We start from the raw sequence: 72089 nt of genomic DNA on the forward strand, positions 1-72089 counted from the left end.
ACAGGCTGGGGAGAGGGAGCACTCTTCAAATGCCTTGGGCAATGCAGCTCCAGCCCAGACAGCACTGTTAAGAGAGTCTGTCTGAGCTCTGTGCGCACATCCGAGTGTGATCCGAGCTGGATGCCCCCTAAAGGAGCTAGATAAGCTCAAGATATACGATCTGTTTTCCTGCCAAGAGCAATTTGCTTGGCAAGCCTCCTGCTTATAAAATCCGAAGGCATTCTTTTCAGTATTAAACAGTTTTCGTCTTTGTAAATGAGCTATCTCTGCAGCGGAAAAAAAAAAAAAATGGAATAGTTTGATTTTTAAAAGGACAAGGTAGATAGTGAGCATACTTGATAGGTTTCCCAGTTGAAGGAAATGAAAATCAGTTGTAGTCTTCCGATTCTGGTCTGGGCGTGTCCACAGGAGAGGAATTTTTATCTTCATAGGGATCGAAACAGTCTAACTTTTAAAAATATACACGTTTTAATGTTTTGAGAGGCATTGAAAATTCTACTCTGTTGTGGATTCACACAACAACCCTATGATATAAGCAGGGAAAATATTACTCCCATGTTAAAGAAGAAGGAATAAGATGAGAAGTCTTAAGATCTAAGATTTGCCCTGCTCAAGACTTCACAGCCAGTAAATGTGAGTGAGCCCTGACCCAAGTTCAACTTGCTGATGTCCTTCCACTCTACACTGTGCTATACTTAAACTTTTGGTTCTCCTTTTGTATTGATTTACAAGGGAAATAATTTTACTGTCATTTATATTAAAGTGATGTTACTGGGACAGTTCCTCCCAGGTTAATACATAAGCATAACACACCAACAGCCAAAATCCCAACAGAAACTTTTTTTTTAATGTAGTTCTTAAAAATCTATTTTAAACTAATTTGGAGGGGCATCTGGGTGGCTCAGTTGGTGAAGCGGCCAACTCTTGATTTGGGCTCAGGTCGTGATCTCACGGTTGATGGGATCAAGCCCAAGGTCAGGCTCTGTGCTGGCAGCAAGGAGCCTGCTTGGGGTTCTCTCTCTCTCCCTCTCTCTCTGTCCCTCCTCCCCCCTCAAAATAAATAAATAAACTTAAAAAAAATAAAGTATTTTGGAAAAAAGTAAAGCAAGTTAAACCACCCAGATTTAAAATGGGAATAATAATGAGGGAACTAACACTAGAAGTTGTTAAAATGTTATGTCTGTAATAATTAAGCAAAAATGGTACTGACACAAGCCTAGACAAAAAGCTAAAACAAAATCAATGTTTCAGAAGCAGACCTTACTCTCAATAAATATTAAATACATGAAAACTGGAACATCACAAATTAGTGGATTTTAACCACTAATGTTAGGGTAATTCATTAGATATCAATCCTTAAATTATACTTACACACTGAAATCAACATTAAACAGTAAAAACTTAAATATTAAGAAAATTAAGTAACTGCATAAATGCAGATGAGTATTTATCCAACCTGAGTGAAGAAGTTGCTAAGCTTAAATTCAATGGAAGAACTTACAAAAGGAAAGTATAAATAAAATATAAGCAAACATTTTAATTTCCATATACCACAAGAACATGCTAACCAATATCAAACGAAAGTAAAATGGGGAAAATATTTGCATCAAATACAAGAGACAAAGGTACACACTCTCACTGGATACCGAACCCAATCAAACCAATGCATAGTTCAACAGATGAGCAGAGGACGTGAGCAGATAACTCATGGAAAAGGAAATGCAAATGAGAAATGAACAGACCAAAAATATTCCACCCCACTAGGACTCTCAAAGCCAATGAAGACAACATACCACATTTACCTATCAAATGAGTAAAGTTTCAAAAATTATAATTATTGATTCTGTGCAGTAACAGCCTAAGACTCCACAGGTATGTCAGGACCATCTCACTGAACCGCAATCTGACTCTATGCTTCCAAAGTCCTTCGACTGTTCATATCCTTGACCAGGAATCTCACCTAATGAAAAAATCAGACACATGACCAAAGATTTCTAAACAAGGACATCTCCTTTATAATAAAAGGAGAAATTAAAAAATAAAATAATAAAGATAATATAATATAATGTGAAAAACCACCCAAATGTCCAAAATTGTAGAATATCTAGGAATATGGCGGTTCGCACAGAATCCAAACTATTATGTATCTATTGAGAAGGTAACAAAGAGTTTTACTACATGAGGAAATACTTTTAACATGGAGTTTGCTGAAAAAAATTAAAAAACAAAATCTATATGCAATATGAGTTCAACAACTTGTTTGAGTGTCTAAAAGTGCACAGAAAGGAACTACACACACACATACACACACACACACACGCACACACACACGTTATAGAAAAACTGCTGACCTGTCATCCATAGGGCTCTCCCTTGATTTTTCTTCCAGGAGTGCACATGGATTATACTAATCCATCAATTCCCTGTTACTCATTTCCCTTATGACATTACAAGATGGCTGGCCTGCCGGTAAAGGCCAGCTTTAGCCATGCAACAGAACACAGAGTACTGAACCCCAAACCTTTAACTTTAGTAGACTAACTCTGACCAGTTGCTGGGAAGAACACACCTATGGTGATGAATGACACTCATTTCAATACCGTAACACTTCTAAATGAACTACCCCAAAAGGTACACACTGGTCAATGGTTTGTGTCTAATGGATAAAAATTCATAATTCCATTTCCATCTTATTTTCAAACATCCAATTACGTGGTTGAAAATTATGAACAAATTACGTCGCTACTGATCAACGGTAGTTGACTCATAGGGTAATCAGGGTTGATCATGGAAATGGAGACAGTGCACAAAACTAAATTAAAACATCCAGGTGTTTTTTTTTTTTTATTCTACTTGGTTAGAATTTCAGTTTATCAGCTGAATAAAGAAATAAGTCAAACAATCTTAGCTTTCTCTGGAAAGTTAGCTGAATTTTCCCATTCTCACCTGGTACGGATATATGTATCTCCAAGGTATGTGACACACTGGGTCAGATAGGGTCAGGGGTGGGCTTAAACTGGCTCAGACCGACTTGGGAGAGCCAATTCTGCTCCCCTCTCTCCAACTTTGTGTTCAGCGACATTACACTGGAAGCAGGAAATCAGCCACGGGGAAGGTACACACCCAGCAATCAGTAAATGCCAAAAATCAAGGCTTTTTGTTCCAAAGAGTCAGCTTACCAGGACACCACTGCATAGTGGGTACTTAAAAATATTTTGATTTGAACAAATGAGTTAATGAATTAGCTGAACATGGTTTTTTCTTGCCATTAATAATAGATCCCTTAGAGAAAAGGGCAAACATCACAGAAAGGCTCTTCCACTTACTAGAATTTTCAAGACAAGCAGCTCTAAATAAAAACTCGAGTTCTCTGAGGCAAAATTCAGGAACTATTGAATCTAACTTCTTAAATTTTTCATCTAACTGAGTGGACAAAACCATGTCCCTTTTGAATTTAGCTCTCCAGGAAAGGAAGCCTAAAATGTTCGTGGGTCCAAACCAACGGCTTATGAAACGGAAAAAATACACCACCTCTCTCCATACATATCTGTGATTGTATAATGCTTTCTCTCCATGGAGACTAAGACAAGAACCACAAATATTTATCACCTTTTCAAGGTTCTTAAGCGTCCTAAACTTTGATGTCAGAGAATGTTTGAATAACATAAACTTTTTTTGGCAAAAAAAAATAAATCTCTGCCACACGATAGTTATTCAGTTTCCAGATGATTTGATGGCTTATCCCAGGGTCACTTCCACCACTATGGTGTGATGACGTTTTGGAAGCCGTAATTGTAGGCTATAGTTTAATATGATTAATTATAAACTAACCGTTATCAGTCGTTATGCTTTTTAAAAATTTTTGAAGGTTATTTATTTATTTTTGAGAGACAGGAAGAGAGAGAGCACGCATGCAAGTGGGGGAAGGACAGAGAGAGAGAGAGAGAAAGAAAAAATCCCAAGCAGGCTCCACACTGCCAGCACAGAGCCCAACTCGGGGCTCAACTCCACAAATCGTGAGATCATGACCTGAGCTGAAATCAAGAGTCGAACGCTTAACCAACTGAGTCACCCAGGCACCCCTGTTCCTAAAAAAAATTGTTAATGTTTATTTATTTATTTTGAGAGACAGAAAGGGAGAGAGCGAGAGCACAAGCAGGGAAGGGGCAGAGCGAGTGGGAGAGAGAATCCCAAGCACGCTCCACACTGCCAGCCCAGAGCCCAATGCGGGGCTCAAACTCACAAACTGAGATTGTGACCTGAGCCGAAACCAAGAGTCAGACACTGAACTGACTGAGCCACCTAGGAGCCCCTAAACTTCTTTTATGTTACTTCTGAAATGATAAGAAAATTCAAAGCGATCGTATCAAGTGATTCTGTAATGTTTCAGGGCAGCAAATAAAAGTTAAGTAAGAAGGACAAGCACTTTTAAAGATTTACTATCACAATGAGATGGCATACAGGAAATAGGCCAACCATGCCACGGCCCAGGTAGCCAACGGAGTTGGCTGGGCCCAGCTCCTTCAGTCTTCAGCAGGTGCCTCCCAGAAGACATGGCGCAGCTGTGTGACTGAAATAGAGCCGCAGTTTAAGTCACTTAGCCCTCGGGGCCTACGTTCTATAAACTCAGGGTCACTGACCTCTCTCCAATTTATAACAACAATAATCGTTCCCAATAAACTGAGCACCTGCAGTGTGCCCAATAGGATGCTAAACATTTACCGAAAACTCATTTCTGTAGCGCCCATACGTGGCAAATACCATTGCCTTAATTTTTAGATGAAAATAACTAAAGTTCAAGTACGTTAAATAACCGGTAACAAGTCACGTAACCGAAAATTGTTGAAGCTGCGATTCCTCTCTGGGACTGCTTGACTCTGAAGTCAGGACAAGACAGCCTATAATTTACAGGGACACTTTAAGGAATGAATAAAACCGAAATGGGGAATGCACTTCTAAAATTATGAGTTGGCGCGTCACATTTTCCAACAATAAAGCAATCCCTTGTTAATTACACAGAAAAATATATTTGTTAGGCAGCTGAGATGGATATCCAGTTGTTTCTCTATTCTGTTCAATCAGCTTGTCGCTAATTTGTTACCTGAGAAAAAAATAAGTCACAGAATCTTAGCTTTTTTTCTGATCTCAAACACAATAATATGATAAACTTTATTGACAATTCCAATGCCTGGTAGAGTCTGTTATGTGTTTAATAAGCATTTATTAAGTGTTCACTGAATCTCAGAGTGATTTCTGAATTATTCTAACTTTCCATTAGAGCCTTCAGCTCCAGTCAAATGGATTTTCAAGCAGAAGGATTAATAATTTGAGTCCACATGGCTCATGTTCTCCAGTACACTAGTAAGTTTTAATTTTTTTTTAATTATGACATCTTAGCACTGAAACTGCTTCCTCTCCCAAAATCCTATATGGTAGAGGTTTCATTTTTAGAAATATTAAAAATAGAGGACAAAAGCTACCATTAATTGAGCAACTTCTTGCAAAGAATACACAACGGGGAAAAGATACTCTCTTCAGTAACGGAATCTCTACATGCTGAAGAATGAAACTGCAACCTTTCTCCATACCATATGCAAAATCTAATCAAAATATATTAATGACTTAAATGTAAGATCTGAAGCTGTAAGACTACTAGAAGCAATCAGAAGGAAAAAGTTTCTTGATCTTGATCTGGGTAAGGATTTTTTGGATATGACCCCCAAAACACAGGCAACAAGAACAAAATAGACAAATGGGCTTGCATCTAACTGAAAAATTCTTGCACAGCAAAGAAAACAATCAACAGAGGGAAGAGATAACCTACAAATTGGGAGAAAATCTTTTTAAACCATGTACCTGATAAGAGGTTACTATCCAAAATATATAAGGAGCTCAAACAGCTCAACAAGAAACAAATAACCCAATTGCAAAGTGGACAAGGGACCTGAATAAATATTTCTCAAAAGAAGATACAGCAGTGGCCAACAGGTACACAAAAAGGTGGTCAACATCAGTAGCTATCAAGGGAATGAAAATTGAAACCACTATGAAATATCACCTCACACCTATCAGAATGGCTATCACCAAAAAGATAGGAGATAAGTGTCAGTGAAGATGTGGAGAAGAGAGAAGCCTTGTACACAACTGATGGGAATACAAATCGTTGTAGTCACTATGGAAAACAATGCAGAATTTCCTCAAAAAATTAAAAAAAAAATAGGACTACTGTATGATCTAGCACTCTCACTTCTGGGTGTATATCCAAAGGAAATAAAATCAGAATCTCAAAAGAGATATCTGCACCTCCACGTTCATTACAGCATTACTCACAAAAGTCAAGATATGGAAATAATCCAAGGGTCTATTGACTGAGGAACAAAGAAAATGTGATACACACACACTAGAATATTACTCAGCCTTTAAAAAGAAGGAACTCTTGCCATTTACGACAACAGGGGGGAACCTTATGCTAAGTGAAATGAACCAGACCCAGAAGAGCAAATGCTGCGGGATTTCATCCACACGCGGAATGTAAAAAAGTTGAACTCATAGAAGCAGAGAGTAGAATGATGGTTGTCAGGGGCTAGGAGGCAAGAGAAATGGAGAAATGTGGATCAATGGGTCCAAAGCCCTGGTTATGCAAGATGAATACATTCTGAAGGTCAAATATGTAGTGTAGTGACTATCGGTCATAATACTGGATGGTATCCTCAAAATGTGCTGAGAGTAAGTCTTCACTGTTCTCATACCAAAAAAAAAAAAAAAAGGTATCTACGTGAGGTGATGGCTACGTTAATTAGCTTGATTGTGGTAATCATGTCACAACACACAGGTATATCATAACATCACGTTGTACACCTTCAATATATACATTTTTACCTGTAAAGTATACCTCTATAAAACTAGAAAGAATAATAATAATTGAGCACCTCCTATGTGCCATTCCCTGTGGTATGAATGTAACCAATATTCTGACCGATCCCATAACAACCCTGCGAGATCAAAATTAGTAAATGGTAATTGTTGGGAGGTGTTGAAAATCGAAGCAACCTAGAATGTCAGAACAATGACAGTTGGGAACGACAGGTGTACTGAAACTGCGGCCATCAGCTGAAATGAAAGCAAAAGCTGACAAAGTACCGTGAGCCACAGAACAAATTTCCTATCAAAACGGCTGTGCTTTGACTCTCCACTGACTGCAAAACACACAGATTTTCTCCATTCCCCACCCCCTGCCTCCAATGTGCTGAATTTGGGTGCATTTTATCTGACCACTTTTTGCATATACCAGAAACGAACGAACAGCAAGCCTTCCTTGAAGCTTACCTTTATTTGAAGAATTGGGTGAATTGTGAATACATGTTATCTTTAAGGAGGTTATAACCCTTCCCACCCTTGAGATAACTGGAAAGAAACCCTATATACCAAAATCAAGGCTCTAGATCCCAAGGCTGAGGGTGCCTGGGTGGCTCAGTGGGTTAAGCATCTGACTCTTGATTTTGTGTCGAGTCGTGATCTCACAGTTCCGGGGATCCAGCTCTCATGGGACTCTGAGCTCAAAGTCTGCTTGGGATTCTCTTTCCCTGCCCCTCTGCCCCTCCCCCACCTCAAAATAAACAAATAAACTTAAAAAAAAAACCCAAAGCTGAAGACTGAAGTCCAAATATTTGCAAGAGGAAGCATATTCCTCAAACAGTTCCTAAAATTGTCTCTGTCGTTGGTTCTCCCTCTGCTCACTGGCTCCTGGGGTTGCTTAATTATTAGAGCAACCAAACACAAGTATATTTCCTCTGACCATCCTGTCTCTCTTTGCTTTGAAGAGATAGAGACAGAGAGAGGGGGCAGTTTTCCATCACTTGGGGCAACACCAAGATGGCCAGCCTTAACCGGACAGCAGAACCTTCATTGTGATGATGGCGTCAGAAACAGACGGAAAGACTGCGGCTGGTCTTGACGTCCCATTTGGAGTTTGATGTGCCTGCAGTGGGAAAAGTTGCGCTTTAACTTGCAAAATGAGAAAACGTGGTGTAGCAATGTTAGGGGAAATGATAAATGTGAGCTTCGCCTAGACAGCAAATTTGTATACAAAATTACAGCTCAATAAAACCAACAGAGGGTGACATCTATTCACTTTCGCTCCTTAAACCACCATAGTTTAATAGCTTCCATCACTTTTAATCAAGTTGCAGCCCTAATAAATGTCACAGCCCAGGGGCGCCTGGGTGGCTCAGTTGGTCAGGAGTCTGACTCTTGATTCCGGCTCAGGTCATGATCCCATGGTTGGTGAACTCGAGCCCCACGTGGGGCTGCACACTGACAGTGTGGGGCCTACTTGGGATTCTGTCTCTCCTCTCTCTCTGCCCCTCCTCCCCTGCCTGCTTTCTATCTCTCTCTCTCTCAAAATAAATAAATAACAATTAAAAACACATACATATTGAAAATGTCACAACCTGGGGCGCCTGGGTGGCGCAGTCGGTTAAGCGTCCGACTTCAGTCAGGTCACGATCTCGCGGTCCGTGAGTTCGAGCCCCGCGTCAGGCTCTGGGCTGATGGCTCGGAGCCTGGAGCCTGTTTCCGATTCTGTGTCTCCCTCTCTCTCTGCCCCTCCCCCGTTCATGCTCTGTCTCTCTCTGTCCCAAAAATAAATAAACGTTAAAAAAAAAAAAAAATTAAAAAAAAAAAAAAAAGAAAAGAAAATGTCACAACCCAAAGTTTGGAAACCTAAAAGCTGTGCTGGGTCCCAGCAGTTAAAACAGCAATGAATGTCCACAACTCAATCCTCCAAAATTCAAGAGACCTTATAAACCAATCCAATACTGCTCTCTTGAGCCAATGATATCACTTGTTAGACTTGTCTAATAAATCACTTGGTCAAATTTAATCTCCACGTGCGCAAGGTTATTTAGCACCTCATACATTCTGATCTCTGTGTTTAGGGCAATTCGTTAGTTAGACATTGTCATTTCTACAGAATCAGGGTTTTGCTTGCCATCTCCATTTATGGCACAAGGAAACAAAAGAGCTAAGATGTCTCTGCAGTAACGCATTAGACCGACTGGCAGTTTGCATCCTGGGTGCTGTGCCCTGCGCTTGGCTCTGTTATTATGTTAAAGATCTCTGATTCCCAGGCAGATTTCTGGGTGGTTGTTGTTATTGTTGTTTTAATGTTTTTTCGAGCTGAAAAAGGAATCATAAAATCCAGTGGGACAGAGTTTCACAAAGGGAATGGTGAACGGTGCAAGGACAGTAAAGAGATCGATGCTTGAAAACTGAAACATTCTCATTAGATTTGGTGGGCTGGAAGTCATTGGTGGTTTGGATAAGAGTCAGTGAGGTAGACAGGACAAATGCCAGCAGCTAGAGCAGTGATTGAGAGGAAAGGGATGACAGTGAACACAGATTACTGTCTCTGGAAGCAAGGCTGTAAAAGAAAGAGAGGAAGGGTCTGGGTTCATTGGCACCTTCATTATTCTAGTCACCCACGCTCAAAAACTAGTCCTCTTTTGACACCTGGTCTCCCTCCCCACTACGTTGCAATCGCCAACTTGCTGAGATTTTTCCAAATTAGACCCCTGTGAAATTAACAAACTCCTTTCAATTTCCACTAGTACATCCTAATCCAGACGTGACTATGGGAAGAGCTTCCTAACTTTATGGGCCAGCATTCTACGCGCTCTGCGATCCGTGACCTTGCTACCTCATCAGATTTATCTTGAGGGTCCCATCTGAGCTTCTGTTCCAGCCAAGCTCTCCACCAAAATTGCCCTGTAATTTCCCCACATCCTTGCCTCTGTTTGTGTCCTAATCACTGCCTGTCAAACGCTTCCCCATCCTTCAAGATCCATTTCAAGTATCATCTTCCCCATGAAGCTGCCCCACCCTCCCCAGCCAGAGATGAACTTCCCAGTCTCTGGCTCCTTAGACCAACATGTCACTCATTCCTCTTACATTACCTCTTCAAGGCTTCTTAAGTCCCTTCATAACAGGGCCACATCTTGTACTCAGCTCTTATAAACACCTGAATTTGAACCGTACTCTTTGTATTATATAAAAAGTTACTGCCACAGGCTTTTAGAATGATGTTTCTTATTTGCACCTATGTGACAGAGACAGCTTAAAATGTGGCTTCTGGTTTTTGACCCACAGCTATCCATCTTACACACCCGGCTCCAGATCGCAAAGATATGATGTCTCAGAGAAGAAACAACAACCTTCCTAAGACTCCAGAGAGAACAGGCTCCTGTAAACAAATTGCATTCATCACTTGAATGCACGGTAATAACAAATTGAGTTTAAAAACCAGTCCGGTGGTTGGATGCCTGGGTGTCTCAGTAGGTTAAGCGTCCAACTTTGGCTCAGGTCACGATCTCATGGTTGGTGGGTTCGACCCCGCGTCGGGCTCTGTGCTGACAGCTCGGAGCCTGGAGCCTGCTTCGGATTCTGGGTCTCCCTCTCTCTCTACTCCTCCCCTGCTCATGCTCTCTCTCAAAAAATCAATAAACACCAAAAATTAAAAAAAAAACAACACAGGTTATCATTTGAAGCAATAATATTATCAGGTCTCAGTTAATGATTTTGTTAATAAAATATTATGCAGGAAACTGTGTGTTCTTAACAGAGATAACATATTAGCATCATTTAAAGTAATCCTCTCAAATGGACTCTATTCAATCAATTTGTATTGTTTGCATAATATGTGCCCAGCACCATATTTGATGTCATTTTCATCTACTTTTTCCAAGGAATGCTAATGCAACCTCAAAATGGGGCAGGGGAGGGGGGAAGGGTGCAAAACCTAGTTCCAGGAGGCTCGGCTTCAGGTTAGGGGGTCCCTGAACTGACACCTAACTGCCTCTAACTCACAGCCAGTTCAGTACTCCTTCTGTGTTTCCCTTTCCCCCTCCCCTTGCTGGGATGTGGAGAAAAGAGCCAAAATAATTCAACTGTTCAACATAAATCAAGTATCCACTACCCATAAGTATAGGTGTACAAATACTGTATTTGGAAGCAATCTGTAATAATCACAGCAAGCCTGTCTCAGGTCAATCAACAAAAATAAGAACACTTTGAAATGGTATATTGTAGGAGAGAGAAATGGAATGAACATAACGTAAATAAAAGAAGAATTCTTGATCTTTGAAGCCTACTATTTAGTTGAGCAAAAACATACACACAACACACACACACACACACACACACACACACACACACACACATATGAGAACCTGAAAGTAACTTTAAGGCCACAAGCTGTTCCTTGTTAACGCTCATGAAACAATGGCCAAAACCAAGCTAATAACCTAGGAAGCTTAAGAAACATATAGATTCCTTTTAGAAGTCAAGCTAGAGGCTCCCTCTTTTGCTCTTAACTTTCTATTTCTTGATCTGGGTGTTGGCTGCAAGGGAATATTCATGATGAAAATATTCAAGTTGTCATGATTTGTGCATATTTCTATATGTACATTATACTTCAATACAATGTGTTTTAAATGTGGCTTCCTTAGTCCCATCAACAGAAGGCAGCCATGAATCTTCATGTACATATCTCCCCAAGTGATTCTAATGATCAGACCTTCTTAGATCACCTTCCCACCGAGACCTTGGCAAAATGGTGCAAACAACTTCGTTTGAGTGACTCAGTGAGGAAGTTCTTTAGCAGAGGTGGAGGAAGCAATGACCTGATAACAGCGAGATCTTGGAGTCTTAGTCCATCAGTCAAAGATGTGAGGTGAGACTGGGGGAGATTGGAGCCAGAGAGACAAGAGACTAAGCTGTTTTTATAACACAGGTGTGAGGTGACAAGGGCTGAAATGAAGCTAGTGGCTGTGGAAAGAGAGAAGAAGGGCTGTTCGAAGAGACATTGCGGGTACATAATAAATTCCAGAGGATATATTGGCAGATGCCAAAAGACAGGGTTTCCCAGAATTAAATCCCAATGCTCATAAACTCTGGTATGTTCCTTTATCCCACAGTTGAGTGTGTGTGTGTGTGTGTGTGTGTGTGTGTGTATTCTGTGTGTGTGTGTGTGTGTGTGTGTGTGTGTGTGTGTGAAGCCTGAAGCTTCACCCCAAAGGATCAAAGCCTGATCACCACATAAACAAACATACACCACATAAACACAGAACTGTCTCTGTTAACTGAGAAGTGTTGAAGACGTCCTTTTAACTTAATAACTTTCATAATTCTTAGGTAGAGTCCAAAATACAACCCTTTTTTTACTTCTGAAAACTTTATTCCAAGATGAGATAAGATACCCTATTTCAATCAGGAGTTCATTAAATCAAAGGAAGGGAGACTTCATATGCTCTTTTCTGAAAAACTGATGTAGAGAGACACTATGAAAGCTTCCCCACACACCTCGTTCCTAACACACAGATTATATCGCCTACCATTCTGGAGGCCTCTCCCAAGAGGTTAGGACACTGTGCTGAGACAAGCAGTGGTTTAGTGAACTGAACAGATGTCTCAGAAGAGGATGAGACCACTAGACATATTTCCACCAGGAAGCCAAGCCAGGCTTTCCAACGAAACCTCCAGAGGCAGGCAGCTGGCTGGGTGTTCACCCACTATGCCACCTACAATAGCCCTAATAGGATTTCTTCCCATAAATGAGTGTGTTCATTGGCTCTCATTCATGTTTGTTGAAGAAAAATGGGGCCGTTCAAGTGATGGAAGTGACTATGTAGTCAACTCAATAAACACAAAGATATGATAGTAGATCAGAATCCATCTTCAGAGAAGTTGTTTCAGAAAGCAAATGGAGTCATGGAATTCTTGAGAAAGGGAGTCCAACTAAATCTTTTTCTAAACTTGATGAGAAATAACCTTTACTATTACCATCATGAAAATTTAAATGCAGAAACTGTTACTCTCTCTCTCGTCCTCTTACAAACCACATAAGCAATATTTATGATCCAAATCTACCAAATGAAACATTTCATTCTTAAAGCTAAAGCCTGATGGGTATGAGTTCTTTGTGACTTGCGCTTATGTGTGAGTGTGTGTGTGTGTGTGTGTGTGTGTGTGTGTGTGTGTTTGTGGTTTTGCTTGTTCAGTAAATTAACTGCCTTGGGGTGGATACTAGTTCCCTGCTCACCTGACTTTGGACCTGACCATATTGCCGGCTTTGGCCAATGGAACATGAATAGATGTTATGTGAGTAAATCCTTTAAATGTGCTTGTAGGACCTGGTCTTTTGTGTTCCAGTGATCTTCCATGAGAAGAATATGCCTTGAGTAGTCATTGCACCATCATCCCAGGCCCAGGACAAATGCATGTGGACAAAACCTGAACTCAATCTGTTGCCTGGATTCAAGAAATATAGGAATGGAGGGAGAAGGAAAAAACTTCCCAAACTACTATCAATATCTCAGAGAGATAAGTAAAGATATGAGCTTGTAAAACAAAAACAAAATACTATATAATGGGGAAGGTGCAAAGAACAAGAAAGGGCTCTTGAAAATTAAAAAAAAAATCACAGCAGAAATAGAACATTCAATAGAAGAGTAAGATAACAAAGTAAAGAAATTATTTCAGAAAAGAAACTGAAAGATAAAAAACAGGGCATAAAAGATAAGACAAGTAAAAAATCAATTCAGGAGTTTCAATTTCCAACTAATAGAAGTTTCAAAGAGAATAGAGGAAATACAATTGACTAAATGAGCACAGAACAATATGGGGGAAATATCCCAAATCTGCAGTAATGAGTATCCACAAAGATCCTAATAAATTAATAAAAAATGACCCCCAAGAATTTCAGTGTGAAATTTTAGAACATCAAGCAAAACAAAGAAGATCCTGAGGTACATGGCTGACTTAGTCAGTAGAATATGTGACTCTTGATCTTGGGGTCGTAAGTTTGAGCCCCACGGCAGATGTAGAGATTATTTAAAAATAAAATCTTTTTAAAATCCCAAAAATTTCCAGAGAGTAGACAGTAGTTCTTGGGAACTATCGTACTAGGAGTTAGATTGGTATCTGACTTCTTAATAGTAACCCTGAATACCAGAAGACAAGACAAAAGGCAGTGTCTTTGGAATTTGAGGCAATTTCCTCAAATGCTATGTCCAGGTGGTGACTGGGAGTAAGATATAATTTTTTGAAGTAGAAAGAAAAAATTATAGTAAACTACTTGACCCAGCAATCAACACTACTACATAAACATTATTATGTTAAGTAAAATGATATTGAGGAAAAATCAAATGTAACTATGAAGAAGGGGGGCGGGGGGACAGTTGGGAGTAATGCATGAGACTTATATTAATAGCAAATAAACAATTCATGTCTGGAAGCGAGTCAGTCTGGCTTATCCACCAAGCCCAGGAAACACCGAAACCAAATGTACCCAAAGGGCCTTAAGTAAGCTCTTTCTGTCTCTTACTCACCTGAAGCTCCGACCATGGGAAGAGTTTGAAACCACAACAAGCATGGATAAGGGGGAGATGGACAAAGAGAAAAAGCCTACCACGGTCTCTGCTTGCTACTGCAGAATGACTGGGCAACCGTGGCATTTCTCAAGTACACCGGCCCCGGGACAGGCTTGGCCAGGTAGCGAGGCAGCACAGGCGTGTCCTGTTTGCACCCTCTGGGGCTGTGCTCCATCCATCTGTCGGCAGTGGGAGAGCCTCAAGCAGCAGAAGCAGAGAAAAGAAAGGACCCGAGGGGCACGTTTCGCCAGGCATCCTCCGCACCCTGCCTCCACTGATGGCCATGGGACAGAACTCAGCTAATCGTGCCATAAGGAATGGAATCCAACGCTGCCATGTCATTAGCCTGTGGGCTCTTTCTCATGATCTGTGGAACACACGGACAGATACGGCCCCACCCAAACTCTCCTGAGAAAGGGAAGCTCCCCAACTTTTCTACCAGACTTCAGAGGAGGAGACAGAAGGACGAGGACCCAGAGCCTCGATCACTAATACAGAGGAAGCTGAAGAAATGAAGTGATGAAACCTCCCCCACTTCCAAAAATACCCCCTTCTACCATCAGAAGAATGAAGATGGGGAAAGTAGTGCTTGCATTTTCCTTTGTGAAGGGCACCTGGGTGGCTCCGCCGATTAAGTGTCTGACTTCAGCTCAGGTCAGGACCTCATGGTTTGTGGGTTTGAGCCCCGCATCAGGCTCTGTGCTGCCAGCTCGGAGCACAGATGGAGCCCACTTTGGATGTTGGGTCCCCCTCTCTCTCTGCCCCTCCTTTGCTCGTTCTCTCTCTCTCCCTCTCTCTCTCTCTCTCTAAAAAATAAATAAACATTAAAAAAAAAAAAGAAACAAAAAATTTTAAAAAAAGCCCTGTGTGAAAAGAACTGTACCTTCAGGGAGGGAGAACTGACCTATCTTTGACTGGTGTGTTGGTTCATTTTATGTGTCAACCTGGAGAGACTATCGTGCCCAGTTGCTCGGCCACATTATCAGTCCGGATGTGGCTTTCCAGGTATTTTTTGGATCTGATTAATGTTTATGCCAGCAAACTTTGAATAAAGCAGATTGTCCTCCATAATGTGGGTGAGCTGCATCCAACAATTCAAGGCAATTATCGGCAAGTCTGAGTTTCCCAGAAAAGGAATAGATATTGCCCCCCGATTTCCTTCAGACTCGAGACTGCAACATCAACCCTTCTCCGGGCCTCCACCTGCCAGCCTGCCCAGCACATTTCAGACTTGCCAGCTCCAACAATCACATGAGTCAGTTCTTCCAAAGAAATTTCCCTCTGTCTCTGTCTCTATGTTTATATACATAGCGTTTTATTTTATTTTATATACATATATAGTATTTGTTTATTATTATGTATATACACATACGTTTTGTAAATATACAATGTTATTTATGTATGCATTTCAGTAGGCGTTCATGTATGCATTTATGTATGTAAATGAAGAATCTATGCATCAATATATATCCCATAAGACATGCATATATATGAATGCCCCATTGCTTCTGTTTCTTTGAAGAACCCTGGCAAATACACCTGGCGTTGTATTAACATCAATCTCTGAAGGAGACATCTGACCTCTCGCCATTGGTATAATCCCACATACCAAATCCCGGGAAGAAAATGTGTTATACGAGTTCCAAAGGCCCTGATGTTTATCCTCAAGATTCAAGAACACTGAATTTAGAAAGGGGCAGAGAAGCCGAGCCTGTGGCAACCTGAACATGACTGCGTCTGTGATTCCTCAGAGGTCAGCTTTGCTACCAAGGCCGGTCCAGTTTCACAAGATTTACCTCAGTGTGACCAAGAATTCATTTCAAAAATCCCTCCTTCCAGGAAAGTGAGTTTTGGGTGTATTTTGTCACCCACAAGAATGTTAACTGAACTTGTTTTTCCTCCGACCTCAAGATTTTCTTTCTTTCCTTCATTGCTCACCTTTTAAAAAGATACTTTTCTGAGTACAACCATAAAAAAGGAAAAAGAAAAAAGGGAAAAACAGCTGTGGGCCACTTATGGTCATCGGTGAGCAACACTGAGATCTCAGTGTTATCCACGGTCAATTTTCCCTCCTCAAACCCCCTTTACCACCAATGATTCTCGTATGTTCTTTCTCTGAGAACCTTTTCCAGACCATCATGGGAGATTTCCCCAGTGTCATCAGCCCATGGGATTCGATTCCTTTTCAAAGGGATTAGAAAGACCCCATTTTTGCCCTAGGTGGAGTACTGCTTGTAAAACTACTTATCTATTGTTTAATTGGGTTGATTTTTAAACCGGTTGATTATTAAAATTTTAAAATAATTTTTCACTGGAAAATACATAAAACACAAAGTAAGTAAATCTTACCAAAACCATGCCAGTTTTTTTATAAGAGAGAGAGAGAGCAAATAGCAAACAGGGGAGGGGGAGAGAGAGAGGGAAAGAGAGAGACTCCCAAGCAGACTCTGCTGTCAGCACAGAGCCCACTGTGGGCCTCGAACTCATGAACCGTGGGATCATGACCTGAGCCAAAATCCAGTCGGACGCTAAACCAACGGAGCCACCCAGACGTCCCTCAGGCCACCTTTTCAAATGATATGAAACATAAAAGGGCTTCTCTTCAGGAGACATCTTGCTAACTATTTACAGTATATGCTTCATTTCCTATCCTACTTGTAAATTTATGTTAGGGTTTTACCATACACCTTACATCTCAACTGAACACTATGGTTTTTGAGGGGCAGACGATGTCATATACACCACTATGTGCCCCATCATTTTACAGTGACCTGAATATGTAGTAGCAGCTCAAGAAAACACCTCTTGTTGAATGAAAGCAATCAGCGTTCTTAGTTTACCTACTTCTCCCCCACTGCAGGGCTAGTCTTTCGACATTTGGACTTTTGTTCATGGGCAGATTATTGCAGATAGGCTAGTTGTGTTGTAAATCAGACAATTCTTTCTCGCAAACAACAGGCTTCCACCATTGGCCCATCTATCAGCCGAGTCTCCAACTCAGAAGAGATCCCCTTGTTGTCACGGAGATCACTACTGATGTATTATTCTTCGTGGAACTCTCGAGTGAAATGAATCCAAGTGTATGTCAAAATAAGGTCCACATTCTCTTTCTGCCCCAAGTCTGTGCCGCCTCCTCCTGGCCCTGTGGAGCGGCTGGCTGCCTTCTCCTTGACAGAGCAGTGATCCCATCATCCCCAGGGGGCTTCTCTCCAAGCCCTGGATGTGCGGGATAGTTCTAGAAGGCATAACAAGAAGATAGAGGGCCCAGGGAAAATGTCAAGGCAAACACAATTTGAAAGATTTTAACTGAGACCAATGGAGAGTTTCCCAAGAACCTTAATATGACCAAATCATAAAGCAGCCACCAGATGGTTATAATTACTATCCGGCCTTGTTCTCCTCATACCCCCCTCATGAAGGAAAAAGAAGAGGAACCGTTACCAATCTGCAAGGTCTGCTGTGGGTTTATGCAGACAAAGATGAGGCCTGTCTGGGCCCAGACGGGACAAGTTCATCCAAACGTGGCCAAGAGGTACTAAGAGCCTAAACGGAAACCATACAGCGTGATTTTCTCCCAGACTCCAACCAAAGCCCAAGTAATTTAGGGAAAAGTAGGCAGCTACTTCCACACTGTGTGTTTGGGGGGAGCACTAAGCAACAAGTTGCCACCAAATGTCTCCCTTAGTCTCCTGCCACGGTTCTAGGCATCATTCTAATAGAAAATGATTCCCTGCATTCCTGGGGCTTCCAGGTCCTAAGAAGCCCCCTGCTGTAATGTCCCCATCACACCGAGCCCCTCTCTTTCCTGGCACTTCCCACACCGTTGGAAGCACCAGAAGTAGCAAGTTGTGGAGAGAGGGTGATGGAGAGAGAGATGTCTATCGAGGGTGGGCCGGGAGTGCCACAGAGAGAAGGGGTGTCCGGGGGAGGAATCGGATAGATTTACAATGCAGTTAAGGACTGACTCTGGAAGTAGGCTTTCCTGGCTACCTACTTAACTCTCAAGGCACTGCTTGAGGAAACACAACAGAAGTGTACTAGGTAGCCATTCCGTGAGGCCAGGAACCGTGCCTTATTTCTTATTCGTATTTTTCTCCAATCAAAATGTGTAGATGAACGAGTGCAATATGCACGAGATGAAGTGCAATATGATTCCAAATGCCACAGAAGTAGGTTTTAGGGAAGTTCGGTTCTTGTGTTCCCATTCCACATCTAGCCTGGCTCAATGACTCTGAGACACCCCAGAGAGACTTCTTTCCTTCAACCAGCTCCTCCCATGGTGCATTATCTGGTAACCCTGTTTCTGAGCTCTATCTCCCAATGGCCATCTAGATGTGGGCTCCTTGAGAATGAGGCTGCCTCTGAGACACCCAGCCCCTTTGAGACACCCAGCACCCGATGCGTAGTTGACTTTCAATACCGGTTTGTACAATGAATGTGGCCCGCAACCACCTTCCCAGAGTTCTTGAGTCCGCACCGACAACACCACAGCTAACCTCATGCTGGGGAGAGTCACCATATCCTTCAGAAAGCTCCTGTTTGCACCAACGGTTCTGTGGTGAAATCAGGGTTGACATGGGGCCCTCGCCATGTGGAAGGTTTCTGCCCTTTGGAACCCCGTGAACTCCAAAGGCTTAGTGGTTGCACGGTGGCTTCAGCTGTAGAATAAAGGGATGGAGAATCCAGGGGCCCCTTCTGCTCATGCCTTCAGCTGCCGTACAGCTCCCACCTCCTGTGGCTCCCAGGACCACAGCCTGTCCGGCTCCTTCGAGAAAATGCTGCGGCTTCTCCATTGACGGTTGGGGCTGAGGACACGTGAGGAAACACAGGACCCACAAATGAGATATTAGATTCCTATCCAAAATATTCTGTCCAGTTGTCCAAACATATCACAGATATCGGGTCTCGGATATCAGTTTTCGGTTTCAGAGGTGGTCAGGGGTTAATGTGGTGCCAGATACTAAATAAGTCAGTACATCTGGCTACGTTACCAAATGTATTTTCCCTCTGGAAGCAAAAAGCAATATGGCCTAGTGGAAAGGGCACAGGCTCTACAGCCCAAGACGATCTAGTTTCATTTTTAGCCCTTCTATGTACTAGTTGTACAGCCTTAGGCACGTCGTACCATTTCTCAATCTCAGTTTCCTCATCTGTAAACTTGAACAGTAATAAGATTGTCCACTGCACCTGTAGACTAGAGATCATATACATAAAGCATCTCACACTTATTAGACATTTCTTAGTCTCATTCTATGTCATTGAATCTAACATACTGTCCGTTGTAAGATGCACCTTTATTTTACGCATCCAAAAGAACGAAAAAAATGTTCCCAGTTAAACTCTGCCACGTTACTTTATCCTTTTCTTTTTTAATGTTTGTTTATTTTTGAGAGAGAGAGAGACGGAGTGTAAGCAGGTTAGGGACACAGAGAGGGAGGCACAAATCTGAGGCAGGTTCCAGGCTCTGAGCTGTCAGCCCGGAGCCCGACATGGGGCTCGAACTCATGACCCACGAGATCATGACCTGAGCCAAAGTCGGACACTTAGCTGACTGAACCACCCAGGCGCCCCATACCCTTTTTAATTTCCATTTCCTGTTCATTACGAGAGTTCTTTAGACTTCTCTCACATGGGTTTTTTAATCCTAGAAAACATGTGTGCAGACATGAAAGTACACACAAAATAAAATGTCAAGGTGTTCTTAAAACTTATTCACATCAGTTCTTAGAACCCAGTTTTCAAAGATTTTAAAATATGAAAATAATGGATTTTATAATGGAGGCACTGAAGAGCTGTTTCCTAGGCAGACAATAGGGCATAGCAATTTCTCTGCAATCCCCAGCCCCATAACTAACCATGGGGCCTTCTGCAAAGTACTGACCGTCCCTAGACTCGGGGTTATTGGAGGATTGTGTAAAACAATAGTTACATCAGACTTTGCACATGGCACAGAATAGAACTTAACAAATATTCCTTCTTTGCCAAGAGCCAACAATGTAGTCAGAAACAGCAGCAACAATGGGGCGCCTGGGTGGCTCCGTCAGTTAAGCATCTGACTTCAGCTCAGCTCATGATCTCACAGTGGGTGAGTTCGAGCCCCGGGCTGGGCTCGCTGCTGTCAACACGGAGCCTGCTTCGGATCCTCGGTTCCTCTCTCCCTCTGCTTCTCCCCATCCCTCCCGTGCTCTATCCGTCTCTCGAAAATTTAAAAAATTTTAATTAAAAAAAAAGGAAAGAAACGGCAGCAACAGAAGCCACAATAATTGCTATCTGTATCAGCAACTTCACCCACATTCTCTCATTTAACATCCCCAACAGCCCTGCCAGATGGGGAAAGTAAATGTGACCCCCCCCCCTTCTGTATGAGGAAACAGAGGTTCAGAGAGATCAGGCCATTTGTCAAAGGTCACAAAGCTAGTTAGTAGCTGGACCAGGATTCAAACCCTGACCTCCACCTATTTGAGGCTATTTCCATCATTCTTGGATGCTATTCTGTGGGCACAAAATATTCTCCCATGTCCAAGAACAAGGAGAACGTCTCTCTGACTTTTGAACCCTTGCAGTATGTGTAGGATAGAAGGTCTGATCGACTTGGATTCACATCCCTATTGACCCCCCTCCCTTCTTTGAAGGAAATGAGCCACAAGGAGGCAAAGTAACTCTCCCAAGCTCGCGTGGATAACAAATATGTAACTAGACTGTAGAGCGCCAGAACCCGAACTCTTAGCCACTCAGCTGCACTGCCTCTTCCACATAAGGGAAAAATTATACCTGCTTTTCAGAGTGGTCAGAATTTAAAGTAATTTAGATAAAACATCTAGCCCAATGGCCAGCATACAACAGGAGCCCCACAAATAGCACCTATAATCACCTGTAGTTAGCAATAGTAATATTTGAACAGCCCTGCAGATGCCCACAGGCCCAGGCCAGCCGTGCAGGGGGACAGAAGGACCAAACGATCCTCCTTGAGAGGACCACATCTTTTCACACATCCCCTAGCTGCCTTGTCTCCTTTCTTTTTTTTTTTTTTTTAATTTTTTTTTTCTACGTTTATTTATTTTTGGGACAGAGAGAGACAGAGCATGAACAGGGGAGGGGCAGAGAGAGAGGGAGACACAGAATCGGAAACAGGCTCCAGGCTCTGAGCCATCAGCCCAGAGCCCGACGCGGGGCTCGAACTCCCGGACCGCGAGATCGTGACCTGGCTGAAGCCGGACGCTTAACCGACTGCGCCACCCAGGCGCCCCGCCTTGTCTCCTTTCTAACTGCAGAAATAGACTGGAAGCTACATACAGAAGAAAAATGGCCAAAAGATGTCTTTGACATTCAGGGACTAATTGATTTTGTGTTTCAGAATTAATTTTTACCTTCAGCAAAAGTCTTCTGCTGAGGGAAGAGTATTAGTCTTACTCAGAGCGAGTGCGCTGGCAAATTCAGCTTTCCTACAGGAAATGCAAGCCTCGTGACAAGGTTCTTGTGAAATCCAAACAAGGTTTCTCGCTCATGACTGCTGTTGGCTCGTAACCAAGGGACGACCATCAGCTCAACAATCTTCAGAACTGACATGTAAACAGAAGGGCAATCTGCAAATGTGCTAATGGTTCCTCTTTACCATGGCCTAAACCTAGATGCCAAGAAAAGAAAAACAAAAGCAAAAAAAAACCTTGGTGCCTAAGGTCCCAAAGTAACAAATGTCTAATTGGCCCATTGGTCTATAGATTCTGAGTGGCTGAATTCTTACTCAAAATGCCCCACATGCAGGTACTAATTAAAATCCGTTGTGATGTCTTAGAATGATGTTTTAGAAGAGAGCCTCTTTACCTGAAGGATCTACCCATCCATTCTAAGAATCTGAAATGTTATCCAAAATTCTCTGGGTACATAGAGTTTTCCTGGAAGAAGCCCTCAAAGCTTTCATTACTTTCTTGAGTGAGCTCTGTACCCCCAAAGCCATGGGGAGAATTACTGATGTGCAAGTAAAGTGTACATAGAAAACAATGCTCACAATCCACTGTTAAATAATAACAGCAACAAAACTCGGATGGAGTATTTTTAGGTGTCATGCTATTCTTGTCCAAGCGTGTTTGTAGAAAAATACTCGAAACATACACCAAAAACAGACGCCAAAAATATTAACACTGGTCATCTGTTTGTCAGATTGTTTTTATTTTGTTCTTTATGCTTTCGCGTGTTTGCTTCTTTTTCTACAATGAACACGTGTTCGTTTTAGAATCTGCAAAAGCCTGATACATGTTCTTTTCAAACTGATTTCACAAAGTCTTTCTATCCTCCTCGGAACCTTCCCGAGTTATTGCTCACAATTCTCTGTCTACCCTGTGTAACAAGTGTAGGTAACAAGAATCAACACTCCAGTCCAGGAAGGCCATCCGTGTTCAGATGCCCACTCCTGAGCAGGAAAATCTAGATGCACAAATGTTAGGCCAGTTCAGATTTGAACACAGTAGGGCATTACTCTTGCAAGAAGAGAGGACTGGCGACTTTGAAAAGAAGAGGAAGGACACAGAAGAAAAGCTGTGTAACCCAGAGAGAGTTGAAGCTGTTTTTTAAGTCCGTGAGCAAGCCATTTGAGAAAGATGGCTGTGCCTTGTAGGATGTTTCCACCTCTTTAGCTCTGCAGACAAAACAGGAAAATAAGGTTTACATCAAATACCCTAGTAGAGTTTTCCTGTTCTTTGAGGTAGAGCTGACATACAATAATACATCAGTTCCAGGTATGCAACATAAAACATAGGACATATGAACAACATAGTTCAAGTATACACCAAACCCTAATTCTCCATGGTTCGGGGATTGTGGATCTCATTTCTACACGTTACAAAATGCTCACCACGGTAAGTTTAGTTACCCCTCTGTCACTATACAAAATTGTTACAATATTATTGACTCTATTCCTTATGTTGAATTGATACTTTGTGTTTGTGGCAGAACTGAGGAACCCATCCAAATGCCAGAAAGCAAATACGGTACTCAAAGAGAGTCTGGTAAACCATCCAAAGCTTGGCTTACTATTGGCGGTCCTGTCCATGTGCAGGACTTAGAAAGCAGGGACCTTAGGGGCCTGGGGATACAGAAATCATCCACACTAAGGTTGCCAGTTTAGCAAATGCGATTCAGGATGCCTAGTTAAATTTAAATTTCAGCTCTCCAACAAAATTTTTCTTAGCGTAAATATGTCCTGAGAAAAACGTACACTAACAATTATTTATTGTTTAGATGAAATTCGAATTTACTTGAGCATCCTGTAGTTAGTTTATCTGGCAATCCTAATCCACAATGAACAAGGAAGCACCAATCTATGGGCATATTTTCTCCCCTTAATCAGACCGTGTACATATTGAAGAGAGAAAGGGTAGCAATGCAGGAAGTCCGGGGGCAAGGAAGGATTCTTTAAGGAGCCAGAGAAGGCTCCTGGAAATAACAGTGAAGCAAGGAGCTGTAGAAAGCCTCTCTGTGCTCCCATGTAAGAAAATTAGATCTTTCTAATGTTGTTCTTCTGGTGGTTAAACCAATATTACCCCAAAAGCAGAAGGTAGAGAAACCCAGGAAAGTCCCAGGGCATACAGTACGCAAGAAGACAGCAAAAGGAACGTGTTAATGGCAAAGAGTAAACCTCAGAAGTGCTGTAGTTGGGGTTGAAGTAAGTGTTGGTTGATTATGCTTAGCTTTTCCTACAGCCAAGATTTCAACACTTCATCTGAGTAACTTGCACCTTGCAAAATTGTTTTCCAGAAAAATCCCACTGAAAAATAAAAAGATACATTAAAAAAAAAAAAAGGAAAAGAGACGCGTGTTGATGCCTAGATCTATATGACACCAAAATGAATGAAAAATGGGAAAATATCATCCCTCCAGATGTTTCATCTAGGTAATAACAGAGAACACGTTTGCATTCCACACACAGATGTTTGGCGCATAAATGCAGACCGTGGCAAAGATATTGAAAAGCATTGATTAGAAAATCAGAAAATCGTCCTTTTTTGCATTGTTCACAAACGGCCATGGAAACTTTTTTGTCAGTTTATTTTTAACCCCTCTTAAAGACAGAATTAGCTACAAAATAGCCCGGCAATCTGTTAAAGTAAATTAAAACACTGAAATGACTTCTCAGTCTTCTGTTTTGCATGGAGTACCTCACCCACCTTTGTTCTCTGAGCGGCTGATTGAGGAAGTCCTTAGGTTCCCAGAGGCCAAGGGTTCAAATCCCACTGAAACCAGCCTGCCCTCTCCTGCTGTCCTTGTGGGTGCAGCCTACCAGACGGTTGGAGTCTGAAGGAAGGTAACAGCTACAGTGGGATGGCGGGAACCACCATACGTGACGTGAAATAAAGAGTTCCTTGTAGGCGCAAGACCACACACAATTGTGGGAGCTGGTGACAAAGCCTGTTGGAGGCTTCTGCCTCTGAAAGTGGCCCTGAAGTCACTACAGGTCGGCAGAGCCCGCGTCAGGAAGCCGAGCTGAACGTGAAGCAGGGAGACGAAGGATGAACCCGAACCCATGTCTCATTCCCATGGCCTCAACCTGGACACTATAGATAACCTGTAGAAGCAGCCGGTGCCCTTTGCCACAAAGCTGCATACGGCCCGGGATTCCAAGAGCCTAAAGGAGGGGCTCTGCTGGGATCCGGGCTCTGGAACGGGATGTCGCCCCATACCCACAAGGCTGCCGTCTTACTTCCGCCTTCCAAGTCCCCTGCAAATTCCTCTTGTGCCAATCCCTGCCTGGAACCACACAGAGAAAGGGGATTCTGGGGCACAAGGCCCCCCCCCCCCACAGCATAAAACCTTCACACAGTACCAAGCCTGATTCCCAGTACTGCCAGTATCTAGCCGGGTGAGTCTGACAGAGTATCGAATCTCCCTAATCCTCTGTTTCTTCGTCCGTATGGATAATGTTGATTAAGTCATTCAGAAAGCAAACGTACCAAGTGCTCAGCGTATACGAACGAACCCAGGTTCCTGCTTTCATCCTGTTTATATTCTTTTTTTTTAATTTTTTAATTTTTATTTATTTTTGAGAGAGAGAGAGAGACAGAGTACAAGCAGGGGGGGGGGGGCAGAGAAAGAGGGAGACACAGAATCTAAAGCAGGCTCCAGGCTCTGAGCTGTCAGCACAGAGCCCGACACGGGGCTCGAACTGGTCAACCGTGAGATCCTGACCTGAGCCAAAGTCAGCCGGCTTAACCGGCTGAGCCACCCAGGTGACCCTATATTCTTTTGATAACAATATCTTCACTGAAAAGTCATTGTTTTGGATTTAATAAGATAGTAAAAAGGAATCTAGAACATAGATAGGCCTCAATCTATGTTACTGACCCAAGTTCATGATCTTGAGTGCTTCTGAGAGTCGGCCCTCCTTCAGACTTCCCCACCCACAGACTTGGAGAACCACCATCAGGAACAGCCAGCTCGCGAGTGGACTCCTAACGCCATGTATGGTCATTCCTGGCTTTTTAAAGGAGCGCCCCACTCTGCTTCCTTACCATTAGCATTCTAGAAAGCCCTGGCTCCTCTTTCTTCAGAGTCACACGCAGAGAAGAATCTGCCAGGGAGAAGGAAAAGGGGGTGAGATCTGCCAGGCAGAAGGGTTCAGGCGGGGAGGAAAAACGCTCACTTTCCAAATGGCTGCCGTGGTGCTGTTGTGGAGACCGCCATGGTCATTGTCACATTGGATGGTTAACACGAAAAGGAAAAGGGTCTCCAGCCAGGTCTGGGAGGGCTGGAAGAGAACTTTACGGGGAGCACAACAAACACCCCACACCCCCACCACTCACTTCATTTGAAGCCTTGTTCCTGCCACCGATGCCAACTGGGCAGCGACCACATCTGCCTCCTTTCTGTTTTCTCTACTATCTTAGCGGCAAGCTGGCGGTTGGGTGTTGTATGTGGCTTCTGTGCTGTGGTTTTCAACATTTTGTAGCCCGGAGCCTAGCTCTCCCCTCTGCGTGGAACAGTTGTGACTTACCATCTGTAGTTAAGTAGTTGCCCAACCAGGGAGTATTGGGAACAAGAAGAGTCTCCCTGAATAACACGTCTGAGTCTATCCTGTCGCACAGGTGCACCCCACCGTGAACATCCATACACAACTCTGGACTACAGGGCCCAGTAGGAAATGCCATGCTTGAACGTATCGTGAACATATCATGCTTGAACAAGTCACTTACCTGCTAGACCAATACCTCTTTAGTATCAGTTAACCGACTACAAAAGGAGAGATCTTGTCTAACTCTTCACAGTCTCTGATCTTGTCATTTGAAAAGTCACATATGCAGATATGCATTCTCTCTCATTCCTTCCCCTCCCCTCCCTCTCACCCTCTTTCTTATATGGTCATGTTCAATCTCCACACGGGGAGGTTCAAACTGCTCGTTTTTGGTCTACAGTCATTTACAAGCTCAGATCACTGTGACAGATAATTATGCTCTGGAAATGATACAATATTTGGGTGTCAAAGAGAAGTCACCGTTCTTCGAAATAGATGGCTGCTAGCTTTCTCAAGAACTCATTTTATGAACTCAAGTAAAAACAAATGAATACGTGTTCCTCTTTTTGCTTCCTCTTTTGAGCAATTTTATGATTGAAAAAAAGACATTTTACCACAATGGAAAATACCTCATTTTTCCATTAAAATGTACTCTCTTTTTTTTTTCGTAACAGTTTTCAATCCACTTCCCTGTCCATTGGGTTAAAAGGAGCTGTTCCTAGGAGACCAAGTCAACGTCTCAACAAGGAAGGTAGAAAAAAGAGGTGCTCAGCAAGGAGGACTGTGAACCACCCAACACCAGGACGACCATGGCTGTGTGAACAATAGCACTGAACCAGCCAGGTGGAAAATGAGAACAAATCACGCTCTTGACCGACAGTTTGGTCTCCTCTGTGCCAGACTGATTTTCTCCACAGTTGGAGGCACGGGCTCAGTCAGCCCTTTTGATAGCCCGTGGGCCCAGACCGGGGGTGTTCTTGGTGCATACACTACTTTGTGTCATCAAAAGGAAAGAGTCCACGTGGCCCAACACCTAGTTGCAACTCAGTTGAAAAGATAAAAGTGAGATTCCTGGTGACGTGACCAGCGACGTTCAGTTGGTTGAGTTTTAAGCTTTTTGTATAATGGCTCCCATCTCTTCTAGTTAGATATCAACTTCCTCCCACTGAAGTCTTCCAAAGGCAAATAAGAATTCAATCCATCAAGCATACTGATATTGACTATAATGTAAACAATGGTTTGAAGGACCGATCAGAGGCTTTCCTCTTCAACTTGATTTTTTTTTTTTGGTCACTAGTTAGGAAGTCACAGCATTGCCAAAGAGAAAACGAAGAAGCTATGGAGAGTTCAGGATTTGGCTCTGCGCAATTTTACTCTCGCAAAGTAAGATTTCCTTATCGACAATAAAATTCTTCCTGTTTTTAAATTCATCTTTCTGGAAGGTTCCTAGGTCTTCCCAAAGCCTGAGATATATCCACAGACAACTTCACCCCTACAATTACCTCAGGTTTATGCACGTGTGGTGTGTTATCATCACATCCAGACGCGTTTTCCTGTCCTTCATAGTTTAACTTTCAAAAGTATACGATGGATAAAATACAGGAATCTCCTCATGATCTGCCCTAAGAGGTGCTCACGCAGTCCAAGTAATTTAAATCTATAGGTAACAGAAAATATCACCAATACCTCTCAATTCTCTTTCTCTCTGTCTCTCTTCCTGTCACACACACACACACACACACACACACACACACACACACACTATTATAAAAGCATCTAGGTGGTTAATTACTTAAATCCCACTGATTCCTCTTTGGGAATGCACTACAAAGCAGTACCTTCTCCCCGAGGTGAAGAACTAACTAAAGGTGAAGAGGAAAAGCAAATATTTGGGATAGTCTTCATGCTAGATTATAACTTAAACCCTAAGTAACCTGGATTTGGCTGAAATTCCTTCTTTTTTTATTGTTTTTTTTCTCCCTCCCCAAATAAACGGCATGAGATTGTGGTGCTAAAATAGAAATACCGTCGAATCGTGTTATTACAAAAATTTGGCAAAGCTGCCAGTGAAATCATGTCCCTTGAAACATAACAACCACACACAGTAAAAACACAATTCCTCTCAACGCGGCCATAAACAGGGTGTTAGCCCTGTTCCTCAGGGTCAACACTATAAAAGGGTTCCCGCATACTGTGTGAACCCACATTCAACTCAGTAATTCTTATCTTGCCATTAGTGTCGCATGCTAAAATCCACGTCCCAGTAAATTGCTGTGTGTGGTATGTGAAATGTATTAAAAGTACATGAGGTAAAATTGTTTTCATGAGATCTCACTCGAACGCCTGATCATTAGAAGATCATTTTCTCATCCCCGTTATTGTACTTATTGTATTCCTCTGAGGTGTTTGCCCTTGACTGTGGAGGGGTGGGGTGGGCAAAGGGGCGCAGGACTTTTTTGAGATTTGTCAAAAGAGTGATGGAAAAAAATAGGGCTGAGAATTTTTTTAAAGCCCCCACACATTGTACTTAGTGGGGCCAAGCCTTGTCAATGCCACCCGGTTGCTGGCACTGGGCCTCATTCGTGGCAATGCTCACAGTCTAGTTACCAGGCCCCAAGCACGACTGTACAAGGGTCCCACGTGGAACATTTGGTTAACAGGCGAGGACGCTCCAGGCCAGCCCTCACTGAGGCTCGGGGCCATGGGAGTTTCCCAGTCAGGAGAGTGTTCACCGCTTGCCTCCAGTTATATGTTGCACAGCCCCACAGTGTCTGCTGGCACGGCCCAGATCCCTTCCACTGGGCGCCATATTATTTCACTCAGTCGGGAGCAAAGGAATATATCTGAGAATGTGTGAGGAGCCCACAGATTTTTCCAAGACTGTGATTTCAGCATTCATAAAGGTAAAGAGAAGTGGGATGGCTGAACGTTTTCCGTTTCAGTGACGTGAGTCTGTCTGAGGTGATGGTGGGGCTGCTCCAGAAGGGAAGGGGAGTGAAGCACGGGCACCGACCTCTCCTCGCCCTGCTTGTCTGCCCGGCCCAGAGCCCAAGACGTGTCAAATAGCGACATCCCCCATTCTTTCTCGTGAGGTGCCCCAGAGAGCTGATTTCAAGGAGTGGGTACAATTACAAGTGGGATGGCGGCACAGTTTAGCACGAGGAAAGGAGAGAAAAAAGAAGTCATTCTCGCTAAATATACCTGTGGTTTAAAGAAGATTTGGTTTTGGGGCGCCTGGGTGGCTCAGTCGGTTGAGCGTCCGACTTTGGCTCAGGTCATGATCTCACGGTTCGTGGGTTTGAGCCCCACGTCGGGCTCTGTGCTGACAGCTCAGAACCTGGAGTCTGTTTCAGATTCTGTGTCTTCCTTTCTCTCTCTGCCCTTCCCCTGCTCACACTCTGTCAATCTCTTTCTCTTGAAAAAGAAATAAACATTAAAAAAATTTTTTTAAAAAGAGAAGATTTAGTTTTGGGGTGCCTGGGTGGCTCAATCGGGCAAGGGCCCAACTCTTGGTGGCTCTGGCCAGGATCTCATGGTTCGTGAGTTCCAACACCGCATCAGGCTCTGCATTAACAGCACTGAACCTCCTTGGGATTCTCCCTCCGTCTCTCTCTGCCCCTCTTTGCTCTCTTCCTCGTTCTCTCAAAATAAATAAATAAATGCAAAAAAAGAAAGAAAGAAGATTTAATCAGATGCTTCAAAGACTGGACACCAGACAGAAACTAGGTCCTTTTGGAGGCTGACGGAATCCAAATGGAGAGGAGGCACTCCTGCAGGGGGAACGCTGTGTCTTTTGCAGGCCCTGTATGAGACAAGAAGTAAACCATTCATGGGAAAAATAAAACTGATTTTTCTGGAGTCGGTGCCATGAAGAGACCAAAACAAAAAAAAAGCTATGGCTATTTGAACATTTTGTATATTAAGAGCTTAAGATGATGCCATTGGGCACAGTCTGGCATTCAGAGTCTCTCAGGAGAATAGAGGATGTTGCCAGAAGGTGAGTAGATCGGGTCCAGAAATCACAAGACCTGCAGAACATTTAGAGGCAATAATATACAAAAGCCACAAGGCATGTGCTGATGTCTTTCCTTGAATTCAACTAGAAAGCTTCATTTCCCTTCCTGAAAATAGCCTTTTCTAGTTTTATTTCTCCAAAATGGAATCTTCCTTCCTTCCAAATCTGCTTCTCTCCTCAGAGGCAGTACAACTTTTCCTGGCATCAAAGAATACCAAAAGAATTTCCCCAGGAGATATGGATTTATATAAAAGGGGGTTCTTTCAAATTCAGCATGGGTAATCCCACACCATTCATTCATTCATTCATTCATTCATTCAGCAGTTAACTACTATATGCCAAGCAGTGTGCTCAGGGCAGGACTGAGGTGCCACCAATGGCAAACTCTTCTAATATCTGGAGACTTTGTATTAAATCAGGTCTGTGTGCTTTCTATATATAAAGAGAGAGTTTCCTTATGTTTGTGTCATATTATCTGTGTGGGTATATATATATATATAGAGAGAGAGAGAGAGAAAGAGCGAAAGAGCAAGTCTTTAATTGTCCTTAGCAGGGGGAATAGAGAAAAGTCGGTCTTTTCCACCTCCCCAAAACAGAAGTTCTTATTAAGTGGGCTTGTTCTTTTTTAAGTAATTAATATTGAGCGAACAAAAGCTACTTAATTTCTGAATGTCTTAAGCTATGTCTAAATGGTACCAAAATACACGATTCTTCTAAAAGTCTAGTTAGTCATATTTAATTACATAGGGAAATATTTACCAAATACACTTCTGTGAAAAAGCAGGCCACAGGATAAAATGTGGACCATGATTCCAAACACATAAAAATTATACATATATACATATATGCATAAAGATAAACAGATAGATAGATGGATAGGTAGGTAGGTAGATATAGATGATAGACAGGGAGATAGATGATAGATAGATAGATAGATAGATAGATAGATAGATAGATAGATGATAGATAGCTAGAAGAAATGTACCTAAAAAGGTTGAATGAGTGAAAAGTGATGGAAAGCTATAGATATTTTTATGTGTCTCTTTCTATATTTTTAAAATCATGAAAATTATTACAATGTCCACAATACCCAAAGCTATCTGTAGATTTCATGCAATCCCTATCAAAATTCCAATGGCGTTTTTCAAACACATAGAAAATACTGTTCAAAATTTTATCTGGATCTATAAAAGCAATTCCGAGAAATAACAAATCTGGAGGCATCACACTTCCTGAAATCAAATTTTATTATAAAGTTACAATACTCAAAACAGTGTGGTACTGGCATAAAAACAGACACATAGACCAATGGAGCAGAATCGAAATCCCAGAAATAAACACATACAGCAAGTGGTATTTGACAAGGGAGCCAGGGTCTACGGCCATACTACCCTGAACACACCCAGTTATGGCTGACAAGGGAGCCAGGTATACTCAATGTGGAAAGGACAGTCTCTTCAATAGATTGTTCTGGGGAAACTGGATATTCACATGCAAAAGAACAAAATTGGACCCCTATCTTACCTCACTTGCAAAAATTAACTCAAAACGAATTAAGGACCTAAATGTAATACCTGAATCTGTAAAACGACCAGAAGAAAACATAGGAGAAAATTTCTTTGATATTGGTCGTGGCAGTGATTTTTTGCAGTAGTACAGAAATCACAAGGAACAAAAACAAAATTAAACAAATGAGACTACATTAAAGTAAAAAGCATCTGCACAGCAAAGGACCGAGCACAATGAAAAAGGAACTTATGAAATGGGAGAAAATATTTGCAAACCATCTATCTGACAAGAGGTTAATGTCCCAAATATATAAGGAGCCCATGCAACTCAATAGCCAACAAGCAAATAATCTGACTTAAAAATGAGTAGAGGAACTAAACAGATATTTTTCCAAAGAAGACAAAGCAAATGGCCAACAGGTACATGAAAAGATATTTGTCACTAATCATTAGGCAAATGCCAATCAAAACCATGATGAGCTATCACCTCACATGTGTTAGAATGATTATTATCAAAGAGACAGGAGATAACAAGCATTGGGAAGGAAGGGAAGAAAGGGGAACATTCGTGCATTGTTGGTGGGAATGGAAATTAGTACCCCACTATGGAAAACACTGTCGAGTTTCCTCAACTTTTAAAAATAGGACTCCCTTATAATCCAGCAATCCCACTTCTGGTTATAAATCTGAAGGAGATAAGAGCACTATCTCGAACTTTCATGTTCATTGTAGCGTTATTCACAATACCAAGACATAGAAACAATCTAAGTGTCTATCATTAGGTGATTGCATAAAGAAGATGTGACAGTTATATGCAATGGAATATTACTCAGCCAAAAAAAAGAATGAAATCTTGTCATTTGCAACAACATGGATGGACCTAAAGGGTGTTATGCTAAGTGAAATAAGCCAGATAGAGAAAGGAAAACACTGTATAATATCACTTGTAGGTGGAATCTAAAAAAAAAGGTAAACTCATAGAAACAGAGAGTAGAATGGTAGTTGCCAGGGGCTGGAAACTGAGGGAAACAATGATACTGGTCAAAGGGTCCGAAAATCCAGTGATAAGGTAAATAAGCTCTGAAGATCTAATATATAGCATGGTACTTACAGTCAACAATACTGTATTATACACTTGAACATCGCTAAAACAGTAGATCTTAAATGTTTTCACCACAAAAAAAGAAAAAGAAAAAAAGCATGTAAGGTGATGGATGTGCTAACTAACTTTATCATGGTAATCATTTCATGGTAGATACACGTACCAAATCATTGCCTCAGACGCTTAAACTTACACAATGTTATTTGTCAGTTATATCTCAGTAAAGCTGGGGTGGGGCGCCTGGGTGGTTCAGTTGGTTAAGCATCCAACTCTTGGTTTCGGCTCAGGTCACAATCTCATGGTTTGTGGGATCGAGACCCGCGTCGGGCTCTGTGCTGTCCTGCTTGGGATTCTCTCCCTCTCCTTCTCTCTCTGCCCCTAGCCTCCCCCCTCATCTCTCTCAAAATAAATAAACTTAAGAAAAAAAAAAAGGCTGGGGGAAAAAATGAACAATTATCTCTAAAGACTGGGATTAGATGAAAAAGACATTTTCACTTTTTATTTTAGATTCATTTGCATTATTTGTTACATTAATCATACTTTAACTTACTTTGTTTTTACTTAAACCAGTTAGTTAACATACAGAGTAATATTAGTTTCAGTTATACAGTTTACTGATTCAACAATTACACACAAGACCCAGTGTTCAGGGCACCTGGGCGGTTCAGTCAGTTGAACATCTGACTTCAGCTCAGGCCATGATCTCGCAGTTCATGAGTTTGAGCCCCGTGTCAGGCCTCTGCTGTCAGCTCAGAGCCCACTTCAGACCCTCACTCCCCCTCTTTCTGCCCCTACCCCCACTCATGCTCTCAAAAATAAACAAACAAACAAACAAACAAACAAAAAAAGGCCTGGTGCTTATCACAGCCAATGAAACCAACTTAGCTTTAACTTAAATTTAAGTACTTGAAAATTGAATTTATAAATTCAAAATTCAAATATGTAAGAATGTGATCATTTTGACCATATCTGTGTAACATAATCTTGAGAAATTAAAAAAAAAATAAGTCAATAAAGTCTGACTCTACATACCAAATAGCCAGTTCTTCTGTATTTTAATTTAATTTTTTCCATTTTGTTCACCAAATATGACAGTACTACCCATATAGTGTAAATCTGGCCTCAAAAATTAGGTTTTAGGGGCGCCTGGGTGGCTCAGTTGGTTAAGTGGCCGACTTCAGCTCAGGTCATGATCTTGCAGTTCGTGGGTTCGAGCCCCGCATCGGGCTCTGTGCTGACAGCTCGGGGTCTGGAGCATGCTTCAGATTCTGTGCCTCCCTCTCTCTCTGTCCCTCCCCCACTCATGCTCATCTCTCTCCCCCCCCCCTCTCAAAAATAAACATTAAAAATTTTTTAAATTAATTAGGTTTTAATATCATATTGGAAAGAAGCCCAACTCTAAATTCCCAATTTTAACAAATTCTCCATTTTTAGAACACAGAATGGTTCTTCATCCTTGGCAATTAAATTCCAAATGCTATTTTGGGTGCTATCCAGGGGCTTCAGATCACAGAAAACCGTGCAAGCTCTTGTGTGCCTCGCTCAGAAAGTGGAGACTGAAATAAAATTCTCCAGAGTGACTTCCTCCTGGCCCCTGATGCTTCAGTCACCCCACAGAAGCCTGACTGATGCCATGTGCTCCAGAAAAGGGGTCTGCCAACCCCAACAAGATGGGGATCTCAGAAGTGCTCAAATTCTTGGCTGGGTCAGCTGATTTAACAGCCTCTTTATAGAGGATGTTTTTATTTTTGATCCTATATCCCAGAAATTTGAGTTTCTTGGAATAGAAAATGTGAATGTGGGTGGGCCTACCCCTTTCATATTCCCTCTCTCACTCTCTCCCCCACCCTCATTTCACATCCTTCAGTCTTTTCCCCCAAGCACTTTCTTCTCTCTGTAGGCTGTTCTTTCTCCCCATTCCCTGCAGAGACATTCTCTCTGATTCTCTCTTCACTCTCATGGATGGTTTTCTCTACCCTAGACCTAGCAGTTGCTTGAATCACTTCATGGCTACTCTAATTCAGACACCAAGATGACCAAAATAAACAAGCAGGATGAAAGTCTTCCTAATTTTTCAAACATCTCAAGGATCAAAGGAGGCCAACTGTGGCAAAATTCATCCGTTACTTCTAAATGACTGCTCTCCAAACCGCCCCCCCCCAGGTCTCCCCCACAAAGGACAAGAAACCTGTAGTGTCTCTGACAACTAAATTGAGTCTCTGGATACAATTTCAACATTTTTCTGCACCTTCAATCTCTTTCTTCCTCTCCTTTCTCACTTGGCCAAAGACAGACTATGAACCGATTTTATTTTCAAAGATTCTATTCTGGCCGCTGCAGCCTAAAAACAAAGCAAGGAGTCACAAAGTGAACCTCATCCCCAGTTACAGCCTTCCCACCAGCCATACTCTCTGAGTCCCTTCGGTTTGCGTGTAAGGCCAAATGTGGGTCACGCAGAGGACAGGGTGGGCTGAGGAACCACGCTAGCTGTGAAGGCCTCTGGAAGTCACATCCCCTCTGTGTGCCTTAGGTACCTTGTAGTTACTTATTAGAGCCACTCACAGATATCACTCTTCTCTGCTCCCAGTTATGTGCTAGAATTTCCCTTCCCTACCCCCTCTGTAGATAAGCATAGCCATATGACCTGTGTTGTTCCAATTAAATGTTAGCAGAAATGCATGGATGGCTTCCAAGCAAAAACTAAGAGTCAGTCACCAGATTCCTTTTTTCCTTTTCCAGAGACCATAACAAACATATTTCAAGATGGAATCTCCATCACCCTGGGTCCCCGGATGACTTCAATGAGTAGCACTCCCTCTGCCACCCCATGTAGAATGGACCCCATAGTAGCATGTACACTATAAGCCACTGAGATTTGACAGTTCTTTGTGATGTATCATACCAATAACGTTCTTCCACTTCTTCTTGGGATGTCTTCCCAAACCAATCCTGAATCCTGCAGGTTATCCCATATTATACAGCAGACCACTCTTTCTACTTAGGTTTCCCTAAAAGTGTCTTTTGTTCACTTCATCATTGTCCAATTTTGCTACAAGGACAGGAGCTATGTCCTCTGTTCCTCTGATGCAGTTTCTATATTCCTTCTGCAGTTTCCAGATTTCCCCACGTGCACCCTTCTCTCTTTCTCTTGCAGTTTCCACAATCACCCCATATGTATCCTAACCCCCACCGCTCAGGACCTGTGGCAGGACCTGCATTTAGCAGGTGCTCCGTTAATGTTTTTTGCTGACTCGTTTTAACCCATGCCAAGATCTACAGAAAAGGGGAAACAAACAACGGCTTGCCCAGGATGGGTCATCAAGGTGACTGCAACTCCTCCTTCACCTAAACGAGGATTTCTTACAATTCGAACATGTTTTATTATCCAAAGGGGTAGCTGCATAGGCTTGCAAAGCATTGCCCCAAGAGGCCCAAGTGGGTTGTCATCTTGCTCACCTGATTACAGTCATTAAGAAAGTACATGAGAACTTGAGCTACCCAACGCATCCAAAGGTCCCTCTGGGTTCACCAGAGAGGCCTGGGAATCACAATAACCCACTTCCACAGCATGGCCACTTCTCCCTGCAGGAATCTGCTGTGTAGACAGACCCCTTTGGGTACTTCCTGCCAAGAAGATAAATCTGAGCTTTGTCAGGGCAGAGCAAAGGCGCTATGAGACAAGGCATGATTCAGTGGCTTTCCATACATCATTTGTTTGTCTGTCTGTTTGGGTTAGCAAACCAGCTCTCAAGGAGCCACTAAAGAGTGGATCAGGAGCAGAACAGACAACAGAAATCCAGAGATAACTGCTGAAGCTGACTTCAGTCTTACACTTCTCCTTTCTCCTTTAAATAGGCAATGCGCTTTGTTTGTGTTTGACAGCTCAGTGGTGGCGAAGCATGTGGGGCGCAGAATCTCTTTCAGTTCCACATTGCCTAGTTTCCCAGAAGCCAGCCTTAGATCTCTAAGCCACAACAAAGAGATGCCCATTTAGCAAACTGACCTCCTTTATCCCCACGGGCGCTTCTGTATTTTCAAAATGGTAGGCTGCACCTGAGGGAAACGAAAACATTTTATACTGCCTGTTTTCAGCCTGGACATCGGTCCCTCTCAGACGCGCCTGCTCACGGGGCTGCAAATAAACTGGAAAAATAAGAGCCATAAACAGCCCCACCCTCACATTAGCCAAGCCTTCAACATGTGCTCCCGTAATTAGAGTACTTACTTATGGGAGATCCACTTCCTCCCTTCTTCGGTGAGGCCCCTTCTCCAGACAACCTCCACACTTCCTTTTGGTTAACACAAAGCACTGTTCACGTGCATAATCTGCTTCCAAGAGATCCAGTGAATAGACTCGGCTACACGGGTACTGTGATTGCAAGAGACACAGAAAGATAAGCATGCGTTCACACCGTCCACGTGAAATTGAAGTTAAGCTATTTAGGAGAATGGAACTTAAAATTTTGCCAATCAAATTTCATCCCTTTAATTTTTTTTTTTTAAGTTTGATTTTATTTACTTGAGCGAGACAGAGACAGTGCAAGTGGAGGAGGGACAGAGAGAAGAAGAGAGGGAATCCCAAGCAGGCTTTGTGCCACCAGCGCAGAGCCCCCGCCGGGCTCGAACTCACAAAACCGCCAGATCGTGACCTGAGCCAAAACCGAGGGGCCACGGGCACCTGGGTGGCTCAGTCGGTTGAGCATCAGACTTCATTCAGCTCAGGTCATGATCTCATGGCTCACGGTTCGAGCCCCAGGTCCAGCTCTGTGCTGACAGCGTGGAGGCTGGAGCCTGCTTTGGATTCTGTGTCTCCCTCTCTTTCTCTGCCCCTATCCCGCTGTGCCCCTCCCCCCACTCACATTCTGTCTCTGTGTCTCAAAAATTAAAAAAAAAAATTAAAAATAATGAAAATTAAAAAACCAAGAGTTGACGCGTAATCGACTGAGCCACCTAGGCACCCCCTATTTTGTCTCTTTAGAGACTCGCTCTTGAACCACCCCATCTAAGTTTATGTCCTCCTCCTTATCACTTTGTGTATCCTAGCCTTGTTTTTTTAACAGACCTTATCATTTGAAATTCTTTTATTTATCTCTTGGTTTGTTTGTTTATTGCTTGTTTGTAATATTGGAATGTAATCTCCATAAGCAGGAATTTTGCCTAGAACATTTCCTAGCATGTAGTTGGTGCTAAGTAAATCTTAGCAGTTTTAGGTAGAGAGAGATGCTTACACAAACATAAAAAGTTCCCAATTAGTAAGGGAGAAACTATTAACACTGATTCTGTTGTGCCCAGAATTCGTGATCCCCAAAGACCACCAGGGAGCCGAGTCCGATGCAAAAGCAAAGAGCCTTTATTCGAGCTGGCTCGAGCTCAATCCCCTACCTGCACCGACACAGAGGTGAGATACCGGAGAGAGAGACCGGGTTTTAAGAGCACAAAGGTTTTATAGGGATCATGGCCTCAGCCGATTGGCTGGGGAAGGGTCGTGGCCTCAGCCGATTGGCTGGGGAAGGATCAGCGTCCCGTCACGCAGGTTGCCGGGCGTGGTTTGATCGGGAAGTTTGAACGGGTGAGTGGGAAGTTACTCAAGGGGAGGATACAGAACAAGATGGAGTCGGCCGGCCTAGGTCTGCTCTTTCATTCCCCCCTTGTCATGTATCTTGCGGACCCAATCATGGCACCGGCTGCATTTCTATTTTGTCCTCTCCTGTTATTAGGGGCTTGTACTGAGCACGGAGGACTGAGCTTGTGTCTATGATCTGCCAGGTAATGTTTTGGGGGCCGTGGGGACTCCCGGCAGCATGAGCAATGACAAGCAGAGTTAACAGCGTTATCAATATCAGGTGGGTTGAATTCGCTGTAACTTGACCTCGAGCGGGTTGTGCTGGTCCCAATTGATGGCCCATTGTGTGACGAAGTCCTTCCGGATCCAGGAGGGGTCCGCTGGCCGAACGTGGGTGTGATGGACCCAGGTCGCGATGCCGTCTACTTTGAGAGCAGTGGGGGTTGTCAGCACTACGCTGTAGGGTCCCTTCCAGCGCGGCTCAAGGGTCTCTCGGTGGTGCCTCTTGACGTAGACCCAGTCTCCCGGCCTGTACTGATGAGGTGTCGGGGTCGGGCCAGCGTCATAGATGGCACGGTGGCGCGGCCAAATGTCCTCGTGCGCCCTCTGCAGCCCTCTCAAGGAAAGAAAAAGTTCTTGATCTTTAAACTCAGCAGAAAGTTCAGCTCGAAGGTTGGGAATAACAGGGGGTGGCCTGCCAAACATGATCTCGTAGGGAGTAAAACCCGGAGTGTAAGGAGTGTTTCTAACCCGGTAAAGGGCCTACGGTAGGAGAGTCACCCGGTCCCCGCCAGACTCCATGGTTAATTTGGTAAGGGTCTCTTTTAGGGTTCTATTCATTCTTTCTACCTGTCCTGAGCTCTGGGGCCTATAAGTACAATGTAATTTCCAGTTTGCCCCCATAGCCTTGGCTACTGCCTGTGTTACCTGGGAGATAAAAGCTGGTCCATTGTCTGATCCTACCATAGCAGGAAAACCGTACCTGGGTAAGATGTCTTCTAGTAGCTTCTTAGCCACCGTCTAAGCCGTTTCATGCTTGGTTGGGTATGCCTCCACCCAGCCAGAGAAGGTGTCTGTAAATATTAAAAGATATTTATAACCATACTTTCCTGGTTTAACTTCAGTGAAGTTGACCTCCCATTGGGCTCCCCATCTGGTGCCTCTGAGCCTGGTTCCTTTTTTATTTGATGTGGCTCTCGCGTTGGTGAGTTGGCAGGTCTTGCAGGCAGATACAACTTACTCTATTTTGGTGTCCTGTTGGTGAATCTTGATGCCCGCATGTCGGATTAAGTCTTTTAATATTCGGGCCCCCATGTGAGTAGACCGATGCATGTGCTCTAATACTGAGACTCCGAGCCGGTCTGGCAGCACGAGGTCCTTGTTAGGTCTATACCACCATCCCTTTATCTCCTGGGCCATGGGGAGTTTCTTGATCCGCTGTACCTCCTCCTGGGAGTATTTGGGCTGGTCTGGTAAAACTGGGTCTCCCGGGTCCGGTAGTTGTATGGTCATGGTGGGGACTGAAGTAAGGGCTACTGCCTTGGCTGCCTGGTCAGCCTTTCGATTACCTCTAGCTACCGGGTTATCAGTTTTCTGGTGCCCTTGGCAGTGGATAATGGCCAGCTTGGCAGGAAGCCATAAGGCCGTAAGCAGGTCAAGTATCTCCTGCTTATTTTTTATAGTCCGGCCTCCACCGTCAGTAACCCCCTCTCCTGATAAATTGCCCCATGGATATGAGCTGTGGCAAACGCATAACGGCTGTCTGTGTAGATGTTAAGCTGTTTTCCAGCTCCCAGCGTTAGTGCCTTGGCAAGGGTGACGAGCTCTGCTCGCTGGGCTGACGTTCCAGAGGGTAGAGTCTCCGCCCATACAATGTCTGTTTCCGTGACCACCTCTGCACCCACATACCTGTGTCCGTCCCGCACAAAGCTGCTGCCATCAGTGAACCAAGTAGCCTCGGCATCGGGGAGGGGCCAGTCGGTCAGATCTGTCCGGAATCCACGTACTTGCTCCAGGATCCCCGCACAGTCATGTAGTGGAGCACCTAGGTCAGGGTCAGGCAGCAGGGTTGCAGGATTGAGGGCTGCACTGGGGTGGAACCGCACCCGTGGAGGGTTGAGTAGGAGGCTCTGGTGATGAGTCATACGTGTGTTGCTCATCCATCTGTCAGGAGGCTGTTTCAGGACCCCTTCAATGGCGTGTGGGGTCGTGATCCAGATCTCCTGTCCTAGGGTCGGTTTGTCTGCGTCCTTGACTAGGAGTGCTGTCGCCGCAATAATTCTTAGGCATGGCGGCCAGCCGGCAGCCACTGGGTCTAGCTTCTTGGACAGGTAAGCCACCGGGCGGTTCCAGGGACCTAAGGCTTGAGTTAGAACCCCTTTTGCTATTCCCTTGTGTTCGTCTACAGAGAGGTGGAAGGGCTTCGTAATGTCTGGTAGGCCCAGGGCTGGGGCACTTAGGAGGGCCTTTTTTAACTGATTAAACAGTTTCTTCTTTTTCAGTCCATTTAAATGTTTGCCCCTCTTTGGTAGCTTCATATAGGGGCCTGGAGATCTCAGCAAAACCCGGAACCCAGAGGCGGCAGTAGCCGGACGATCCTAGGAATTCCCTTACTTCCCTTCGGGTGGTGGGAGTAGGGATCTTTAGGACAGTTTCTTTTCTGGCATCTGATAACCTCCGCCGTCCGCCCTCCAGGCTGTATCCCAGGTAACTTACCCTCTCCCTGCATATCTGAGCCTTCTTCACGGATGCCCGGTACCCTAAGGCCCCCAGGGTAGCCAGCAGGTCCTGGGTCCCTCACTCACAATCTTTGGCCGTGTCGGCGGCAATCAGGATGTCATCTACGTACTGTAGGAGGGTGAGGCCAGGGTGCTCCCTTCTGTACTCACCCAGGTCCTCGTGTAGTGCCTCGTCGAAGATGGTGGGCGAATTTTTGAACCCCTGAGGCAGTCGTGTCCAGGTGAGTTGCCCACTGTAGCCCTCTTCCAGATCATGCCACTCAAAGGCGAACAAGGTTGGCTCTGGGGTGCCAGCGGCAGACTGAAGAAGGCATCCTTTAAATCTAGTACAGTATACCAGACCCTGGAGGGCGCCAAGGAGCTCAAGAGAGTATATGGGTTGGGAACAGTTGGGTGTATGTCCGTGACCCTCTTATTTAGTTCCCGGAGGTCTTGTACCAGTTGATAGTCATTTGTGTGAGGCTTTTTGACCGGCAGTAGGGGGGTGTTCCCCTGGCAAGGAACTAGTACCCCCAGGCTTCGTAGTCTCCGGATGTGTGGCTGGATCCCCTTCCGGGCCTCCTGAGACATGGGGTATTGTTTGATCCTCACCGGACCTTCTCCTGGCTTGAGCTCTACCAGGACCGGGGTCCTGTGAGCGGCTAGTCCTATCCCCCCAGTCTCTGCCCAAACCGAGGGGAATTCTTGTAGCCATCTGTCTATATTATCCTCTCTCAGGAGGGCCTCCTGGTGGAGGCGGCATTCATCCTCTAGTTTCATGGTCAGGACCTGGATGGGGTGGCCCTTGCCATCGGTGACCTGAGGCCCCCCCTTGTCTGAAAGTTATCTGAGCTCCAATCTTGGTCAGTAAGTCCCGTCCTAACAGCAGGTAGGGGCATTCCGGTATTACCATAAAGGAGTGGGATACCCGGCCTGTCCCCAAATCTACCGTTCTTCGGGTAGTCCATGAATACTGGCTCATACCAGTTGCCCCTTGTACCCAGGACTTCTTGCTGGCTAGTTTTCCTTGTGGGGTGCAGAGGACCAAATGTTGTGCTCCGGTGTCGACGAGGAAGTCAACAAGGGTCCCCTCCACTTTAAGAGTTACCTTGGGCTCGGGGAAACGGTCCGAACCCTGACTCCCCTAATCACTCAGTTCATCTAGCTCTAGGACTTTTACTCGATCAGTCTTGCTTCCCTTCCCGCCGGCCCTTTTCGGACAATCTCGGGCCCAATGCCCTATCTCCTTGCAGTATGTGCACTGATCTTTCTGCAGCCTCTGCTTCCCCCCCTTGGTGGTTCCTTTACCTCCTCTTGAGTCGCCTGCCAGCTGCCCGAGACGGCGGTCTCGTTCCTCGGGGGAGTCAGCAGTGGTAGCTAGTAGTATTCTGGCCAAGTCTCGAGTCTGTTTACTGCTGGCAGCCGCCATGGCACAAGCCTGCTTGTCCTCAGGAGGCTCCCAGTTATTATATACCTTTTCAGCTACCACTAGTAAGTCCTGCAGACTTTTTTCTCCTAGCCTATCTATTTTCTGTAATTTTTTCCTAATGTCTATGGCCGATTGGTTTACAAAGGCCATGATAACAGCTGCTTTGCTTTCTGGAGCCTCTGGGTCCATGGGGGTATGGGTACGGAATGCCTCCATGATCCGTTCTAAAAAGGCAGCCAGAGATTCATCTTTTCCCTGTTGTACATTTCCTACCTTGGCCAAATTGGTTGGCTTTCTAGCAGCCATTCGGAGACCCCCCATTAGAGTCTGGCGGTAGACCCGGAGCGTCTCCTTACCTTCTGCCGTGTTGAAATCCCACTGGGGCCGAGTTAAGGGGAAGGAGGCATCTATCTGAGCCTGGTTGGTGGTGGAATTCGTATCTGTGCCCAGAACTAGTTTTCAGGCCTCATTGAGGATTCTTTCTCTTTCCTCAGTCATGAACAGGACCTGCAAAAGCTGCTGGCAATCGTCCCATGTGGGCTGATGGGTAAAAAGAACAGAGTCTAATAAATCAATAAGCCCTGCCAGTTTCTCAGAAAACTTAGGATTCTGAGCTTTCCAACTGTAGAGGTCACTAGTGGCGAAAGGCCAATAGTGATGGGGCTGATTCCCCTCTGCATCTGGGGGGTCCGGTGGCTCGCAGGGGCAGAATAGTGGAGTCAGCGGCAGAAGCGGATTGCTCCCTCTGAGCCCTTTGTCTGGTGAAGGGCGGGCTTCCCACTGGAGCATTTCTGCCTCCCGCTCTCGGAACAGCGTCTGCCTCCCCCAGAGGGGGAGGATGGTGTTCTTCCAGCATCCTAAGGGGGTTATACGGGAGAGGAAAAATTAATTCTTCTTCAGTCCCCCCTTGTAGGACAGGGTAGAGGGGTGCTGAAGGCTGGGTAAGACTTTTCTTGTTCTCCTTCTCTGTCCCCTGTAAAGCAAGAATGGGTTTTGGCTCCAGAGGGCGTGGGGCTAGGAAGGGCTTAAGCCAAGAGGGTGGGTCTTCTACAAGGTCCTGCCAAGTGATAATGTAAGGGAGCTGATCAGGATGGCCCGTCTTAGGCCGAGAGATGATACCCCTGACTTGGTGGATGGTAGGGAGGTCGAAGGTCCCCTCTGGTGGCCATCCGACATTGAAAGCTGGCCACTCGCTAGAACAAAAAACCTGCCACCGACCCTTTCAGACTTCCACACTGAGGTTGTTAGCTCTTTGGCTGACATCCTTAAAGTAATCAATCATAATGGTTAGAGGGGTAGTCTGAGTCTGTCCCATAACGTCCGTCCAGTAAGTCCACAGAACAAAACAGAGAAACACAGAAACAGACAAACAGAGGGCCCTTAGAAACAGTCTTCCACCTCCGTGGGAGCAAAACCGAAAGCTAGACGATGGCCTCACGCTGACCGGGCAGGAGGACCCACCTCGTCTCAGACCTTTGAGGGGATTCCACATCCCTCCAGAAGGGAGGATCGGGACGTCTTCCGAAACTCCCAGCCAGTGGTCCCCCAGTGTGTCCACTTAGACCGCTGCGGGCACTACCAGAATTTCAGAAATGAGCTCAGACAGAAAAGACAGGGAACGAACAGACACCAACCGTGGCCAATCAGTCCCTCTGGGTTGGGAGTCCCTCGGAGGTCTTGGGGATCCCAGACGAGCCCCCAAATGTTATGCCCAGAATTCGTGATCCCCAAAGACCACCAGGGAGCCGAGTCCGATGCAAAAGCAAAGAGCCTTTATTCGAGCTAGCTTGAGCTCAATCCCCTACCTGCACCGACGCAGTGGAGAGATACCGGAGAGAGAGAGAGAGGGTTTCAAGACCACAAAGGTTTTATAGGGATCATGGCCTTGGCCGATTGGCTGGGGAAGGGTCATGGCCTCAGCCATTTGGCTGGGGAAGGATCAGAGTCCCATCACGCAGGTTGCCGGGTGTGGTTCGATAGGGAAGTTTGAACGGGTGAGCGGGAAGTTACTCAAGGGGAGGATATAGAACAAGATGGAGTCGGCCAGCCTAGGTCTGCTCTTTCAATTAGCATGGCAAAATTGTCCTAAGAATTCCAAATATTGGGAAAAAAGGCTTTTGCCTCTCAATCTGTACCCTTTTGTACCATGTGCATTTTTACTATGAAGATATATTTCTTTCATAATGAAAACATAAAAAATAATAAATTTAAATATATGACTATATAAAAATTTGAAATTTGATATGACAAAAAAAAATACCACAAAGTTAAAACATAAACAATGTATTAGGAGAAAAAAAGTTTCATCACAGATACAAAGTAATATAATTCCTAATATACAAGGGAGCATCTAAAAGTTAATTGGAAAAAAAAAGTCAATAGAAAAAGGGGTAAAAAATATGAATAGGCAATTCAGAGGAATGAATTTCCAAGAGGCAAATAAATCAATAAAAATATATTCAACCTCATCGGTGGTTAGAGAAATGTTAAGTTAAGATGAAATACCATATTTCCATGCATCAGATTAACAATAATTAAAAACAATCAGCGTGAATGAGGCTGTGAGGAAATCAGCTCCCCCACATACTTATGGATACAGGGGTGGAGAAAAGGAGTGTAAATTGCTACAATGTTTTGGAAAGTGATTATGCAATATCTATCAAAATTTAAAATATACATGTCCTTTGGTGATCAATTTTATGGTTTGAACTCTTCCCGGTAGAGATAAACATATAGATAAGAATATGTTTTAATATTGATGCAGCCCAGTTTTTAATGCCAAAACAACCCTAAAATCGCATCAATAGAGGACTAATTAAACAAAGTTTATATACCCACATAACAAAACTTTTAAAGATATTAAAAATAAGTATAGTCTTTATTGGCTAGAGAACTGTTTATAATATGTGAATAGGAAGTTACAGGGCAATGTAACTAATGTAATTAATAATCCCATTTAAACACACACACACACACACACACTATTCCCTTCAAGACTCTAAACACAGTGTTCTGTACATATACATACATACAAACATGCACACATATGTATACACACACAGGCATATGTTTTTACGTGTGCATGAGTGTGGAGAAAAACAGGAAATGATATATAAGGCATTGCTAACGCTGGGACATTGAAGAGATCCTGGTGTTAAGTAAAGGAAAAAAATATTAATTTGTTTATCTCTTTGATTTAGCCTATTAAAATGAGTAAAAGCAGCATAATTAGATGCAAAGAAAGCTGATGGCTTTCCCATTCACCGCACAGTCCTTAAGTCTACCTCCATGCCTTAATTTTCTCTACAAAGAAAAGCCAGCCCTATTATGGGTCTGTTTGTTCCTTAGGAAGAAAGACATCTACTGACCAGGATTTACCTAGCCTTGTTCATCCTGAGTAATTGGAACGTTGTGGGACTCCTGCTGTCACACTACAAGGGGCCAGGCCCTGATCAACCCAATCACCCGACACTCTCCTTGAGGCAGCAGCAAGGCCCACGACAAGCCCGGAAGGGGAAAGAAGTATAATTACTAGCCTTCTTGGGCGACCCCTGTTTCCTGGTTTAGGTTGGGTGCATACCCTCCGTGAGACTCCAACCTTGCGGGAAACTGCTCCTTGGAACGCTATGACTTCTGACTATGAAGTTCCAAGGCCAAAGATTTGACTTGATCCAGGACTCCGATCCAGAGTTGCATCTAGCCAGTCCTGAATGTCTCTCAGTCTCCCCTCACTTTCTTCTCCTTACTCAGTCTCTCCAAAATCATCCCCATTAGAAAATTTAAGTCCTGGTTTCTTTTTCTCCCTGGAAACCTCTCCAGAATGTAGCTCCCTAACCACCCCCCCCCCCCCACACACACACACACACACACGAGTCAGACAAATCCAGAAAGAAAGATAAAATACACCTTTGAGAAGAAATGATGATTTACGAAGTAGAGATAAGGAAGCCAGGGAGGGGTTTGGCTTAACTGGATTTGAATACTCTAGAGAATTGCAAAGTATTGTGTATCTCTACCAGATTTTTTTATCTGATTTATCACCCAGAAGGAGAGTTACCAGATAAAATAAAGGACACTGTTATATTTAAATTTCAAATAGACGATGAAGGATTGTTTTAGTAGAAGCACATCCTGCATATTACATGAGTCCCATATTTTGATTTGCTGGCTCTGGCCACTCTCCCCAGAAGGGAGCTGTTTATCTTCTCACCCTTATTCTCAGGGGTATCTTTATTCTCTGTATCAATATTCTTCATTTACAAATGCCTTCGCTCCCCTCAAGCATTCACAACAACTTCATTCCCTTTTATTTCTCAGAAGCTTAGAAATCCTCACTTAGTAATAGGAAATTCCAGTCTAGTTTCCTTTCTATGCAATGTTCCATCAGAAGTACCAGAAGCTTGTCTTGCTCAAGTTACCGACTGACATATTGCATCAAGTTACTGATGGCAATGCAACCCGCTAACTTAAGGACCATTTCTCAGCAAAATGAGCAAGCATTTATTTAGATATCGTGTTGTAAAAACAAGCAAAAGCAACATAAAACATAAACCTCTTCCACATCCTGGGGAATCCTGATAGAACTTGGTACTTGGCAATTATGGAGTTTTTTTTTCTAAACACTGTAAAGAATTTAGTTAGTTCGTTCAGATTGCAAAGAAGTGCATAAGACCTACAGTGGCCAGAAGCGAACTCTGATGTGCTTCGTCATCTCACATACTATGATCATGATCACAGTCCACTGTCAGGAGCACCTGCTATAACCTGATAACAAAACCAGACAAAAAACAACAACACACACCAAAAAAAGAAAAGAAGATTACAGGCCAATATCCCTGATAAACATAAATGCAAAAATCTTCAACAAAAGTTAGCAAACCAAATTCAAGGATACATTAAAAGGATCAAGTGGCATTTGTTCCAGAGACGCAAGGATGATTTCGCATCTGCAAATGAGTCAGTGTGATGCACCAGGTTAACAAAACAAAGGGAAAAATCAGGGGCGCCTGGGTGCTCAGTCGGTTAAGCCTCCGACTTCGGTTCAGGTCATGATCTCGCAATTGGTGAGTTCGAGCCTGCATTGGGCTCTGTGCTGATGGCTCAGAGCCTGGAGCCTGCTTCCCATTCTGTGTCTCCTTCTCTCTCTGCTCCCCTGCTCAGGCTCTCTCTCTCTCTGTCTCTCAATAATGAATAAACGTTAAAAAAAAATTTTTTTAAGGATAAAAATCACATAATCATCTCAACAGATGCAGAAAAAGCATTTGACAAAATTCAATACCCATTTATGATTAAAAACTCTCAGCAAAATAGGTATAAAAGGAACATCCCTCAATATAAGACAGGTTGTATATGACAAATCCACAGCTGACATCATACTCAACGGTAAAAAGTGAAAAGCCTTTCCTCTAAGATCAGGAACAAGACAAAGATACCCACTCTCACCACTTTTTTTTTCAATGTTTATATATTTTGAGAGAGAGACAGAGACAGAGAGGGAGCACAAGTGGGGGGGGGTGCAGAGAAAGAGGAAGGGAGAGAGAATCCCAAACAGGCTTTGCATTGCCAGTGCTGACTCTGATGTGGGGCTCGATCTTACAACCATGACATCGTGACCTGAGCTGAAATCAAGGGTCAGACATTAGCTGACTGAGCTACCCAGGCACCCCAGCCCTCTTACCACTATTATTCAATATAATTTTGGACATTCTGGCAACAACAATTATGCAAGAAAAAGAAAGAAAATGCTTCCGGCTCGGAAAGGAAGAAGTGAGGTAAATATTATTTATTTGCAGATGACATGATACTATATAAAGAAAATCCTAAAGACTCCACCAAAAAAACTATTAGACCCAAAAAACTGAAGACAATACAAATAAATGGAAAGATGCTCCATGCTCACAGGTTGGAAGCATTGACATTGTTAAAATGTCCACATTGCCCAATGTACTCTACAGATTCAATGCAATCCCCATCAAAATATCAGTGGCATTTTTCACAGAACTAGAACAATGAATCCTAGAATGTGTAGGGGACCACAAAAGATCCTGAGTAACAGACAAAGCGATCTTGCAAAGAAGAACGAAGCTGGAGATATTTCGCTTCTGACTTCAAACTATACTACAAAGCTATAGTAATCAAAATAGTGTGATACTGGCATAAAAACAGACCTGTAGATCAATGGAACATAATGAAAACCTCAGAAATAAACCCATGCATATATGGTCAATTAATCTATGCTGAAGGAGCAAAGAACATCTAATGTGGGAAAGACAGGCTCTCCACCAAATGGTGCTGGGAAAACTGGACAGCTGCACACAAAAGAATAAAACCGTACCACTTTTCTACACTCTACACAAAAATAAAATCAAAATGAATTAAAGACTTGACTGTAAGACCTGAAGCCATAAGACTGCTAGAAGAAAACATAGGCGGTAAGTGCTTTTAGATCAGTCTTAGCAATATTTGGGGGCCAGTCTCCCAAGGGAAGGGTAACAAAATCTAAAGAAAACAAGTGGGATAATATAAAACTAAAGCTTTTGCAAGAGAAACAACCATTAACAAAACAAAGAGGCAAACTACTAAATGGGAGAAATATTTGCAAATCATACATTCAATAAAGGGTTAATACCCCAACTGTATAAAGAACTTAGAGGGGCGCCTGGGTGGCTCAGTCGGTTATGCATCCAACTTCGGCTCAGGTCATGATCTCACAGTTCGTGGGTTCGAGCCCTGCGTTGGGGTGTGTGCTGACAGCTCAGAGCCTGGGGTCTGCTTCAGATTCTGTGTCTCCCTCTCTGCCCCTCCCCCACTCACTCTCTGTCTCTGTCTCTCAAAAAAATGAACAAACATTTTTTAAAAATTTTTTAAAAGAACCTATACAACTTAACAAAAAAAAAACAAAACAAAACCTGATTTAAAAAGAGGAAAAAGGCTTCGATAGACATTTTTCCAAAGAAGACAGACGACACACAAGCACATGAAAAGCTGCTCAATATGACTAACCATCAGAGAAATGAAATTCAAAACTGCAATATCACCTCACACCTGTTAGATTGGCAATTATCACAGAGACCAAAAAAAAAAAAAAAACAAACACAAATGTTGAGGATGTGGAGAGAAGAGAACCCTCATACATGATTGGTGGGAATGTAAATTGGTGTAGCCAATTTCCATACATGGAAAACAGCATGGAAATTTCTCAAAAAATTAAAAACAGGCTACCATACAGCCCAGCAATTCCACTTCTGGGTGTTTATTCAAAGGGAATGAAAACACCAATTTGTAGAGATATATGCACCCCTATGTTCATTGCAGCAATATTTACCATGGTCGCATTATGGAAGCAACGTGTGCTCATCAACAGATGAATGGATACAGATGATGTGGTATATGTAGTGTGTGTGTGTGTGTGTGTGTGTGTGTGTGTGTGTGTGTATACACACACATACAATGGAATGCTACTCAGTCATAAAAAAAAGAATGAAATCTTGCCATTTGTGACTACATGGATGGGCCTAGAGGGTATCATGCTAAGTGAAATAAGTCAGACAGAAAGACAAACACCATGTGATTGCACTCAGATATAAAATCTAAACAACAAAACAAATAAACAAAATAAAATAGAAATAGACTCATAGTTACAGGAAACTGTTGATTACCAGAGCAGGCAAGATTTGAGGGGTGGGCATAATAGGTGGGTTAAGGGGTGCCTGGGTGGCTCAGTCAGTTGAGCGTCCGACTTCAGCTCAGGTCATGATCTCGCGGTCCGTGAGTTCGAGCCCTGAGTTGGACTCTGTGCTGACAGCTCAGAGCCTGGAGCCTGCTTTGGATTCTGTGACTCCGTCTCTCTCTGCCTCTCCTCTGCTTGTGCTCTCTTCTCTCTCAAAAATAAACATTTAAAAAAAAATTTTTTAAGGTATGAACTTCCAGTTATAAAAGAATTAAATCATGCAGATATAATGTACAGCATAGGAAATATAGTCAGTAAATTGTAATAACTTTGTATGGGGACAGATGGTAACTAAGGGATTATTTCATAATGTATAAAATTCAAATCACTGTGATGAACACCTGAAGCTAATAGGATATTGGATGTCAATTATGCTTCAATTTTAAAAAGAGATATTTTCCAGTAGTCATAGTGCATTGCAATGAGTCCATCCCCACTCTCTTGTTGGATCTTTCTGTGACACAATTCTAGGACCAGAAGCTGGAGCTAAAGTAATTCTCTTTGTGCAAACCTTCCAGATCCTCAAGAGAAAGATCTGGCTCTGAGATTTAACAGACTAAGTGAACTGGCTGCCACTTGGACCATACGAATTGTCTAAGTAATTAATGTCTATTTTCCCTTGTCCAGTGGGCCTTGTTGATCTGCTGTTACCTATTTATACACCATATTCCTTTGATTTCAAAAGAAAATTAATAAAATTATTAATTGAAGGAAGGAGAAGAATAGATATGAGGTAGGAAAGATGGTAGGTAGAAGGGATGAAAAAATAGGTTAAATACCAAACCTCAGTAGAAAACAACGCTTGTTTAACCATGCCCACAGACACCGTGCTGTGGCAACCTGCCCTCCCCTGTTCTCTTCGGGTGTTCCGTGTCTGCCCCCAAGTGAATAATGCGAATAATTATGTCAGTTCAAATAATATGCATGGTAAGATTTTGTTAAAGAATGTTGAGGGGCGCCTGGGGAGCTCAGTCATTTAAGCGTCCGACTCTTGGTTTTGGCTCAGGTCATGATCTCACGATGGTGAGGTCAAGCCCCACCTGGGGCTCTGCACTGGGCACAGAGCCTGCTGGGGATTCTCTCTCTCCCTCTCTGCCCCTCCCCCGCCTCTCAAACTAAGTAAATAAACTTAAAAAAGGAAATGTTAAAAAAAAAAAAGAAGAAAAAGAAAAAGAAATGTTGATTGGGTATTTCCAAGTTGAGTTGAGTTAATATGGATAACTTTAACTTCTTGCTCATCATATGTTTTCTAAATTTTTTCAAGTTTGTTTGTTTATTTTTGAGAGAGGGGAAGAGGTGTGTGCATGCAAACACACGCATGAGTTGGGGACAGAGAGAGAGAGCCCCAAGCAGTCTCCGTGCTGTCAGTGCTGAGCCCAACAACAGGCTCGATCCCATGAACCACGAGATCATGACCTCAGCCGAAATCAAGAGTCAGATGCTTGACTGACTGAGCCATCCAGGCACCCCTAAATTTTTCATTTCTAAGTAAACATGTGTTGCTTTTTCATTGGAAATATATATTATATTACCATTATATATATATATATATATATATAGAGAGAGAGAGAGAGAGAGAGAGAGAGAGTGCCTCAGTAATAAACTCAGACTTGGATTGAAATTCCAGTTCCGCTTCTTCCTTCCCCTCCCCACCATCTCTGTAAATCCCAATTTCCTCACCTACATAATGGATAACAACCATATGTACATCAAAGGGATTGAGGAGAACCGATCCATGTAAAGTAGTGTGCAGCACATAGCACGGGCTCAGTGGATGCCAGTGAGGAATTATTAGCAGGTAGCATCATCCCCATTTCACTGATGAGGTCATTAGACTTGAAGAAGTTAAATGGCCCTTGCTCAAAGTCACATGGATGTAAGTAGAAAATCTGAAACTGGAACCCAGTCTTTTTTTTTTTTTAAGTTTATTTATTTATTTTGAGAGGGAGAGAGAGAGGAGAGAGAGAATCCCAAGCAGACTCCACACTGTCAGTGAAGAGTCTGCTGTGGGACTCAAACTCACAAACCATGAGATCATGACCTGAGCTGAAGTCAGACGCTTAACTGACTGAGCCACCCAGGCACCCCAGAACCCAGTCTTCTAATGTCATATGCAGTCCTCTTCCTTCTATGATTCTCTAATTCACGGTTTAAAAACAAACATTTTGGGGCGCCTAGGCGGCTCCGTCCCTGAAGCGTCCGACTTCAGCTCAAGTCACGATCTCTCAGTTTGTGAGTTCGAGCCCCACGTCAGGCTCTGTGCTGAGAGCTCAGAGCCCGGAGCCTGCCTTGGATTCTGTGTCTCCCTCTCTCTCTGCCCCTCCCTGGCTCATGGCTCATGCTCTGTCTCTCTCTCTCAAATAAACATTAAAAAAATTTTTTAAAATAAAATAAATAAATAAAAGCAAAACTTTTATGATACCATTGTTGCAGTTTGATTGAGTTTAACAGGATCAGATACGAAGCGGTAACTCATGTCAGAAACTCAAAGGGTACTTATACGGATCCTTCATTTCACTGTGTCTGGACTAGACTCAGAAGGACGAAGGACAATCATCTGAGTAAAGACACTGAGAAAAACACACAGGATTTCGGTCCTCTGGGCTCCTCCCGCCCCTCAAGTGTTATTTGGAACCAAGGCTCCTCTCGTGTCACTTCCTGCTTCTGAGTCATCATCATAGATTAGTATCACTAACCAAAGCTGTGTTCCAGGACCTCAGGAAAGAAAATTCTCTGAGCTTCACTTTGGAATTGGCTCCATCTGATAATAAATACTTTCTGAACTCATCAAGAGAGGTTACAGAAGAATTAATGTCCCCAAAGAACTTCATTTATGTTACAGATTTATGAAATATATCCTCTTGCCAAGACCTTGTGCACCCTTCTTTTTTCAGTAAAGGTGACACAGAGTTTCTCCCAAAATAAAATTGACTCTTCCAGATGCTTAAACTGAGGGTCATGACTCATCCTGGCTGCCCAGTATCACTGAGGACACAGGGTAAGTTCTTAACATAAAAGCCTTAATAGCATTTAGGCACAGTCCCTTAATATACCTGCGAAAAGAGGCTGGGGTGATGGGCTTTCCCACTCCCATAGCTGCTTCCGGTCAGTAAAGTTTAGTGAGTGCCATCTTTTCTGACCAATAGTTTTTACAACTAACCTCTGAGTTCAATCAGGGTTTGTCATTCAACAAGTCCTGAGCACTCGCTATGGGTAAGCACCTCATTAGGCACTGGAAAAGTCCAGATCGATAAGCACCTCTGTGTCCTTGAAACTCACAGTCCAGGAGAGAGGTGAGATGTTATTTTTAAGCTTCATCGGCTGCTTTAATAAATATACAAGCAAGGAACTGGAGAACCTACTCTGTCATAGGGGCTTTACGGAAGAGATGACATTCAGTCTGTGTGGTTTAGGAAGATTGCTGGGAAAAGGGGAATCGAACATTCATGACAGATGGAACCGCATGCGAAGAACATGGAGGTAGGAGAGAGAATGGGGGTGGGCGTGTGGAGGGGGTAGGACAGCATTCCAACAGGGGGAAACACGGTTGGACGGCGGCTAGAGTTGAGGCTAGTGAGGACCCACCTGTGATAAGCTTTGCACGTTCCGCTAAGGAGTTTAGATGTCACCCTCACGCTTTCCAAAAATGGGGCCCTTTGGGTAATAATAACACAGCGACCGGTAAGAATCAGCTTATCGATAACCCATGTTCGTAGCCACTGGCCATCCATCTCCCACAGCCGTTTACCCTAAGGACACTTCTCCTTGGGTCTCTCTCATTGGAATAGTACTCTTCACACCCTCTCCCACACACACCCAACACACACCCACCCTTCAAACCCTTTCCACTCGGGACTACAACTCTGCAGTTTCACCGTTTCAACCCAGTGGTCACTACTTTCCTGACAGAGACCTATGGCCCCACCCTCACCCGACATCACTGCAGCACAGCTACTTTGCTCTGTGACAGAGCCACTAGCGCAGGACAGAGAAATGTGTTCCTGGTCTCCCAAACTGGAATTTGGATCACCAATATCCTCCTATCGGCTAAATCCAATGTATTTCTTAATCTTGGTATCTATACCAGTGACTCTTTTTTTTTTTTTTTTTCTATCTTCCCTGAAATCTTCTACACTCTTGACTTCTGGGCAAGGTTCTCTTCTAGCTATGATCACCACCTCTGACGACCCCCTTTAAACCCTCCTCCTTCTCACCGATCATATCTCCTGCCTCTATTGTTCCCAAGTACGTCCTTCATCTCCAACCTTCTGAGCAAAGTAATGATTCCAGCACACAGACTTGTAACTGAGCTCCTGCCCCCAGGTCTATGCCTCCGCTTTCCTTCCTCCCTTCCTTCCTTCCTTCCTTCCTTCTTTCTTTCCTTCCTTCCATCTTTCTTTCCTCCTTTCCTTCCTTCTTTCTTTCCTTCCTACCATCTTTCCTTCCTACATTCCTTCCTTCCTTCTTTTCTTTCTTTCTTTCTTTCTTTCTTTCTTTTTCTTTTTCTTTCCTTTCCTTTTCATTTTATTTCTTTCCTTTCCTTTCACTTTTCTTCCTCTTTTCATGTGTGTATGAATAGTATATTCCCATTCTTTCTATTCATCTCTAATGTTATCTTATTACTAAATCAAATCTGTCTTCAGGTCCTGGCATATTTACCTCCTTAGTATCCCCAATCCATCCTTTCTTTCCCACGTAGCCTCCCCTCATGCCCCGGTATTTTTTTCTGACCTAACTCCAACAGCCCCCTGCTCCCTCTCCCTACCCTGGGCCAATGGCCTAGCCCATTCAGTATAACAGAGTGGCCAAGCGAACTTTTAAAGTGCAAATATGAACATGTCAATCCCCGACTGGAAATCTCACCTCCAAGTGAAGGAAACAAACCCCTATTTGCCAAGCCCCATTGGCAAGGCCCTTGCTACATGACAGTCAACCTTCCCACCTGTTCTCAACAGGCTAAGATCTTTTAAGTCTTCATGATGATTCCCCTTCTCACCAAGAGAAAATTCCCACTTTCACTCCCTTCCCTGACTCCATCCTTCTCTTCTAGCAAAAAGAAAAAACAAAAACAAAACTCAGACATCCTCTGAGAATCCTGTTCTAACCCCCTGCACCTTCACCTTATGTCCTGTGTACTTGCAGAACATACTACTTTATCTTCCATGATGGCACTTGGACTAAGAAACAAGCATTTAACTGCTGATTCAACCAACACGTTCTTACCATCGGACACCCAGGTTGTCTCTGAATTCCCACCAAGTAAGCACTCAATACATTTTTGAATGAATAAATAAATGCTTGTATCCCCAGAAATTTTATGATCAAGTTTTTTCATACTAGTTTTTAGCGGCATATGGGTTGAGCATATTCTGTGGGCTGGCTAGGAAACTGACCTACCAGTGATAAATTTGTTTCGATGGGAAAATACGCCCACAGTTCCAAAAGAAAGACTCACAAGTGGACTTTGGAACAAAACCCATGAGGAAACTGAAAATTGATTATATTTATCTCTTTGCATTTCTGCTAGCTATGAAATTGGTCCATCATTGTCTGCTCTTGGATAGTGAAGTATTAGAATAGAAAGAATGTAAATAAACCTCTGACACTAAGTATTCTTTGATTACCTCTTTTTTAGTAAATAAAAACTCATAGGCTGGATACAACGGCATGGACCACAGGCACACTTCCCAAGTAGTTGCTTAGACATTTCTTTTGTTTTCTGGCCCTGTACTCATGTGATCCTATTTAGGAAAACCTGACATTTGGAAATCCAAACATAGAAACCAGATACATTCAGGGGTTATGACTCAGGTTACAAAATAATTTTTCACTTTCGAAACTGAATAGTGAGTTACTCTGTTCATTAAAGAGTAATAAAAAATTATCATGGCCCTCTGAAAAGAAATACAGAATTTAAGAACAGAATTAAGCCCGGTTATATTTGCAGTCATGAACATTTCTTTTTGAAACGCCATAATTTACCCCTCCCCACTCGGGATTTATTCTTGCGGCATTACAACTCTCCCTCTACTGAGAAGCACAACAAAAGACCATTTGAGTAGGAAGCAGATGTGTATCTTCTGGAGCTTAACACCCCTGGCTCAAATCTGACGGTGAAAATTTACAGCCCTTAAAATATACTATGCTGTGGTGGCTGTGACTGGGAGGCCTCCTCCCCAGCCGAGGGAGCAGGATTGCTAAAATGTTAGTGGCCAAAAGGGGCTGGTGGGGGCGGGGGTGGGGGGGAAGAAGGAGACTGAATCTTCACTGGGAGGAAATGAACCCAGAGATTATCAGTGGATGATATAATCAAAAACTCATATACCGGTATCCAAGTTTTATTACACTACTGAGGAAAACAGTTCATTTATATTGGATTTCCTGTACTTTTTTTTTCTTAATAAGGGGAATCACATATCTATGAGTCATCGTGATTATTACAGATTTGCTGGGACGTTTTACCATGATAACACACATACTTTTTTGGAAAGGGATTATAAACCACAAGAACTGCATGCCTCTTAATTTATTGACAGAATAATAAAAAGATGAGTTGATATATTTTTCTCATTTTTCATGTTTCTTGAAATAGCTTTGACTATTTCCAGTAGGCACACATATCTGTTTAATGGTAACATACAAAAATTAATAAATAGGAAAACGGCACTACGGGAATAGACCATAATAAAGACAAATGGAATCCATATTTCAAAAGTTGGCAAGAGCTAACAGATACGCTCTCATTTTTTTTATTTGTGTAATAAAATGTTCTGTATTCAGAGTCATTTCTTTCCTTGTTATTTCTCTTGTCTTGAGTAAGAGCCATAAACGCTTCAACAAACAGAAAGTAGATTGAACGTTCAGTTAGTGTTGCTAACGTCTTTTTATGATGTACTACTTAATGCCGAAATAGCATAATAATCTTTCAATAGGAAAGTTCAATTTGTTTTATAACAAGACCACTTACACAAATATTCTTTGGAATATTGCAACCAGCAATTAGTCCTCATTGAGTATCCAGTACTTGGGAGCCATACTGAAAACAATAAAGGGGTAGAATGAGCAGGACGAAGATGGAGTTATTTTTCAAAGGGCAGAAGCATACTTACGAGACAAAGCGAAGAATCGAGCATTTTCAAAGCTGTATCACAAAGGGAAAACGAAAACCTGACTTGGATTTCAGGGTAGTATGCAAATAGCCCTCCAACAATTGGCTTCAAGTCCCTTGCAAACAAATCTAGAATTGTTCTCCAGCCTCACGGCATTGTGGAGTGTTGATAAGTGAGTCCCACTTCTGAGAAAGAACAGACCTTGGAAAGTATCTAGTGAATAGAAGATCTGGTCAGCAGACTTGGAAACACAGACATTAACAATGCCCTCTGGTCTGTACCCAAAGAAGGCTCTATTATCTATTAGCAATAGAGTCTCTGCTTGGATTGGTTTTTTCCAGAACTGAGATGGACTATCAAGGTCAATGCCACTCTTCACCTGGTTTGGCCTAAGATGGTCTCCCATGCTTTGTCTAGGGAGCTGGCCAGTGCTGACTGCTGAAGAAACTCACCCCAGTAGGTAGCGTGAGGATGAAAAAACTTACACCTGGAAGCCAAACCATTGTCTATGGTCTCACTTACTGCTAACCAGCAAGGACATATGGACAAATCTTTGAGAAAAGGGGAAACATGATACCAAATGAAATAAAAAGAAGTCACTGCCCAAGAGAACACGTAGAGACAGCCAGTCAATCGATGTGACACATGTAGAAAGATTACTCTACAAACTCACAGAACATGATGAAATCCAGATCAGGTCAAATAAATTTTTCCTGGTTGAGTCCCAACTCTTACATCAGAAGGTCCATCCTCAAACTGAAGATGTTATCAGCAAACCCGTAAAGAAAAATGATCAGCAGAACAGATTACTTCATTAAGGTTTTGTGTACACACTATTGTCAAAGCTAATCGGTTGCCTAAGTCAGATGCGCTGGCTTCCTTAAAGTTGCTGATACTCACTATGAAACCATGACTTAGATTCCACAAAGTTAAATCAATTTCATATAATAAAATTTCCTTGAGAAAATGAATGAATGTCACCATGGATCAGTACCCACAATAATGACTTCTCCTCATCACTTGATACAGAAACTGGTCCAATACCTGGGTCCAAGTTCATCACGGGTTCTTCCAAACCTGGTTCCCATGGGATGATAACATTTACACCACATGTGCGTTTTGTGACTCCTCTGGAGTGAGTTTAAACTGTTCTGGATGCCTTGGCTGGGGACGCAGGGGACGCAAGCATGTCCTATACAAAAATGCTCCCGCCCCTGGTTTATCCCAATGAGCACAATTAACCACAACCATAACATTTGAATTATTAATGCTCCCTAATAGGGTGGATAAAGTGTCTCTGGAGCAAAGTTGTTTGTAGTTCTGGTAAAGCTCATGCCAAATTTAACTTAAAAGTTCATCTTGAAGAGAGACAATGCTGGCATTGTGTTACATTGATTTAAAACAAGTCTGTCCTAAGGATTTTCTTCATCCTTATCTGCAGTAATAGAATATGAAAGAGAGGAAGGGGGGGCAGAATATCAAGTGCTGGAAAATATCTTTCTCAGAAACTACAGCAGACGGGTCACAACATTTTTAAACAATGATAGTAACATTTATTATATCAAAGCCATTTTATGTTTTATTTGGAACTCTGGCGCCTTTTTTTTTTTCAGTTCCCATAACATGACAGTAATTATAGCCATCAAGATGTTCCCTAGAAGATAGCAGTCCAAACTCCAGATGCTGCTGCCCCATTGTCCCATCACTGGAGCTCAGAGTGTGCACATTACATCATGGCGTAGTTTATTTTAAAAGTGCTTTAAGAATGTAATGATAGTAATTGTAGACAGGGAAAATTAATGGGGAGCATTGCCGGTCTGCAAATTCCATTTATAAAACACTCCCGCTGCTCAAAAAGAGAGTGCTTTCTTGTTAACAGAGGCTTCAAACTACAATTTGGAGGATGTATTAAATAAACTCTGTGCTAAAGTCATTTTCAGCTGGGCCCTGTGTGTACATATTTCCCTCTCATTTCGCCACCAGCCCACCACACGACTCTCCCTGAGAGGATACAAGATTCTGCAGACAAGCAGAGGGTACACGGTCCCAAGCAAAAACTACCAGGGCTGTGGGGCAAGGACAGGTTAAGTGGTAGAACTGGTCTGGGGCCAATGAACACATACACAGTGTTTAAAACAGAGAGAGCCGATGAGGTCCACACACCGCCTCCACCCATACGCGCTGCTACGCCCGTTAACATACTGTGCCTGGGTTTTAGGGATTTGAAGGGCTTCGTATTTCATTGATGGCACGTCGTGAACAACCAAATCAAGAGCACGTCCTTCCTTCTAGCTTGATGGCTCACGATACATGTCCCTGCTCAATACTCCTTCTTTCGTGGTCCTGAAATCTATCAGCTTCTTTCCCTTTTCTAACTTTAGCAAAAATAACATCACCTCCTCAAGATCGCTCTCCAGATCCCGCTGATGATGATGGAATGGGCTGCTCATAATGGGACAAGTTTTGTCCTGTAAGGTGGCCAGGGAAATTCCAGTTGTTTCTGAAGTCTCAAGAGAGAGACGAAGAACAGAACCAAGATGTGTCAGGGGCGCCTGGGTGGCTCAGTCGGTTCAGTGTCTGACTTCGGCTCAGGCCATGATCTTGCAGTTCGTGAGTTCGAGTCCTAGGCGTCAGGCCCCGTGCTGACAGCTCAGAGCCTGGAGCCTTCCGTTTCTATGCCTCCCTCTCTCTCTGCCCCTACCCCGGGTCCCATTCTGCCTCTTTCTCTCTCAAAAATTAAATAAACGTTAAAAAAATTTTTTTGATGTGTAAGTCTCTCTTTCATTCGAATTTTAACAAAACAAAAAAAAGAAAGAAAAAGAAAGCTGCTCCGTGCATCCAGAAATGAGCTTTAAAAATGTTTCATGATGAGATGATGAGCCAATGTTTATACTCGGAGCATGACTACCTGGCTCATTATGTCACAGCATCACACCTCACACCCAGGAAGGGGGTCTCTGCCCTTACTCCAGCCTCCGTGGACAGATGAGTAACTGGAAGCGATTAGTGCTAGGGAAGGGGAGTCTGAGGTAAACGTACGTCTTCTTCGAGTGCAAATACATTTGTTCATTTGCCTGCAATAATCACTGGTAACAACAGTAATTTTGGAAAAGGAGAAATCAGTGCCTGGGGGTGGGGAAAGGCAGCACAAGAGAAAACTTACGGTATTCTCAGGCATAAGAAGAGAACAAACACACTACTCATTGCTGGGCCATTGGCCATCTATGGCCAACTTACTGCATATTCTGGGGCCACTTTTATATTTCCTAGCCCTTCAAGCTTAGTTCAAACACCTGCATATCTGAGACTTCATTTATTGACAATCCTGGGAAGCATGTAACACCAGCCTCATTGCCCCCACTTTGCAGATGAAACTATCAAGCCGCAAAGAGGCTGCTCAAGAAACTAGAACTGTGGGGCACCTGGGTGAAGCATCTGGCTCTTGATTTTGGCTCAGGTCATGATCTCGCGGTTGTGAGATCGAGCCCTGCATCAGGCTCAACGCTGAACGTGGAACCTGCTTGGGATTCTCTCTCTCCGCCCATCTCTCTGCTCATGCTCTCTCTCTCTGTCTCTCAAAATAAAGAAATAAACTTTAACAAAGGGAGCTAGAAAGCTAACACAGCTAATGCAATGGCTACTAGCCACAGCACACTTAAATGTGCTCCAGGCCCTGCTCTAAACTTTTCCACCTGATGGATACACTCTTCATCTTAAACCTGTGTAGAGAGTGTCGTTATCAATTTCTCCATTTTATAGGTGAGGCAGAGGAGACACAAAGATGTTGTGTACCTTGTCCTAGGTTGCACAGCTAATACATGACGAGCCAGATTCAAACCCAAGCAGACTAGCCCCACAGTGCCTGTTCTCAACAGCCCTTCTACTCCAGCTCTCGGTGACAAAGCCAGGAGCTGTCCGGGGACAAAACTCTTTCCACTACAGTATAAAGTTCCAAGGATGTATTCCCCAACCAAGCAAAATGGGGCTTCAACAACCCTCTCCTCGAAAACATTCTGCGGCACCTGCGTGGCCCAGTCGGTTAAGTTTCTGACTTCAGCTCAGGTCATGATCTCACAATTCATGAGTTCGAGCCCCGCATCGGGCTCTGTGCTGACAGCTTAGAGCCTAGAGCCTGCTTCGGATTCCGCCTCTCCCTCTCTCTCTCTGCCCCTCCACCATGCATTCTCTCTCTCTCTCTCTCTCTCATAAATATTTTAAATAATAATAATAACAAATAATTTTTAAAAAGCATTCTAGTACCCCAAGCTTTTCTCCCTCAACTTTTCTCCCAATGCAGAACGCCCACACTCACCCAACCCTTCATTCCCCCACCAACCCCAGATCACTATTTCTGTCTACAGCTTGCTTGCCTTACCCATGGGAAATTTGTGTTCTCTCTCTAACCTCAAAGAAGCAGCTAGACAAGGGTGAGCCAGTGAACTAACCTGTATTAATTGGTGTTGGTAGAAGAAGATATGAAAACCAGCAGTGGTTCATTCCCACGTTAATATTGAGAGCTGGGTGTAGAGTAATAAGCCAGTCTCTTCAGTGTCAGACACTGCATCCAGTCACTCATCGGAAATTTACATGAGCCATCTCATGACGTCTTTATACCAACTCTGAGAAGTAGGACTTCCTATGCTCATTTAAAGTATGAGAAAGCTGGGGTCCATGTTGTTTGGGTAAATTACCCAGAGTACGAAAGCTAACATGGAGCTGAGGTTGGGTCAGACACTGGATAAACTAATGAGCTAATACCCAGAGGAATAAGCCCAAAGCCTCTACCTGCCCCACTATCCCTCTCATTCATCCATTCAACAAGCAATTTTTGAGCATGTTCCATTTGCCAGGCACTCTTAGGCACTAGGGATACCATGGGTCCCTACACCACATTTTGGGAGACAGAGGCAGAGAATAAATAAACAAGCCTTCTGGCCAAAAGTATCAGCTGGTTGTAATTACCATGTGGATAAGTAACATAAGGTGTCAAAGGCTGGTGGCAATTGCACATTGATTAGTCTGGATTAATGCTGCTGCAAGGGGGCAGCTGTGTGTGGTTCAAGGGAAAGCATTCGAAGCCATGGGAAGGGCTGCACAAAGTCCCTAAGAAGGAAATGAGCTTTAACCAAAAGAAAATTGGTGAGCGAGGGAACTGGAGAGGGTGCAAGTCCCATAGGGTGTGGTAAGCCGGAGTAGGAAGTCTGGAATTTGTTCTAAGAGCAGTAAGGAGCTCTGGGAAACTTTTTAATCAAGGGAGTATTGTGACCTGATTTCTTTTTTAAAGTCTCCTCTCTGCCATACCACCTGCTCTTCGGGGTCCCGTGTCTTTCTTCTTTCACTTACTTCTCCCAAAACAAAATGTCCCAGAACTTATATTGTCAGGGCATTTCTTCACTCTGATGGCTATAAAGATTGGAAAGTAGCGGGTAAACCACTTCCTATGTGGGAGTAGTTGATAATTCCTTAATGTGTCCCCCCTCCTGGGGGTACCCGTGTTATATTCAGGGATAACTGTCCAACACAGTGACATGCCAGTCAAAGCCTTCTGCTGCTGTCATGTGCAACCACACAGGAATCCTACTGCGCATGCCCCTAAGCCAGCCTTGACCCCCTCAACCCTGATGCTGATTGCCTGATAGTCCCTACTCCACTAAGGATCACCATCATGACCAGGGATTCATTCGAATGACATGCTTGAAGAGCCCCCATGCTCTGAGGAAACCCCAGACCAAGAGAATTTCTTTTGAACGGGATGGTTCCTTTATGTTCCATAAAAGAGAAAATAAATGGGAGATAACGGGATGAGGACTGGTCTCTCGTGAGCATAGACCTTGAAGCCAAGAAACAGAATTGAATTGTGACCCAGACACCAACGGTGTTTACCTTGGGCAAATCATTCACAAGCCCGAATCTCCTCATCATTGAAACAGGATCACATGACTCCATAGCTTGTTTTGTGGAGGTAATGAACAATGACTGCTGCAGAGTATCTACTATAAGACCACATGGGTTCTACCTGTTAGTAGGGGCTCAGTAGATGGTGTTGGAGGTTGTAACAGCAGTTGTTGCTGTTTTAGAAGCTGCTGCCTCTGTAGTCATGGATATTGGATGAGCAAGCCAAGAATGGGTCTCCATTCTCCCCTTTGAAAAATGAGAGGATCCGATGGTCCCGAAGACAATTCTGTCTCCAAAATGATTCGACGTCCATTGAAACAACAAAACTCTTAAATCTGTAGGCGAGACTAACGGAGTATGAGAAAGCACACCCTGAAAATAAAAAAGGCAGAAGATTTTTGTCTAGGCTGCTCTTCTACAGCCCCAAATGCCAAGTGCTCCCACAGATGAAGTTTCTACACCCACAAGTCTTCACTGGGAGCAGCCATTCAAGACACGGTGGCCCTTAGTGTCTCCATTCTCCATTTACTCCTGCTTCATAATCACAGTCTGGAGAGGTCAGAATGTAATATCTCTAAAACTGAGTCTACTAAAGCTATTCATTTCATGGGAGTTTATCTCTATGATTTTTTTTTCTTCATTGGCATCCCAAACTTTCCCCAATTAGTCATTGTTTATTTTTTTAATGTTTATTTATTTTTGAGAGGGAGAGAGAGACACAGAGTGCGAGCAGGAGGGGGGGAAAGAGAGGGAGACACAGAATCCGAGGCAGGCTCCAGGCTCTGAACCATCAGCACAGAGCCCGACATGGGGCTTGAACTCACGAACCGTAAGATCATGACCTGAGCTGAAGTCAAACACCTACTGAGCCAGCCAGGCGCCGCCAATTAATCATTGTTTAGAGCAAAATACATTTCTTTTTTCTCCACGATGTCAAAGAAAGTATCTGGTCCCTGAGTTTTGTACTCAACACACAGTCAGGCTCTGTAGGTTCCGGAAGACACTTCTTGGTACTTAGTCCAGCAGACCCTCAAGAGCAAGGATCAAAAGGCAGAAATGGAGAGCTTTCCCTAGGCCTGGTCCTGAACAGTGACTCACTACTCAGTAAGCTCCCCTGCAACTCCAGTTTTCCATCAGCAAAGAGCCCTTCGATACTATTGCAACCACCTCGTCCCTGAGGCTGCTCAGGGTAACCCAAGTACTTAGCTAAAAGGTGCCTTGAGTCACCACTTCCCAGCCAGTCCCAAAAGAACTAATTTTAATATCATATATGGATTTATTACTTTAAGAAATAAGCATTTCCTGCTTCAAAAGGAAGCTTATGCATGCCCATGGGACACATCTACAGAGTACCAAGAACCAATATAGAGAGAAAGTAAGTCATCCTTCAAGATCCCCCAGGGAAACTCCCCTTATTCTCAGGGAAGCATGTGTAGTGCTCAAGGAAATGAAAAGTCTGTAAGAACATTCTTGGGAATTTCATCATGGGGAAGTTTACTAATAATTTTCAAGGAACACTTTCCATTAGAAATAAATGGAGCCATGGTCATTTTCCAGTTGCATGTTTGATCATCCAGGCCAACCCTTAATGAGGCTCTGAGCCTCGAAGCCTGTCACCAAAGCAGAAACTTTCAAGGGCACAAATCAGGGTATTCCTCAGATATTCATCAGGTCACAAGAAAGCAAGTATATTTATTTCATAGAAAGGTCATCCACAGCACATCTGCCAACAAGTTGAGGTAGATTGATTTTTAAAAATCCAATTTTGAGGGTGCTTTGGTGGCTTAGTCAGTTAAGCGTCCAACTCTTGGTTTCCGCTCAGGTCACGATCTCATGGTTCATGAGTTCATGCCCCAAGTCAGGCTCCACGTTAACAGTGCAAAGCTTGCTTGGGATACTCTCTCTCTCTCTCTCTCTCTCTCTCTCTCTATATATATATATATATATATAAAATAAATAAATAAAAATTCAATTCCACCTACCAGTACATCAGCCATCTGCCAGTTGCTTGATCTTTGATGTATTTAAGCTCTCCATTAATAATTAATAATTAATAATAATAATAATAATAATACCTTCATCACAGTGCTATTGTGAGATTAAAGGAGATAACATGTGATCATATTTGGTAAAATAAAATGCTTATGTGTTGTTTTCCTTTCATTCATTTAACTAATGTTAATTAGGAACCTTCTAGCACCAAGTAACATGGGTCCTTGTAATACGCTAGTGAACAAAATACTAAAAGAACAAAAAAACTGCCTTGTTAGAGCTTATATTCTTGAAGGAGGTTGGGGTGTACATACAGTTATTTTAATTGAATATAGGGACACCTGAGTGACTCAGTCGGTTAAGTGTCTGACTTCAGCTCAGGTCATGATCTCATGGTTCATGGGTTTGAGCCCCGCGTTGGGCTCTGTGCTGACAGCTCAGAGCCTGGAACTTATTTCAGATCTGTGTCTCCCGCTCTCTCTGCCCTGCTTGTGTTCTCTCTCTCTCTCTCTCAAAAATAAATAAACATTAAAAAAAATTAAATTGAACACAATAGACAAGTGATTTATAGGTCACAAGATGATAGATGCTATAGGGAAACAAAACCCACAGTAAAATAAGAAGGTTTGGGAGTGCCATGAGGTGGGTTACAGTGTGAAATAAGATGGTCAAGGCAAACCTCATCAAAAGGTGACATTTGAGCAAAGGTTGAGAAAACTGAGGAAGTTAGTTGGGTGGATAGTTCAACGAGGAGGCTCTTAGGCACATAGGCTCTGTAGGTTCTAAAGACACTTCTTGGTACGTAGTCCAGCAGGCCCTCAAAAACAAGGATCAAAAGACAGAAATGGAGATTTCCCAAAGGGGAGCATGTCTGACACCCAGATATTCAAGAAGGAGGCCAGAGAGGCTGGAGCAAAGTGAGAACAGTTGGGGGCACAGTAGGAGAGAAAAGCATGGAGGTAACTAGTGGGGAAGAGTACAGACCCTGAGGGCCCCTTACCATTGTAAGGACTTTGGCTTTCATTCTGAGTAAGGTGGAGAACACTGGAGACTTCTACACAGAGCATCGATGTAAACTAACTATTTATTTTACAATAATGTCTCTGCCCACTCTGCTGAGAAGACCATGAAGGAGACAGGGAGGAAGCAGACACTAGTTAGGAATACTTGGGACAGTCAAGACAAGAGATGTCAATGCTTGAACCAAAGAGCAGCAGTGGAGATGGCGAAGTGATTGGATCTTGAAATTATTTTCAAGATAAAACAAACCTCTAGGATTTCCTGATGGATACTGGATATGGGAAGTGAGAAAGAGAAGCATAGATTAGATGTCAATGCTTTGGGCCTCAGCAACTGAGAAAAATGAGGATGCCAGCAACTGAGATGGGGAAGACTGTGTGAGGGTTTGAGAGGAAAACTGGAAGTTGAACTTTGGGCATGTTAAGTTTAAAATACACTGTTGACATCCAAGTACAGATGTAGAGTAGGCCGTTTTAGAGATAGGAGTCTGGATCCAGGAAGAGGACTGAGATGGAAATATAAATGTGTAGTTACAAGCATAGGTGGTAGTTAAAGCAATGAGACTTGGCTCGTAAGACTGGATGAGCTCACCAAGTAATGGTTGTAGATAGAGAAAACAAGGGATCCAAGAACTGAGCCTCGGACATACCAACGTTCAGAGGCAAAGAGGAGAGAAGAAATATTCAAAGGTGGTTGCAAAGGGGTAGTCAATGAGTTTGGAACAAAATAAAGAGAGTTCTATCCAGAGAGAAGACCTTCCAGTGTCAAACAGTGCTGATAGGTCGCCAGATTTAGCAAAATGGAAGTCATTAGTGACCTCAACAAAAGAAGGCTTTTGTGGAATGAAGGGAAAATGTCTAACAGAATGGATTTAAGAGAGCATGAGTGGGGCACTTGGGTGTCTCAGTCAGTTGAGTGACCGCCTCTTGATTTCAGCTCAGGTCATGATCCCAGGGTCGTGGGATCAAGCCCCACATTGAGCTCTGCACTGAGCGTGGAGTGTGCTTAAGATTCTCTCTTTCTCTCCCTCTGTTCCTCTCCCCTGCTGTCTCTCTCTATATATATCTGAAAGAAAGAAAGAAAGAAAGAAAGAAAGAAAGAAAGAAAGAAAGAGAAAAAGAGAGCATGGTAATATAGTCAGGGTATTGTAATAGCTATATATGGGGACAGATGGTATCTATATTTGTGATGAGCACAGCATAATATATAAACTTGTCCAGTTATTATGTTGGACATCTGAAACTAAAGCAACACTGTGTGTCAACTACCCTCAGATAAAAATGAGACAGAGAGAGAGAGCATGACAGAAAAGAATACAAGGCAGCAAGGAGATACAAGACTTTCTAGGAGACTCTCTGCTGAAGATAGCAAAGAAATGGGATGTTATGGGGTGGGGAGTGGGATAGGGGATCAAAAGAAAGATTTTTTAAATAAGAGTAATGACATGTTAATAAGCTGATGAAAGTGACCCAGATCAGAGAAAAAATGGGAGCAGCACCTTGATTTTGCATGGGGGCACCAGTGCATAAGCGGACAGGCTGGCTCTAGAGAGAAGCACAGATAGTTCACTTCCGATGAGAGGCAGGAAGACAGAATGTGGGTGAGGCAGACACTCTGTGGTGGGAACTTACGAGGGTTACCTTCTAGTCCTTTCCCTTATCACCCGCCACTGCCCCTGGAGAGCCTCTTGTTAATATTTACTTGTTCCAAATCTAACTTCAAACCTAGATTTTGTTCGAGAATCCTCAATAGCATTTCCTCCCGCCATAGGCCTGTTTCCACAGGGGAGGAAGGTGATGAGTGAGGATAGGGGCAAGGAACAAGATGAGCTCTGGAAAGCCGTCCCTCAGCACAGCCATCCTGGGCATCCAGAGTCACGTGTTGCAAAAGGAGGTTGAAGAGAAACAACTTCAATCCGTGCACAGTGCTCCCAGGATTCGCTATAAGAGAGTCCCAGGTAGCCACCCGGAAGACTTCCCCTGCCGCAGCCGCCATTTTCCCAAGTTACACGTGGTTTTTTTCTGCTAGTTTTCCTGACCACAATACCAGCCAGAGGTGTTAACTACATTATTAGTTGTCTCAGGAAACCCCTGAATACATTTTTGAATGCACAGAAAAGACACGATGTTCCTTCTCGGCAACCTGGCTCCCTACGGTAAAGCGGAGGCCAGATTATTTTTCACTTGCTTCTGGAACATAAAACCGCCCCTGAGCTTGGCCAAAAGTGCACCACAGAGGGCTGAGTCCTCAGGGTGTGTGCGTGGAGAGGGGAGGAGGCGGTGGGTATAGCCAGACACCGATCTGCGGTGGCAAAGTATGTGTTACATCCTAGGAATGGTGTGTAGGGAGGGAGTTTGCCCCGGGGGATTTATCCCTGCCCGGGTTCCAAACGCCCCACGAGCAGGTCTGCACTGTACTATTAAGAACCAATCTAATTAAGGAAAAATGCACTGCACTTAGGGAACAACCACCACCCATAACTCATCAGCTCTAAGAGCTGGAAGTAACACGGCAGCAACTCAAAGAAAGGGGAAGAGTGGAGAACGGGGGGAACAGAGGGGACTGCAAAGGCTAAAACTGCCCAGAGCCTGTTCGGCCTCCAGCTCTCTTTGCCTGCTCTACGTGCCATCCACACATCTGCGTCCTTAAACTTGCCTCGGCCTTGACTGCCAACCCCTTCCCAGCACGCTCTCTTTCCGGGTCCCGAGAACTCTCCATAACCATGGGAACCTTGCGATCTGATGTGATCTTCTAGATTTTTTTAATTATGGTAAAAAAAAAAAAAAAAAATGCGTGTCGTTACAATTACCATCTTAACCGCTTGCAAGTATGCGGTTCGGTAGCATGAAGTAAATTCGTATTGTGGTGCAACGGGGTCTCTAGAACTCTTGCATCCTGCAAAACAGAAACTCTCCACCCATCGGGCGCTAATTTCCTCTCCCTCCTCCCCCGGCCCTTGGCAACCACTTTTCCACTTTCTGTTTCTGCAATACTTCACATGAATGGAATCACACAGTATTTGTCCTCTTGTGCCTGGCTTGTGTCAGTTAGTATAACGTTCTTGAGGTTTGTCCGTGTTGTAGCACGTGACAGGATTTCCCTCTTTAAGTCTACGTAATATTCTATTGAGTGTGCATGCCATATTTTCTTTATTTATCCATCCGTGGATTTGTGGGCTGCCTGCATTCTTGGCTATTATGAATAACGCGGCAACGAACAGGCGTGTGCAAATGTCGCTGCAAGATGCACTTTGAGGGGCGCCTGGGTGGCTCAGTCGGTTAAGCGTCGACCTCAGGTCACCATCTCATGGGTTCATGGGTTCGGGCCCCGCGTTGGTCTGTGCGCTGACAGTTCGGAGCCCGGAGCCTGCTTCGGATTCTGTGCCTCCCTCTCTCTCTCTCTGCCCCTCCCCCGCTTGCGCTCTGTCTCTCTCTCTCTCTCAAAAGTAAACATTTCAAAAAATTAATTTAAAAACAAAGATGCACTTTGAATTCTTTGTGGCATATATCCAGAAGTGGGATTGCTGGCTGGGGTGACAGTTCTATTTTTTCATTTCTTAAGCAGTGTTCTATGCTGATTTCCATGGTGGCTGTCCCACTTCCACACACCCACCAACAGTGCACAGGGCTCCAATTTCTCCGCATCCTTGCAACACTTGTATTTTCTGTTCTTCTCCTAGGGTCCATCCTAACACCTGGGTGTGACGTGTATATCTCAGTGGAAATTTGGTTTGCCTTTTTCCTATGATTCATGACGTGGACTATATTTCCTTATGCTTGTTGGCCATCTGTATAGATGGCCATCAGTTTAGAGAACTGTCTATTCAAATATTTTGACCATTTTTAATGGAGTTTTTGGTTTTGTTTCTTGTTGCCGATTGTGTTGGAGGAGTTCCTTCTATATTCTGGATATGAACCCCTTGTCAGGTGTATGATTTGCAAATATTCTTCCCCATTCCATAGCTGTCTTTTCACTCTGGTGATTGTTTCCCTCGATGTGCCAACGTTTTTAAGTTTGATGTAGACCCATTTGTCTATTTTTGCTTTTGACTCAACAAGAGGTAGAATTGGCAGGTACGACACTGATCTGACCGAAGCTGTGTCTCCAATGTCTTCTCTTCTTTCCTGGATAAGGATGGGTAGCAGCTTGGGGTTGCCGGGAGCAGCGAGTTCTCAAAGTATAGTCTTCAAACCGCTTCTTCCCATGTATATTTCAGGGTTCTTTATCCTTTTCAGTGCTTACAAGAGAACAGTGCCTAATCTCACGTTCCTGGCATGCATCACAGATTTTTTAATCAAACCAGATGAGCTCTCGATGGTGGTTCATGAACCAATGATCCCAGCATCTTGTTTGCACTGGGGCAAGCTTTTCTTGGGTGACCCACTAATGTAGACGGTCCAGATTATCAGACAAAGTCATCCTTCCCTCACCGACACTTGGCCCCCCTCTTCCACGGTTATTGGCCCCCTCTGTCCCAGGCTGACCTTCTTTCATGCTGTCTTTGCATATGCGGCTTCATCTCTCTGGAACATTCCCCGACTGCCTCCCCCTACAACTTTTTGCTTCCATTCACCTGTAATGTCTAGTAACATTCCAGGCTCAGCTCAGGGCCTTCTCCTCCTTCATTCACACAGATAGACTCTCACATCTGCCCTCTATCTGAGATGGCCTCTCTTTTTCCATTCCCATAGCATCCTTCGCCTTCTCCTGATTTAGTACATTCCACGCCATCTCTGATTACGTAGTTGCTCCCTACTGTCTCCCACCACGTAGGAAACACTGTGAAGATGCGGACTATCTTCCCAAACTTCACATCCTTGACACTCAGGCCAGTTCTTGAAACAGAGTAGGGTCTCGTTCATTGTTGAATGACTGGAATGAGAAATACCAAGGCCTCTATTTGTCTTAAAGTTTCTACACGTCGTTGAACTGACAGAATGGAAACAAATTTTTTTTCCCATTACAACTAACACCACAGCCTGAAGGAGAAAGATGGCATTGGTACCACATGACCACAGTTGTGAGCAGGTTACACAGGAGAGTGTGTCCTTTCTTCCTGCTCAGGTACAGACTCCTGTATGATCCACAGTCCTTTAGGTGAGATTCCAAAATACGAAAGGCCCTCAACACTACAGGTTTTTTTGTAACTATTTGGCCACACAATCTGACCTGATTTCCTTCTATGTAACAACAAAACTTGACCCGAACAGATGTAACACTACTTACAGTCTTCATTTATTTCACTTCGTAAAAAGCATTTGTGCATGTTGCTTAGGAAATACGGTGCTTGTTAAAAAGTGCTGCCCTGGGCCGCATGAAGGGTGTTATTTAGGGGCGCCTGGGTGGCTCAGTCGATTAAGCATCTAACTCGTGATTTTGACTCAGGTCATGACCTCATGGTTTGTGGGATGGAGCCCTGCGTCTCGCTCTGCACTGACAATGCAGGGCCTGCTTGGGATTCTCTTTCTGTCTCTCTCTCCCTCCCCTCTACCCCACTCATCCTCGCTCTGTCTCTCTCAAAATAAATAAATAACCATTTAGAAAAGGGTGTTATATAATAGGAGGTATATGCACCTTGTTATC

The 72089-nt window shown here is 43.5% G+C and overlaps 1 long non-coding RNA gene across 1 annotated transcript; it reads right to left on the reverse strand.

Annotated features, from left to right (window-relative positions):
• Positions 1-7275: 7275 nt before the first annotated feature.
• On the reverse strand, positions 7276-26466 carry LOC124510375 (uncharacterized). The gene is made up of 3 exons (XR_006961683.1): positions 26219-26466; positions 25928-25986; positions 7276-7978 (listed from the first exon to the last, which is right to left on the reverse strand). It is a non-coding gene; the product is annotated as an uncharacterized LOC124510375 (long non-coding RNA).
• Between the last annotated feature and the right edge of the window lie 45623 nt (positions 26467-72089).

The sequence above is a fragment of the Lynx rufus genome, unplaced genomic scaffold, assembly GCF_022079265.1.
Source record: "Lynx rufus isolate CCGP_SWC_20201006 ecotype Redwood Valley unplaced genomic scaffold, mLynRuf1.p SCAF_15, whole genome shotgun sequence".
Taxonomy (NCBI): domain Eukaryota; kingdom Metazoa; phylum Chordata; class Mammalia; order Carnivora; family Felidae; genus Lynx; species Lynx rufus.